This window comes from Phodopus roborovskii, unplaced genomic scaffold (genome assembly GCF_943737965.1).
Source record: "Phodopus roborovskii unplaced genomic scaffold, PHOROB, whole genome shotgun sequence".
Classification (NCBI taxonomy): domain Eukaryota; kingdom Metazoa; phylum Chordata; class Mammalia; order Rodentia; family Cricetidae; genus Phodopus; species Phodopus roborovskii.
The window spans coordinates 204,995-261,528 of NW_026125851.1; the positions used below are offsets into that span (position 1 = coordinate 204,995).

A 56,534-nucleotide genomic window follows, 5' to 3' on the forward strand; every position below is an offset into this window, starting at 1 on the left:
TTCTGTCAAATTGACAGTTAACACTAATCATCACAGAAGCCTTAGGAAGAAGTAAAGGCAGAGTTTTAAATGAAGAACAGGTTGCAGGGCCTGGGGAGATGACTTGCTACACAAGCATGAAGACTAGACCTCCCATCTCTATGACTTATGTAGATTTGGGGTATATATGTGTGTCCCTGGTGATGCTCACCTAGCACTCAGGAGATGCCAGAGCAAAGCTGGCTAGCTAAACTAGCCATTTGGGCAAACTCTGAGTTCAGTTGAAAGACTTTGCCTCAATAGGTAAGGTGGAGAAGATCAGTGAAGTGTGCACACAGGATGAAAACACAGAACAGGAAGATCAGATCATTGCTGTCTGGGGGCCAGCCTCCAGCAGCACAAGGCTCAAAAGGATTACAGGGCTCCAATGGAATCCACTGGTTGGCACTTACTAGACTTGTCTATCTAAGTGGGTTAGGGAAAAAGACACTCATACTCTCTCTTGATGGTTTCCTTCTTTAGTCTCTATTCTTCTGTATTCTTCCCATGTTCTTTCATTGTCGGTTGAAGAACAAAGGCACTCCAAGATGAAATTTTAAGGCCCATGTGGTAGCAGGAAGGTCCAGCCTCTTCTGATAGACTGAACTGGATCCAAAACAGCCAAGCCAAACAAAGGCATATTTATTGATTGTTTCACAAAGTATTTTCTCATACCAAGGTCCCTAACTTTAATTTATATGTCTTACTTGTGGAGAGGACCATATGCCTCCATGACTCTAGTCCTTTATTATGCATTGTGTGCAATACACAGTAATAATACAAGATCCTCAGATGTTCCTGAGGGTGTCTTGTGACCAAAGTCATGGGATGGCTGCAAAGCCCCCTCAGCAAAACAATCATTGTTTTCCACAAGGATTCTTCAAGGTCAAGGTACTTCTAAAAAAACAGCTGCTCATTCTAATATTTACCCCATACAATGGCTCTGCTATATTCCTACAGAGTACAGGTTAAAACATGTTTTTTTGTTTGCTTGTTTTTTATCTCCCTTACATGATCAAAAAGAAAGTCACCTCAATAACCCATAATCATTCACATTTAAGTAACTTGTTACAGATTAACAACATGAGCAAGCAGAAAGTATTTTTTCACAGCCAACTCTTTTGTTGGCAGGCAGCATGCATATTTCATTTACAAAGAAAGAATCAATCATTTACTACTTACCTTGAAAGTTAATCTTATAAGATAAAGGAATCACAATCCTAAACTTTTTATATATTAAAAAAAAAATCAGTCAGCTCAGGAGATTGTGGGCAGGAGTGTGTACAAGGAATTAATCATCACCTTTGATCATCAACCAACCCTAGCCAGAAAATATATCAGCAAGGAACAGTTACACTGCTTTGTATTTTTTACCTCAGCTATATGTCCTTGTGAACTTTAGATTGTTTTCCATCTTAAGGCTAATCAAAACACTTGCTCTAACCTGAAGTTATTTTAAAGCTTTGTTTCAGCTAATGATGCACATCGAAACCTGTGACTTCATCTTTCAGCATTAAGATTAAAGGTATTTGAGCCAGTCTGGTTCCCAGGACTCAGTTGTTTCTCTAAATCATAAACTTGAGCTATGATCTATGCAGCTCCTTATGAAATTCATAGGCCCTAGCTGTGTAACGATTCCTTGTATTTATTTTTATTCATCAAAACTGTGTAAGCTAACATAATCAATTAAATATAACTATTTAGGGAGGAGTCATCTTCATAATAATCCTCTTCATAATAATCCACAGGGAAAATTGCCCCATAGAACAGAATGTTTCCATGAGATAAACACATTACATTACAAGCAGTGGGGATCTCCTCTCCCCACACCCATGGACACCATGCCAGATACCAGAGAAATGTAGTAGCAGCAAACTTGTGAAGGCACTGCAGAAGCAAAAGACATTCTGGGGTCTGTGGTCTTGGGACCTTCCTTAACTGAGGCTGACCAATTAGAGAGTCTCCTCCTCATGGGCTAACACCTTGAATTTCAATTGCCACCTGCTGCTCCTTTGACATGGCCACCAGGAGGGGATAGTTTATTTCCTTTCTAAATTATTTATTATTGTTGTTGCTGGGGAAGGTCAGAAGAAACCTTGTTAGGAGAGCAGGATCTCTCCACCTTTTTGTGGCTCCAGGGAGCAAACAGCATTTCAGGTTTGCATAAGTGATCTTACTCATTGAGCCACCACACTGGCCTGGGCAGGATTTATAATGAATGATTTATTATTATTATTTATTTTTGTTTGTTTATTTGTTTGTTTTGAGACAGGGTTTCTCTGTGGCTTTGGAAACTGTCTTGGAACTAGCTCTTGTAGAACAGGCTGGCCTCAAACTCAGAGATCCGCCTGCTTCTGTCCTCCCTCACCCAGTGCTGGGATTAAAGGTATGCGCCACCAACACCTCTGCAAATGATTTTTGAAAAGATTTTATTTTTATGGTATGAGTATCTTGTTTCCCCCACATGTGCATGCAATGCTCAAGGAAGCCAGAGGAGGGCGAGAGATTCCCAAGAACTGGATGGAGTTACAGATGGCTGTGAGCTGACATGTGGTTGCTAGAAACAAAACCTTTGTCTTCTGAAAGAGCAGCCAGTACCCCCTTAACTACTGAGCTATCTCTCTGTCCCCAATAAATTATTTTTTTAAAGTTTTTTTTTGTATTTTTAATGATTTTTTTAAATTATTTTATCTGGTGATGTAGTTCAGTGATTAAATACTTGAATAACAAAGACAAAGCTCTGGGTTTGATTCACGGATCCTTAAATAAATATATTTTTAGTAATACACACACACATGCACACACACACTTTGAGACAGAGTCTCTAGGTAGTTCTGACTGGCCTGAAACTCAAAGAGATCCTCTTGCTTCTGTCTTCTGAGTGCTGGAATTACTAAAGACATGCACCACCATGCCTAGCTATATATATATATATATATATATATATATATATATATGTGTGTGTGTGTGTGTGTGTGTGTGTGTGTGTGTGTGTGTGTATGTAAAATTTTAAAACCCTGTCTCAATAAAATGAGAGAGAGAGAGACAGAGAGAGAGAGAGAGAGAAGTGAAGTGGGGGGAGAGTTGCTACAGAAATGACTCAGTGCTTAAGAGCACTGGTTGCTCTTCTATTGAAGAGAACCTGGGTTTGATTCTTAGTATTCATGTGGTGGCTCACAACCATGTGTGACTCCAATTTTGGGGGATTCAATAATCTCTTCTGGTTTCCAATGACACCAAGTATATACATGATTCACAGATACAAAGGCAGGCAGAACATCCACACACATAAAATGAAATAAATCACAAAGGGCCTTTCTTGGTGGTGTACATCTTTAATTCTTGCACACAGAGGCAGAGGTCGGCAGATCTCTGTGAATTTGAGGTCTGAAATACATAATGAGTTCCAGGCTGGCCAGGGTTGCATAGTGAGACCATGTCTCAAGAAAACAACAAGCCATTCATGGTGGCACATTCCTTTAGTCCCAGCACTCAGGAGACAGAGGCAGTAGTATCTCTTTGAGTTTAAGGCTAGGATGGTCTACATAGGGAGTTCCAGAACAGCCTAAAGAGATCCTATTTCCATAAAAACAAAAAACCAAACAAACCACAAATTCTCAAAACAACCACCACCACCACAACAAAACCAACTTGAGAGTATGCAAGGGCTGTGAATGTAACTAGATGGCACAAAACATGCTTAGCATGTGGGAAGTTCTAGTTCCAATCCAAAAGGGAAAATATAAGGACAGCTTTCACTTACTTTCTATTTCCAATGAGCCAGATCCCTTATACTGTGGCCCTAATAACTAATGGTAATACTGTCCACACTTACCTGGGATTGCCATGGATGAGATCCAAATTCTGAGCCTGTTTCACATCTCCTTGCTAGGGAAGGAACAGTTACTACTTCCATTTTAAAGGCAGTGAGACTCAAGCCCAATGTATGAAAACCTTTATATGAAGGGTGATGGGAGATGTCATTCTGTAGATGTTTCTCATACTGGTTAATAAATAAAGCACCGTTGGCCAACAGGAAAGGAAGATAGGAGGGACTAGGAGACAAGGAGGAAATAGGAAGTAGTAAGGAGGAGTCAAGATGGAGAGTCTGGAGAGAGCTGGACGCCAGCCGCCTCCCCGGTAAGAGAAGGCCATGTGAAAATACATAGATCAGCAGAAATGGGTTAATAATTAAAGGCAGAGCTAGCCGATAAGAAACAAGTAACCGGGCCAACAGTATTGTATCAAATACAGAGTCTCTGTGTATTATTTGGGGCTGGCGCGGTAGCAGGACAAAACAGTACTCGTTACAGAAGGGGATCTCAGATGCCCCAATATTAAGCTTTGTGCCCCAGCCCTCAAGTAGACTCTAGAAAGATGTAGAATGTGACAGTGGTATTAACAGCTTTTGTTGCTCCTTGTCCTCTTTTCTTTGTTTAGTTAGCCTCAATGTGTAGCCCCTGTTGGCCCTGAAATTGTGTGAATAGGCTGGCCTCAAATTTGTGCTAATCCTCTTGTCTCTGCTTCTGGAGTACTGAGATTACAGGTATGTGCCACCATGCTTGGCCAGCTCACCTTTGAGTTCTTGTTGCATGCTGAGTTACTTAACAGTTAAGGGTGATTGGCATTTTCCTGCATTTAATGCAGGCTGCTGTGAAAGGTGGTTTCTGGAGAGTCTTTTAGATGAGCAAACAGAGCCTTAGAACAGTAGGCTCATCATTATTCCCAATGAGTCCAATACAGTATGGTCTTTCCTGTATTTCTGCACTCATTCCTTGCCTAGTACATACGTCCATCCATAGTGTGGGGGTGGGGGTTCCACAGCACATAATAACACAATAACAATATCTTGCTGCCCTGACTAGAAAGACAAGAGGAAGACAGTTTTGCAGAAGGCTAAAACTCAGAGGCTAGAATCTGTTTGGCCTGTAGTATGAGCAGGCTGGGAGATCTTATGGCTGGAACAGTATGACTGAGGAATAAAGCTGAGATGATCAGGAAATAGGTGAACTGATACCTATAAAAACTTACATAGAGTCGGGCATTGGTGGTACAAAGCTTTAATCCCAGCAGTTGGGAGGTAGAGGCAGATGGATCTCTGTGAGTTCAAGACCAGCCTGGTCAACAAGAGCTAGTTCCAGGACAGCCTCCAAAGCCACAGAGAAACTCTGCCTCAAAAAACAAAACAAAACAAATAATCATACACAGACACATTGCTATCCCGGCCTACTTAACTTAGCACCTACTTCTCCTTATCCTAATTTTAGAATATAGGGCCTCTGGAGATGGTGTAAGCATACCTTGATGGCACCTGCCATCAAGGAGAGAGAGAGGAGGAAGGAGGGAAAAACAGAAAGAGGGTAGAAGGAAGAGGGAAAGGGGAAGCAGGGAAATGGGTGGGAGGGAGATTTCTATTGTACATCTCTTCTAACACTTTGAATTACATAGGAAGTTAGCCTGTCAAGAATTCTGCATACAGGACTGGCTCTGGGGCTCAATGGGTAAAGATAACCCTGATAACTTGCATTTGATTCTCAGAACCCACCTTGTGGAAAGAGAAAATAACTCCCACTTGCAAGCCGTGTCATGCTCAAAGCCTATATTCAGACACACACACACACACACACACACACACAAATAATAAAAAGTTCCAGCCAACAGAATTTTCATTTTCTTTCTGTCCTATCTCCATTTAAAGAAAGCTGATGTCTCTTTGACATGACATGGCTGTTGCCACCCATGAAATTATAGCTGGGGTGGTTGCTTGCATAGGATAGGACCCTTTAGCATTCCATCACATTTGGGGGAGAGGCTTGGGAGGCATCACCCCTCCCTGATGATCTGTTGGCAGTCATTGCTGGAGAAAGGTGTCATTTTCTTGTATGGAGTGGCCACTGTTCAGTTGTCCATGCTCAGGTAAATAAACCCCATGCCTTTGCTCATGTAAGCCATCCTAACTCAGTAGGTCACAAAACAAACAAGACGTGGGAACTTGTTGGAAAGAAGGTTCAGGGGGAATGGGAGGGGCCCTAAGATGGTAACTGTAGGTGAATATGATAAAAATACAGTATAGGGTCAGGGATTGAAGCAGCTAGAGTGCTTGCTTAGCATGTTCAGGTTCCTGGGTTCCATCCCTAACACTGAACAAATTGAGCACAGTCTCTCTAGTTTATCATTCTAGCACTCAGGATGTGGATGTGGAGGTGGGCAGCTTAGCAGACATTCAAGGTTAGATTCTGCTACACACAGTTCGATGCCAGCATTGGCTGGAAACCCTGTCTACAACAACAACAACAACAACAACAACAACAACAACAAATGTGTTGGTGGCACAAGCCTTTAATTCTAGCACTTGGGAGGCAGAGGCAGGCAGCTCTCTTGAGCTGGAGGGCAGCTTGGTCTACAGAGTGAGTTCCAGGACAGACAGGACTACACACAGAAACCCTGTCTCAAAAAGTGACCCCCCCCCTCAGACACAAGCAAACTCAAAATACATGACATACATATATGCAGTTGTTAATTTAAAAAAAATAGAGGTGGTGGTGCATACCTTTAATTCCTACATTTAGTAGGTAGGAGTTGGACGATCTTTCAGCCAGCCCGGGCTATATAGTGACACCTTGTCCCAAAATAGAAGAAAATTTAATAAAACAGAAGGGAGAAAAAAGAAAGTAAGCTGGAGTGACTAGGTCATTATCTGAGCGCACATCAGCAGTGTGAAAGGGAGATACTTCCCTGTCCACACCCACTCAGAAACAGTTCCCGCTGGCGCTGGGAGGCGTGGCCTGATTGATAGGGGGCGTGGCTTTATATCCAGTGGGCGTGACCCGAGGCGAGCAGGAAGCGGGAGCCGGTCGCAGCACACGCAGGCGTTACTGGTCGCGCAGGGTCACGTGAGTGCGCAGGCGCAGCTCGGCACAGTTCGCTCCCTCACACAAAGCCCAGACGCGGAGAAAATGGCGGCAGGGGTCGAAGCGGCGGCCGAAGTGGCAGCGACAGATCCCAAAATGGAGGAAGAGAGCGGCGCGCCCTGCGTGCCGAGCGGCAACGGAGCCCCAGGCCCGAAGGGGTGAGTATTCTAACGTCAGTTCGTCCTCCTCTAACTCCGGCCGGGCTACTTCGCAGCTCCGTTAGGTGTGTTGGCTGCTTTCTCTTCGCCCCATGGCGGCGCGGCGTGTGCGCAGGCCTTTCCCTGCCGAGAGTCGGGGGCGGCGGAGGCAGGGACGATGAGGAAGCCGGGAGAGCCTCACGGGTCGCCCCCTGCCGACGGCGCTTGCCTCCGCTGCCTCAGTCTCCCGGCGGGCCGGGCGCGTCGTCGAGGCCTTAGGCCTATGGCCTGCTCTTTTACACCGGGAGCAGCGATGGCGCGCAGGCTTGCGGGAGCCCGAGTCTCGCTGCACCTCTCACTGGGGTCTCGAGGGTTGAGCCACGAAGGCTGTGTGGTTTCAACCCCTCAACATGACAACCCATAGTGTGTGTGTGTGGGGGGGTGGTGTTGTCTCGGTTCCTCAGACACGCGAAGTTAGGGGTGGGAGGCGTACGCGCGTGGGTTATCACGTGTACGGTCAGCAAACGGCGGCGGGACCAGGAAGGTTGTCGCCGCGGGCCTCGTTGCAGGGTTCCGAGACCCCCGGTGTTCACTTTTCCTGCAGGAAGTGCTTCTTCCATCAGAATGGCTCCGGGACCCGGCTCCTGGTGGGATGGAGTCCTTCCGCCTCTCTATCCCTTCTTCAAGTGCGCAGTTGGCAACAGTGGAGAGAAAGGTTCCTTGCTTGCTCACTGTTCATCCTTAGCGAAAGGAAGTGTGAGGGTGAAGGCATCTATCTCTTCGGGGTTTCAGGGTTTCGGAAATTAGGATAGCCAGACTTCATCATCCCCTTTTCGGAATCCTGTTTGGGGTCTGCTCAGAGACCTTGGCTTGTTTTTGTAAGTTTCCTAGCTCGATCTGGTGAGTCCTAGCTTAATGGGGAGGAGGTAGAAGCCAAAAGACTTCAAAGTTGCCCAGTGTGAACAGGCCATATAGAGTGAGTTTCAATCAAGGTTGCCATTGAATCAGTGGGAAATTGGGGAAACCGTGTCTCCGCTTAAAAAGAGGGCTAGGAACGTAGTAAAATGATAGAGCTGTGACCTGACACTCCAAAGTAACTAGATTGGATCCCGTGGCGGACCTTCCCAGGCCAAAGAAAAAGTTTTCCTCAAGGAGGAAAACATCCTGTGGAACTCTGCTCATATTGATTATCATTACTTGAGAAAGGTGTGGGGAAACATTTTGGTTCTAAGACCAGCATTTTATATCTCTGAATTTTCATCTGCAGTCAGATTTGTAAGACTGGAAGCTTTAGGATTCTAGGGAATCATAATGCTGATAAAACATTTGCTAAGTATTGGCTACTTTGTTACTGGAGGAAATTCCAGATCTTTTATCTTAGGGAGAAGTAAAACATCATTAGTTAACTGGTTTGTGTCTGTGATTTCAGCATTTGGGAGGTTGAGTTCTCCAGTTTTGGCTACATAGCAAGTTCAAGGTTTGCCCAGGCTACATGAGTGCCAGTCTGAAAACAACAAAAATGTGTGAACGTGTGATATTATAACCCATTAGGAGTATTTATCCAGGATGCGCAAGGCCCTGGGTTCCACCCCCACAGCACAGAAAGAGGGGCCTCCGTGTGGTTATTCCCAACACTTTACCATGGAAAGTCTCAGCCTTTGAGAGTGCTCATTTTTACTTCCTGTCCACCCCCTTGGAGCCCTGGACCTTTTTTGGTTTTTTGAGGTAGGTTTCTCTTTATTGCTTTGGAGCCTATCCTCTATCCTGGAACTTCTTGCTCTGTAGACTAGGCCAGCTTTGAACTCACAGAGATCCGCCTGCCTCTGCCTCCCCAATGCTGGGATTAAAGGGAGCACCACCAACACCCGGCAGAACCCTGGATCTTGAGGGTGCTAGATGAATACTCTGAGCTACACCTCCAGTCAGTCTCACCTTCACTTTTTCAGCTCTATTTTAGAGATGCTTCGTATCGTATTATTCTATTTCTCTTCCTCCAATCTTTGCTGTTCCCCCAGTTTTTGAGATATATGACACCTGGCTAGCCTATAGAGTCTACAGTATAGACCTTGGCGGCCTTAAATTTGAAAAGAGCTGTCCCTCCTGCCACCCTGTTTCTGGAATCAAAAGTATGCACTACCACTTCTAGCTCACCTTGTAGGATTTCTCTGTGGGCCTTATTTGAAGGACTTTAAGGATAGTTTTAGGATGAAGTGCTGTTAGAACTTTTCTAGGTGGACGCTTGAATTTGTTATATAGAACACAGTACAATGGTACAGTTTTCAAGTTTTCCACTGTCCATTTTCAAGATATCTTGTGACTGATTCATTGGACAACCAGTATATGCATAGGAAGTTTCAGAGGTGAAATAGCCTTTGTTGGAAATAATTTGAGTGGTCTGAGACTGGCTTAATGGAGGATACTTGAGAAATGTGGCAGCACTTAAATCAGTTTTGTAGTGTGGGTGGAAAACAGTTTTTTGGTTGTTGTTGTTGTGTGTGTTACAAAAATTCTTGAGGCAAAACTTCTTTAAAAGAATGCAGGGTGCCTCCCCAGCACTTTTTGACTAGGAATCGAACCTGGGTCTTCATGCTTATAAGGTAAGCACATTGCCTACTGAACCTTCTCACCAGCTGCATTTTATTTTTTATTAAAAATATTATGTGAGCCAGGCAGTGGTGGCACACTCCTTTAATCCCAGAACTCAGGAGGCAGAGGCAAAGGGATTTCAGAATTGGAGGCCAATCTGGTCTATAAAGTAAGTTCCAGGACAACACACAGAGAAACTCTGTCTTGAAAAACTAGAAAATAAGAGGGGGAAAATATTATGTGAATGAATGTTTTGCCTGCATGTATCTGTTACACTAGGTGCCAGAAGAGGGCATCCAATCTCCTGGAACTAAAGTTATTAGCAATTGTTGGCTGTCTTGTGGGGACTGGGACTGGAACCCAGGTACACTGGAAGAACAGCTAGTATTCTTAACCACTGAGCCATCCATCTCTCCAGTCCATTATTTAGTTTTAGTGGTAGAAACCACCGACACCATCTTGCATGCTAAGCAAGCCCTCTATGAGTGAGCTACATTCCTAATGGAAAACCTTTTATTTCTTTATTAAGTGTTATGTGTGTGCATGCAGATAAGTGCCAGTGCTTGGATGGAGGAAGATCACCTGGAGCTAGAATTCAAGGAAGTTGGGAGCAATGGGTTCTATTAACCACTGAACCATTGTTTGGCTGTTTTGAGACAGGATTTCACCCTGTAGGTCAGGCTGGCCTTGAATCCTGCTGCTTCTGTTTCCTGAGTGCTGTGACTATAGATGTGTACCATCATGCTCTGCTCTGTTTGCTGTACTTTAAAAGGTGATTGTATACTTGGTGAAAAGGATTTTTAGGCACATGAGATTGTTAGCTCAGGATTAGAGTAGGAGGCTCTCTATTACTTGAGTGTATGCTGTCAGAGCTTTGCAGTTATTTTGCCCTTTGGGTTGTTTTTTTCCCTCCCCTTCAATGATTAGGGAAACAAATGCCAGCTTGTAAAGATAAACTTGCTTTTACCTCCCCATCCCCCCTCCTTTCGGGGTTTCCCAAATGGGCTCTCATATTACTCTGTTTTGCAGTATTAAAGTTAAAGCTGAATTGTCCCTGTGGTGGTTTATAGTTGGGTCAGTGCTTTTTTTTCTGTGATGGACACTGGAATGTTCTAAAACTGGGTGCAATGCTAAAAGGCTAGGAGCAAATAGTTCTCCCTCTCAAAATTATTATTGATGTGCTGTGTGCTAATTCTTTTAAATACTTGTAACTTGATAGTAGTCTCCACTTATAAAGAGAATTATTCAGAGTTTGATGTATGACCCTAGAAGCTCTTGGTTACCTGTAGTACTTGTCTTTACATGTTTTGTACTTAACATACACCAACTTGTTTTGGTGTTAGTCTTTTTTTTTTTTTTTTTTAAGAAATAGAAACAATTTGTGTATTTATTTTTGGTGTTGACAGATTTTTCATTGTATGTCATGTTGGCTTCTAACTTAGAGATCCACCTTTACCTGCTTCCCCAGTGCTGGGCAGAGACTTGTTTATTAGCAAAGAGAAACATTGCTGAGAATAGAAGTGGACTGATGAGCTGGAGAAAAAGCATAGTCTCAGAAGCCCCAAATTGCTTTTTGTTGTGCTGTCTTTGTTTTGTTTGGTTGGGTTTGGGAGACAGGATTTCTCTTTGTGGCCTTGACTGTCCAGGAACTCAATTTGTATACCAGGCTGGCCTTGAACTCACAGAAATCCACTTGCATCTGCTTCCCAAGTGTCAGATTAAAGGTATGAGCTTTTGTTTGTTTGTTTGTTGATTTATTTATTTATTTAAAGGCAAGATCTTATGTATCCCTGGTTGGCCTCTCACCATACTCTTCTCCTGCTTCCTGGGTGCTGAGCATACAGGTGCATACTACCACACATATCCTTCTTGTTGATCCTCACAGGAAGCCTGTGTGCTACTGTGGATACAGGCTATGTTGATTTGCTAGTAAAGAGCCACGCTGGAAATGGGTTGAGTTGTGTTATTTGTTAAGTGGAGAATGTGTAGCTGGAGCTTAGAATTTAAAAGACATCTGTGAAGATTGATTTATGTAAGACATTGTTTTGTTTTGAGTCAGGGTTTCTCTGTGTAACCCTGGCTACCCTGGTTTTCATTCTGTAAACCAGTTTAGCCTCTGAGAGGTCTACCTGCTTCTGCTGGGGTTAATGGTGTGCACTAGCTACCATACCCCTGCTGAATTTTAAGGTTCTTGAATACTGTTTTTATTTTCTGTAAAAACAGTCAACAGAGGTTATGCAATAGATACAGATAGTCTTCACTTGTCATTTTAAAATCGAAAATTCTTTTTGCTGCAGGTAGTTTACCAATCTCATTTTCAGTATCTTCTGGATTTGGAGCATTTATGATAAAGGGCCAGCAAGATGGCTCAGACAGTCAAAGGTGCAGGACAAACATGGTAAAAATAGAAAACCAGTTCCCAGTAGTTGTCTCCTGACCACCACATGCATTCCATTTGGCATGTACACTCAACAAACACACAAAAAATTAATAAAAATAAAAAATCCTGTCTATACCTCAGCACTGAGGAGGCAGAGTTCAAGTCCAGTGTGGTGTACATAGCCAGTTCCTGGCCACATAATGAGACCTTGTCACAAAAAAACAAAAATTCTATAAATACATTCGTATTATTTGCTTGGGTGCAGGGGTGTTTCAGTATTAAATGTTATGGGTCGGGAGAGATGATGACTCAGTGGTTGAGAGGACCTGAGTTTAATTCCCAGCATCCACTTGGCAGCTCACACTTCTAGTAATTTCAGTTCCAGGGTATTTGACACCTTCTCCTGACCTCCTTGAACATGGCACAAATTTACAATTCAAGCAAAACATTCAATATACATAGAATAAAATAAATATTTTTAAAAGACAAAGCATTTTGGAAGAAAATTTCATTAGTCTTATGGCAAATGATAAAAATAGCATTGGGAAGTGTAAAATGAACTTTGTGGTATACTACCTGTTACATAATCTGCATTTGTGTATGTTTGAGTAAGATTTCTGACTCTGCAAAGAATACATTTGGTAATCGGTATATGTTCAGAAAAGTTGAAAACAAGAGAGTTCAAACCTCACTTGCTTATGAGGAAACTTCCCAGCAAGAGATTGGCCAGAGCAGGATTGGTTTGCAGTTGTGCTGCCCTTTGAGTAGTAAAACTCAGTGAGCTACTTTTCAGTGCTGAGCTATGTGATGTGGTTTACCCTCAAACCAAACACCAGCTGCTGTGGTGGATCAGGAGAATATGGGCTAGATACTTGACTACCTGCTGTACTCTACTTATGTAGTTATAATTAATTAGCAGGTAAGCTGAGTAGTCTATGAAAATAGACTGAAAGTATTACTATGTTACTGATTTTTTTGGGGGGGGGGGAGACAGGGTTTTTCTGTGTAGCCCTAGTTGTCTTGTGTCTTGGATTAGGCTGGCATTGAACTCAGAGATTGACTGCCTCTGCCTCCTGAGTTCTGAGATTAAAGGTGTGTGCCACCACCGAGCACTTGCCCATGTTTTTAAATGTAAAACTTTATAAATATTTGGGATTTAAAAGAAAGTTATATTTAAATACATTTCTTTCCGTAGATTCTCTGGTGGGTGGTGACAAGTGGATTGATGTATAATTGAAGAACTGTGGTTTTGTTTTTGCCAAGAAACACGTTGAGATGCATTGACAGATAGTGTATTTTGCAAATTTAGATGATATGTATGTGTATGTGTTATATAGTATAAAGAACCATACTTAAGCCTAGGGTAGCACACTTCTCTTGTACATCGATCTTGTGTCATACTTAACTGTGTGTGATTATGAACCTGGTACCACAGATAGTGGCTTTTCCTTTTACTAACATAGAAACTTTTTCTCTTGAATACAGTGAAGGAGAACGACCTACTCAGAATGAGAAGAGGAAGGAGAAAAACATAAAAAGAGGAGGCAATCGCTTTGAGCCATATACCAATCCAACTAAAAGATACAGAGCCTTCATTACCAACATACCTTTTGATGTAAAATGGCAGTCACTTAAAGACCTGGTTAAAGAAAAAGGTAATGGTACTGGTGGTGGAGTAGGGTAAGAAGGTTGGTGTGTCATCTTCTCTGTGACTTAATTTCTTTTTTTTGTCAGTGGAAGCTGCTCTAGGAAGAGCATGTGTTCTGTTCAGGTTTAGAGCTACCCCTAGATCTCCCCACCCTTTTTTGTATTCATGCCCTCGTGTAAATAGGGTGATTTATATGGTCCCTTGACCAAATGTTTTTACTGGCTTAATATGGTTATTGGGACTTCAGTTAGGTTTGAGGGGAGTGTTTTTACGTTAAGGAAATTTACCAAATTCTTCACATTATTTTGTTTGTTTTGTGTGTGTGTGTGTATGTGTGTGTGTATCTGTGTGTTTTAATTTACTTCTATCTTTTAAGTTTTTTAAGACTCTGGCTAAGAGATAGTTTTAAATTTTGTGGGTGTCCTGGAATCAAAATTTGGTGCCTGGAATGTCTGTTGCTCAGATTCTAAACTCTGCAACGGGATCTTTTAACTGTGAGCTCTCCTCTGAAGTCAGAGATGGGCTATGGGAGAGATCAAGTCATCTGTGCATGTGGTGCCATAAGGGTGTATGGTGTCCCAGCCCAGGCTTCCAAATCCTGGCCTAAGACAGGTCAGGCGACTAAGGGCCTCTGCCACCTGGAGGTCCAAAGGGATCACTTTGCCTGTGCACATGGGTTCGTCGCCCTCTCCTGCACTCTCTTTGCTCTTGTCCTCCTTTCCTTCCTGATTCTTAGCCCTGATGGTGGCTCTCAGGACTGAAGAGATTGCTGGGTCCTGGTTTAGATAAGGTAGGGTGCCATGGACTCCTCTTTTCCCCCAAGGGAACCTAGGATCAAATCACCCTTAATGGAGTCTTTTTGAAGGACTGAAAGGTATTGGTTTTCTGGAGCATTCATAATGAAGAGAGATTTGAGCTTGATTTGTCGAATGATTAATCCTAGTGACAAAGATGCCACTTGGATGGCCCTTTTGGTGTGTGTACTGGTACCCCAGTATTGAGTTTTGAAACTGAGTGGCCACTGCCATCATTATCCCATTACTTACTTGACCATGACATGCAAGAAGCACTAGGCACTGTGAACCTTCACAGTCATATGTGCTGCTCTCATGTGGTATTTCTCAGAAAAACAGATGAAAAAATGTTTTGGTGTGAGATTTGTTTCCTGCCTTGATCAGCCAAATCATTCCTGCCAATCCTCCTAGAGCAAGAGTGAAGTTTCTTTTGTCTGACGGGAGTGTAATGTGGCATCCCAGATACAGTGTTCTTGGTTCTTTGGGACTGCTGCTTTAATACAAGCTTTAGAATTTCTGTATAGTACAGTTGGATCTCATTCGAAATAGTTTTTGGAATAACCCCAAATTTGTGTTCTTGTGATTTGGTTGAACCACTGAATTGTTATCTCTATTGATAATAAGGTATAGTAGTTCCAAGAACCAGGAATGTGGCTTTGAAAATGCAATTGTTAGAGTTTGTAAGAGATTGCAGGCCAAACTACTTTTTCATTTTTAGGAGTGTGTGAACCAGTTTTGGGACATGATGGATAAAGTAGGTGACATTTTTACTGCTTTATCATTCAGTAATTCTGTTTTGGAAGCCATGAAGCTGGTAGCAGCAGCAGGCATGACGTTTCTGGATGTAGAAGCAGTTCACCTCAATTTACTATTTTGTCCTGTATTAAGTGTGGAGCCAGCCTGGTGGTTATTTGGATCCTTCCAAACTGGTTCTCATATTCCCCTGGCGTACTGCCATGGATGTGGGTGTCCTCCCTCTCAGTGTACTTTTGGTGGTGTAACTCAGAATTACAGGTGTGCAGTAAATCTTCTTTTTATTGAATGTTAAAATGTTCTTGTTTAGCACTCCCCAGTACAGGTTAAACTAATTACTCTGTTGTCTACATAATTAGCAGTATTGGATTGGGAATTAAGTGATTCATAGGAGAAAGGTTTTTTTCTGTAGTAATGTTTAGATTCAATGTGTGAAGTTTAAAGCTATTTGCTGTATTCTTAATGCTTCTTAAATGTTCTTGTTTTCATTGTGAGATTTAAAATTTTTTATTCTTGTTTAATTTTTTAAAATATATTGCTAGTTCACCCTTCCTTCCTTTCCTTTTCTTTCTTTCTTCTGTCCTGTCTATCTTCCTTTCTTTTTCTTTCTTTCTGAAACGGTCTCACTATGTAACTGGATGCCCTGAAACTCACTGTGTGGACCAGGGTAACTGCATTGGAGTCCATAGAGATCCAACTGCCTCTGCCTTCAGAGTGCTGGGATTAAAGCATTAATTTAATGTGTTGTCATAAAATCCTAAATTTTGGCAGATAAAGGTTCTTAAACCCTAAAAGGATTGGTTTCATAGTAACCCTAGCTAAACAAATCACAGAGATTAGGCTGGCATAATCAAAGCAGTTTTTCTGATCTGCAGTCTACCTTTAGAAAGCCCTGTCCTCCTGGAATAAGAGCTATAATTAGTTGTCTTTACCATCAGTCTCTGCCATTGCAAGTGTCTTTAGTTGCAGTCTTTCAGAACAAGACAGGAACTTAAAAAGCCAGTGCTGGTGATCGCATCTCATGTACCATTTCCTGACTTCTGATCTTCCCCTTCTTTGATATTGAATGTGTATTTTGTTTAATTTTACCTGTTAGCAGCATTTTAGAATAGTCTATTATTGATCTGGTAAAAACCTGGTCACTTGCACTTTCCCCTTGGAAAATGATACAAAGCTTGTCTGGTGGTGCTGTGGTGAAATCAGTATTGCCCATTTTTAAGACAAGATGCATGAAGAGTGGTTTCTTGGTTTTTTTTTTTTTTTTTCCCCTCTTCCTCTGACCCATGTTGCTGTTTTGCCCAACTCTTGTCAGTGGGGATCCAGGGTTAAGATGCTGTTTTTTGGACCTTGCTCTTTGCTTGAGTACCTGCCCACTGCTGGTATCCCAAAGTGAAGGCTTATTTTATTTGACTTTTTTTTTGAGACAGGGTTTCTCATATATCCCAGGCTGCTTCAGACAATTGCTGGGGTGGCAGGTGACTTCCATAATTTGAGCAGCCTTTTTTTTTTTTTTTAATGGAGGGAATGGTTGTGACACCAGAGTTCCTGGATTGAAAAAACAATTGGGAACAATTTTTACATGAATTTAAATTAGGTTGCAGAACTATGTTTGAAAATAATTTTTATTGTTTGTACTCAGAAAATGGGATATTGTCATATAAGTGTTTCACTGTAAGGATTGGGTACCAGAATGAAGATTTCTCTTAGAGATTTTTTTTTTTTTTTTCTTCTATCTTAAAATGATGTTGTTTGCCAGGCGATGGTGGCTTCTACCTTTAATCCCAGCACTTTGGAGATAGAGGCAGGTGGATCTCTTCAGTTTGAGACCAACCTGGTGTAAAAAGTTGCAGGACTGCCAGGGTTACACAGAGAAACGCTGTCTCAAAAAGCCTAATAATAATTGGGCTTCTTGTTTCCTGGTCTGCCTAGGGAACTAGCTATGTGGAGGTGGGGCAGCTGCCACCCAGGCAGGACTAAGCTGCACCGGTGAATAAACACTGCTTAGTTTGAGGAAGAAAGAAAAGTCAGTGATACAGTTTACTCTCAAATCCTAGTTTAGCAGCAATCACTTTAATTTGTATAAGCTAAGATTTCTTTAAGCCTTTAATCCATCTGTTATTATTTAATGATCATCACTTTGAGTAAATTTCAGATTCCTGCTGACAGAAAACTGAGGCCCAGAGGGCAAGGGTAGTCCAATAGAAAGCCTTTCCTGGTTCTCTGCAATAATTTACATTGTGGGTTGGTGAGGCAAAGCTTTCAATTTCAGTAAAGTTCCCGCCTAGCATTCTTCATAGTTTCCTATTGGAAATTGAGCTGTTATTTTACAAAGCCTGCTATGCAGAAACACTCATGTTTAAGAACTGCTGTTGAGCCCCAGTAGTACAGCCTGTAAGTCTTTTCTCTGGTTGTTGCTAAAAGTAGTAGAAAGTTCATGCTTATCACCATGTATTTTGTCTCAGCCAGCTCATTGTGTAGAATAGCTTACCATACTTGAAGTTGTTTCTTTTTTCTTTTTGAGACAAGGCTTTATTATGTTAGACCAGACTGGTTTTGAAATCCACCTGTCTTCAAGAGCTAAAGGCATGCTCCCAGCTGAAGTTGTCTTTAATTTGCCTTTAATCTGTAGATTGACTGAATGAATGTTGAGCATTATGATGCAAAGAAAACATGCTCAACAGTGTGTCCTGCTTTCTTTCATACACATGTCCCTTAAAAAAAATTGATTCAAGTATGATGACACTCCTATAATCCCAACACTTCAGAGGTGAAGATAGAAGGATAGAGAATTTAGAGGCAAGCCTGGGCTGCATGAGACCCTGTCTCAAAAAAACAAAATAAGGACTGGCTCTATAGATAAAACTACTTGTTGTATAAGCATACAGACCTTAGCTTGATTCCCCACAACTAAAGTACAGTAAACTCACTGGTCCTACAAGATGGCAGAATCCTTAGAAAGTCACAAGCCAGCTATACTGGTGTATGCAGAGGCATAGTCAAGGCAAACACATTTAAAAAAAAAAAAAGAAAAAATCCAAGAAAGAAAAGGTGAAATGTCCTAAGTCAGTTCCTAGCTCTAGACAAGTGTATTTCCTTCAGTAAAGCTTTGGCTTCTGTATATTTGTTTCTTTTTAAGTCTTCTTTTATTTAGATACTTTGACATTTAAAGCTGCAGTAGATTTGTCGTAGCAGTCTGCTCTTGTGGTTCTGTGGGTTCTGTCCCAGTTGGGACCAAGGAACTGTACCATTATTTAGTTATTTGGAGTTTTCACTTGTGAGACTGCTACCTTCTTCTAACTTACACCTCCTGACTAGCTGACAAATTCTGCACTAAAATCTTGTGGATAAGTTGTCCTGACTACACAAAACAAATCATTGACATACGAAAACAAAGAGGCTGTTCCCTTTTTAAAGCTTTCATGATTACCTTTCTCTAGAAAAGTGAGAATTATAAACAGGAGTAACCACATGAAGTCTCGTGGTATCAAGATTGGAATATTACAAACTTGTGAGAATTGTAGTTATTGCTGAGCGTGTCACATTTTAGAAATACTTGTTTCTGACCCACTGAGAAATTTCTAAAAGGGAGACCATTTATAATCAAACTATAGTGCACAGGATTGAAGCTGGGTGTGTGTCATCACTAGAATGTCAAGTGGAAAAAGATATAATTTTCTTAACTTGGTATTTTGTTAAAATGGTTATTTATGACTGTGGAAAAAGTTTGTTTTGGACTTTGTTGTTTTCTAGGTTGCAGTAACATCATTTTGATTAAAGTGTCATTTGGACACAAGCTAGAAATTTCAAATGCAAGAGTCTTTGGATTCTGACAAGCTTAAGTTGTCTTGAGGTTGATATTGTGATTCTTTTATTTAAGGTTATTGGGCAGTAGTCACAGCTGGTAGGAGATAAACTTGGGGTTTCTTCACTGGTTTGACACTAGGCATTTTCATCAGTGGAGATAAGAGCTGTTGGTCCTTGAATGGCTGCTGCTTTTGAAATAAGTGGCTTTTTAAAAACATGGCTCAGAAATGGTCATGGAGTTTTGGAACTACTTTAACTTTTATGAGTGTAAAATAAACCCAACCTGATAACTTGTCCCTTGGCTGTGATCAATTTTTGTTGTCTTTGTTATTATTTGCCTGTACAAAATATGTACTCAAAGTCACCTATAATGGTCCCTTCCATTTCCTTTTTCTTTCTTTGCACTGATTGTCCTTGTTTTGTGCAAAGTACAGTTCAGTAACATTTCAGGAAATGGCAAAGAGGGTGAGGTTATAAAATAAACTTTGAACATTTGGCCTTCAGCTACTGTGCAACTCCATTAATAAGTTCATTGTGTTTGTGAAATAATTTTGTTTTCCATTTGAATCTTTCTGTATTGATTCAGAAAATCCTAATTCTAAATCCTTTAAACAAAGGAGTTGTAAGTAGGGAAGGACCTGTCAAGGCTATTACTGGGTTATTTTTACCCTTGCACTGCTAAACCTGCATGAGTTAAAGACTTTAATATAACCACCCTTCTAAAGAAAGGGTGATTGATTCCTAAGAAATCATCCCCATCTCCATTTTTAAACTTTGGAAATGGGATTTAGAGGTTGTTTTCTGCAAATTAATGCTTTGAGCCATCTTCAAGTTCAGCAGCCATTTTGGAAGTTGTCTAGATGGATTCTAACATCTGGTTATGGTGGTCATGAATTGGCAATCCAGACCTTGAGGAGAATCTGCAGAAATTTTGGACATCTTTGCTATTTCTTCCTTTGCATATAGCTTAGAATCATTGCACTCTGTTTAATTATCTTGTTGCCAACTGAGCCTCAAACTTGAATCTGTACCCTCTTTATGGGGGTTTTAGAGAATGATAAGAATAAGGCCTGATGCTCTTCTGATTTAACAATGGTATAGTCATTATTCAAACTGTGGTGCCTTGGATTCAGCTATAGAATTTATGAGGCCCAGTACAAAATGATGGTCCTCTTGTTAACATTAGAAATTTCCATATGGTACTAAAAACCTAAGCAGCACAGGGCTCTGTTTTTTGCACACACAACCCTGGCCCTGAGGTTGTGTCTATATGCCTTTTGGTTTGTGTATAGGCACATTCTTGTATTTGTGGTATATCAGGTCAGTTCTGTGGTATTTTGACATATGTGCTGTTTATCTGACTTCTTCCTTCCCCTGAAAGTAAGTCTTGCAGAATTCGTTCCTGCAGATTTGGATTGCCTCTAGTCATGAGTGAGCATTACAGATAGATAGGGAAATTGATAATGGAAATCTGTGGAAGTAGTGTGTTTGTGGTGGGAGGAAAATCAAGGACATATTGTTAATGAGTTTTCACCTATTTTACTGCACACCTGTAATGCCTAGTTTGGTGGTTTAGAGAATATGGAGTGTTTCTGGGCTTTCTTATAAGGCAGAGGCTCCATACAAGGTTGCTGATGATTGTTCTAAATTCCCATTGTTTTCTTGGCTTTTCTCCCTTGGTTTATGTGTCGTCTGGAAACTGATTTGTAGTTGGTGAGGTAACATACGTGGAGCTCTTAATGGACGCTGAAGGAAAGTCAAGGGTAAGTGTCTGAGAGAATTTCTTCTGTGGATTTACTACATGACAAATGTAACTGTATGGTGGCGTGGACTCGAATGAAATCAGGAAGGCAGTGAGTGCTCATGTTATTGTAGCCACGTTTGATTTTTTTTCTGCCAACATCCCAGTAGGGTGGGAGGGGGCTTGCAAATGGGAGTCCCGCTTTTCCAAATGGCTGGCCAAAGAGCTTTCTGGTATTCTGTTTGGATGCCCAATTTGGATAACTGGGGACCAATAGCAGTATTGTCTCTTTGTTTAACAGGAATTGGCTGTGTGTGAATTATGCATGGAATTTTATCGGTGGTATAATTAAAGTAAAAGTGTGTTCTTGTCTAGAAAATGTTATTCTTGGTTGTTTGCTGATTTGAAAGTTGTGTGAACCAAAGATTCTGAAAAGTAGCCTTTGCCAGTAAATTGTAAACCACATATTACAAACCTGAATGTTCAAAATTGGCTTAGTTTAATGAGAATATAAACTATTTTCTGTTGTGCAATAGAATGGCTTAGAATAATCAAAAGGATGAGCTTAGTTTATGGAAAGGATGGATTTAGTAGGACTATGGTAAGGATTGATTGAGTACAGAGGGAAGCAGATCAAAAGTTTGTGTGATTTCTTGGAGAACCTGATTTAGGTCTGCTTATTATAATTTAGCAGCTTTAGTGTAGTGCTGGTTATGTGTAGGAAAAGGAAATTTAAGGAACCCCAAGCTTTTTATGAGGAAGGCTAGGTCATTCACTTCTGTCAGCTTCCCCTTAGAAGGATTGATTTTTAAAATCCTGACTTTTGTTACATAAATCATATCTTTTAATTTGTTCATAACTGTCATTGGTATTTACTGTTTTGTTTTGTTTTTTTCTTTTTCCCCCTTGCTCTTCTGACTGGTCTGTGGCTTCTTTCAAAGGGATGCGCGTAAGTATCACCTACTTACTCATACTGGCATTTGAATTTCCAAGTTGTAGGACTGCTTTTGTTTATTTGCTTTTGACTCTTTTATAGTGTTGTTGAATTCAAGATGGAAGAGAGCATGAAAAAAGCTGCTGAAGTTTTAAACAAGCATAGTCTGAGTGGAAGACCACTGAAAGTCAAAGAAGTGAGCTTTTTTTTTTCCCTCCTCCTTTTGGTGTTTGTGATGGAACCCAGGGCCTTGTACATAATAAGAAAACAATCTGCCACTGAATTATATTCCCAGCTCAAAAGTAAGGTATAATTGTTTGGTGAAGATAAGAATGGTCCGTGACTAAAATGGATTGAGTAGACCAGCCTATTATTTTGGTTTATTCCGTTCTCTGTTCTTTTGAGATAGGCTTGTAGTCAAGATTGCCCATGAGCTCATGATCTTCCTGCCCTTATTTCCTTGCTGCTGGGATAACAGCCATAACTCAAGCCTGTTGTTTTAATTGAAGATAGTGACAGGTTTCAACAGCTACTTCTGCAGGAACTTTGTAATAGTAGTTGAGCAGATCCTGGGTAACTTAAATTGGCCACTCTTCAATCTTTGTTGTCTTAGGAACACATAATCTGAGCCTCTAGTTTTATAATTGGAATTGTATAAGAGTCTTATATCCACTAGTGAATGCTAGCCTTGACGTACGTGCGCGTGCGTGTGTTTTGTTTTTTGAGACAGAGTCTTGCTGTGAAGCCATGGTTGGTCTTAAACTTGGGATCCCTGTCTCATCCTACTAAATGCTGAGATTGCAGTGATGTGTTATAGTACAACTATTTTTGTGTATGTGGTATATACCTCGGTGTGCACAGGTGTTCATGCTAGTGGTGAATGTTGAGTGTCATCCTCTGTCACTCTCCACCTTATTTTTTGAGATCAGGTGTTCTCACTGAACCCGGGGCTCACTGTTGAAGCTAAACTGGCAGGCTAGTGGACCTCAGAGATCTTCCTGTTTCCCATTCTTTTCAGGACTGAGATGAAAACATGTGGCAGTATCCCAGCTTTTATGTGGGTGGCTGAGGTGGCTAAAGCTTGCTCACTTTACCCACTGAGCCATCTCCCCATGCCTTTTTTAATTTTGTAGAATGAGTTTATTATCTTTTAAATCCAAACCAAGTTTCTTTCGTTGTTTTTGTTCTGTGTTTCCAATGATTGAACTCAGGGCTTTTTGCATAATAGGCAAGCATTCTATCACTGAACTATGTTCCTGACTTCCAGTACTTTTTATTCTCTAGTATGTAGTTTTGTTAATGCTACTGCCAGTGTTATTTACCTCCTTGATGATATGTGTTGGGGGAGGGGAGTGGTGTAGGTGTCTTAAGAACATATCTGTGCTGTATATGTTAGGCTAGCTTAAAACCATACTTGTCTGAGTTCTGACATTAAAAGCAGGTGCTACCCTACCCTTCTTGTCCTTTTTTTTTTTTTTTTTTTTTTTTTTTTAAGAAGGACAACTTTATTTGGGACTTGAAGGAAAGTATGGTAGGATATCAGTCATTTCTTATGTGTTGCTAGCACTAATTGAGGAAGCAGGGTTCAGGAATTATGTTGTGCAAGTTTAGTGGTCAGTGACTATAACACATTACTTGCTGCTTTTCCAGAGAGAGTCTGCATTTGATTCCCAGTACCAAGTACAGATGCTCACAACCATGTGAAACTCTTCTGTCCTCTCTTAGCATGTCCACACATACATACACCCCTATAAGGACACATAAGCACAAATAAGAATAAGATAATCATGCCAGCATCAGATTTCCATAATTTTGTACAGGTGCCAATACACTGTATTGACTGTACTCAAGTACAGTTTTTGAGTACCAGCACCTGATGCCCTTGAGGGATTTTTGGGAAACCTGAGGTTATAGAGCTGTGATTTTAAACTTTGAAAAATCATTGAGTTTTATACAAATTACACTAGTTAATAAGACTCACCCATACCTGAAGATCTTGTTTCAGTATAGAATTTTCAACTTTTTGGGTCAGCCAATCTTTTTATTCCCCTACTTTTCATTTTTGTTAAGTTGAACATTGTTTTCAGCTTTTGATTTTTATGTTCTTTGTTTCTGAACTGTTGCTCTTTCTAGAACTCTTCTGATTGCTATGATTTATTTCTTGTTAAAAATTTGAGAAATGCCTTTCAAACTGTCTCTTGGTCTTTGCAGGTTTTTTGTTTGCTTGTTTTGTTTTTATTCAGTGTTGAAAATGGAAGTACCTGGCACATAATTGTGCTGCTTGATAAGCTCTGCCACTAAGTTGTATCATCTGATTTTAAGAAGACAGTGAGTACACTGCCAGGGGCATCAGATTGGACTGTTAACAGAGACCCACCTGAAGCTTTTTACCTTTTATTTTGAGACAAGGATTCACTTAGCTAGCCTAGGCTGGCTTTGAGTTGGACCTGTAGCTCAGTCAGGCCTTGAATTGCAATCCTGAGGGTTGAGTTTACAGACCTTTTCCACTGGTACCATGTTTTACTGAGAGTCCTTTTAAAATTTTAATTTTTTAAACTTACTTATGCTGAGGGTTACACTTGTAAATGCTATGTAAACGCTATTGCCACTGAGCTGCACCCCAGCAGAAGAGAGCCTCTGCAGTAGTGAAGGCAGCAATTCCACTGTCTCTGCGGTTTACTTCTAACCAACTTCTGGCTGTAACACTTTGTGCTTCTTTCAGGATCCTGATGGTGAACATGCAAGGAGAGCAATGCAAAAGGTGATGGCTACGACTGGTGGGATGGGTATGGGACCAGGTGGCCCAGGAATGATTAATATCCCACCCAGTATCCTAAATAATCCTAACATCCCAAATGAGATTATCCATGCATTACAGGCTGGAAGACTTGGAAGCACGGTATTTGTAGCAAATGTAAGTAAATGGGGAGGGATGGAAACAATGTGAAAACAGTATGCATGTAGGGAAAATTTTTAATTTATATTAAATTAAAAAATAGACAACTTTTTATACTGATCACATGTCACAGGTATACAAGTGATTTATTAAAGTAGTGGGCTTAAGATAGTGTTTTTTTTTTTTTTAAAGTAGACTTTGGGTTGGGCTTTGTTCTCTTATGGTCATTGCATTTGCAGCTTCAGGGTTATCCTACTGGGGTCTTGTTTACTGAGCTTTTCAGATGTTAGAAAATCACTAGCTGGGTTTGCATCCTTATTGGGGTTTATTTAGTTTAGTTTTGGTACAGGGCAAGAGTGAGCAGTTTATTCCTAGCTGTTTATTGTGTCTGGTGTGAATGAGGATATCTTTATCCTCTGCAAGGACAAATACTTTTAGAACAAAGTGTTCAGGAGTGTTGCTAAGACTTAAAAGTGGGGGAGGGATGACTTTTTTGTTCTTTTTGTTTTTTTCCCATTTATTTTATTTTACTGATTGTTTTTAGAGACAGGTTTCTTTAAGTAGCCCTGTCTGTCCTGGAGTTCTCTTGCTGTAGACCTACCTCTACCTCCTGAATGCTGGGATTAAAAGTGTGTGCTATCCACTGCTTGGCTGCCTTTTTTTTTTTTTTTTTTTTTTTTTTTAAAAACTATGGGGAGGGGGGCGGGTATTAGTTCAATAAATGTGAGGAGACTTAAGCTGTACCATTTAAGGAGACTGTAAATAGAGTTAAGGCCAGACTCTGCAATCATACTTGAAAAATTCTACTTAAGTTGATTTTCTTGTGAAGTCAGCCAAAGCAAGTCTTGTTAATGTGGTTAAAAAAACAAATCTTTTTTTCCCCCAAGAGGTTTACCTTGAGGTTTCTACCTTCTTCTTTCACCTAGCTGGATTATAAAGTTGGCTGGAAGAAACTGAAGGAAGTATTTAGTATGGCTGGTGTGGTGGTCCGAGCAGACATTCTGGAAGATAAAGATGGGAAAAGCCGTGGAATAGGCACTGTGACTTTTGAACAATCCATTGAAGCTGTCCAAGCTATATGTATCCTTCTGTGGAAGTTAAGCTTATGGCAAACTAATAGTATATTATAATAAAGGTAGAAATAACTGTATTTTTCTCTGTGACTAGAGTGAATAAATTACTACAGAATGTGAAATTTTCTGGAGTGGAACACAGATGGATAGAAGGTGTGGTTGCATTATAGGCACTGCTATGAATTTTTTTTTTTTCCTGGTGTCTTTAGAGGAGTTTAGGAAATGGACTACTTAGGAGAACTGGGGCTTTTAGTTTGTACTACCCTTATGGACCTTTTGTCTCTTAGGAGTAGACATCGTTTGAAGAGGCCTCATCTCCTTGCCTTAAGCTTGCCCTGGGGTTTGCATCTTTTAAAAAGTATAGTGTGTGACATATGAATACAGGAATTAAACTCAGGAGAAGGAGACCGTTCCTGGGTACCTTACCCAGAAAATATAATACTTATGAAATGATAGGACTCTTGGCCTGCTAAACACACAGAAAACTGCTGCAATTACTTAGGCCAGAAAAATTTTGTAGTGTAAGATCACAAAGCCTCACACCTCAAGAGTTGAAATTTCTCATGAATTCACAGAGAGGACTGGTAGCTATAGAGCTGTTTTCTTTTTGTCATTTTATCTTGCATGCTTTGACAGTTGTTAGAAATAGCCTTAGTTGTATCCTTAATTGTAATACCAGCTATGTTCAATGGCCAGCTGCTGTTTGATAGACCAATGCACGTGAAAATGGTGAGTTACTAGAATTATTTTCTTTGTATGTAATATGTTAAATAAGTTAGCAAAAATGTAGTTACTGAAGCTATACATCTAGCCCTTAAACTAAACCTGCATGTCATTATTTAGTAGGTTGTAGAGTGATGTGTACCTTTGCTGATACATGTCTTGTTCATGACTTTTGTCTGGTTGACTTTTAACTGCTATGTTCAAGAAGTCTGTTGAATATCCTGCCTGAGCAAGTGATGAGTGAGAAAGAATCCTTTGCATAGAACTCCAGTTTTCAAAGTATTACATATAGTGTTTGGTTAGTATAACATCTGTGATGAGCAAGTATTTGATTCAGACAGCTTTTAAAGGTCTATTGGAGTTCAGTTTTAATAAACAATAACAATTAATAGAAATAGTGCTGGAAGTTGTTGAGGGCAGTCTGGTTAGGATTTGCATTCAGGAATAAGATAAAAGGAACTATGCCTTTTTGTTATTTAAAATAGTTTGCTACTTTGAATAGCTAATGGATTCATAGGCCTCAAAAAAAAGAAAATGTGGTGTGAGCCTCACTGTATTTCTTGCTTAGGTCCTAACCCACCAACCCAGTATTACAAATGTATTTTTATCCTTCCTATTGGCACAGAAGATAAAAACATGATCCTACATACTTCTTTATGTTTGATATGCTTATTCTGTGTCATGGTTTTTTTTTTAATATTTAACTGGTTATCTGATTTTTTGGTTTAAACTTTTGCTTTTTCCATAGTGCTAGGGAGTGACACATGGTGCTAACTTCTGGGATACATCTCCAAACCTGATTCTTGTTAGTATTATTTATCTTTTGTTTTTGTAACAATTTCATGTAACCAGAATGGCCAGGAACTTGTGTATACAAAGCTGGCCTAAAATTCCTGATCCTTCTGCTTAAGCCTCTCAAGTGCTAGGAGGATTAGAGATGTGCAGCACAGCACCTAGCCTCTAACTAGTTGTTGGTGGTAATTGTTTCCATCTCTTGCTGTTGCTATATTGAGGTCTTTTCCCTTTTTTTTTTTCCCCCCCTTTCCAGGATGAGAGGGCCTTACCCAAGGGAGATTTTTTCCCTCCTGAACGACCACAGCAACTTCCCCGTAAGTTTTTGAATTATACCAAATAGGAAAACTGTTACAGATGTATTTACATTTGTGGAAGATTAGACTTGGGGTGTCTTGATCAATTTGTTTGTCTGTCACCCACCCAGGGTTGTACTATGTAGGCCTGGCTATACAGAGATCTGTCTGCCTCTGCTTCCCAAGTGCTGGGATTAATGGTGTGTACTGCCATGCATGTCTAGGCCAGTCTTTTCTATAAATTTTTCAGGGTAAGAAATAAGTGGAAAAATTCACAACTTGAGTTTTAGATACTGGCGCTGGCTCAGAGCATAACAGCATTTGATTCAAAACCTGATGACCTTAGTTCAATCTTGGGACTCACATGGTGGAGGAAGAGGACTGATTTCTACAAGTTGTCCTCTGACCTCTGCTTGTGCACCAAGACATGCATACATGCTGTCTTGTCTGTCTGTGGTGGTCTGAATGACCCTCATTGGCTGATACACTTGAATGTTTGGTTCCCAGTTAGTGGTACTGTATGGGAAAGACTAGGAAGTGTGGCCTATAGGAGATGGTATGTCACTAGAGCAGGCTTTAATCTTCCAAAGGCCCACAACATTCCTAGTTAGCTCTCTGCTTGTAGAGATGGGAGCTCCTAACTACTACTATAGCACTATGTCTGCTTTCTTGCTGCCACACTCCCTGCTTTTTAGGTTATCTTGGTGGTGGTGTCTTATCTTTTCTCAGAAATTGGAAAGTAGCTAAGGCACTGTCTTACTCTGTTGTACACACAGTTTTGTTTGTTTGTTTATAAGAAGGGCTGTTGGATTACACTGTGGTAAGGCCGGCGGCCCAGATTTAGAGGGCAAAATTAAGTACTTGGGGTGGTTTGACAAACAAATTGCAAAGGTAATGAATGCCAAGTTGCACTGGATTTTGCTATGTAGTCTAGTAGTTCCCCCTTTCAGGTATGTTCCAAGGATTAACACGAAGAAATGATATAGATGTTTAGAGTAGTGTGACTCGGTAGTCAAAAAATCAAGCCAGGCTTGATGGTTCATACCTGTTGTGGCACTCAGAGTTTAAAGGATATGAATAATGAGTTTAAAGCCAACATGGATACATAGGTAGATTCTCTCTGAAAAGTGGATGGGTTATTGGAAGTGATCCATTTAGCTTATGGATAGATAAGTAAAATCTGGCAGATTTAATTGATGTAGTAGTGCTTAGTTAAAAAGAGAGTGAGAAGAAAGGAAATGCAGACACTGTGAAGAATAGGTAAAACTCGGTTCCATCTGTAGGCAGGTGTCTCTAAAAGGTAGCAATTTAGTGGTTGCTGAAGAGTGACTGCTAACCACGGCTGGTTTTTTTTAGACGAAAAAGTGAATGAAATTGTGATGATTGCTAGCTTGAAAGAGGCCTGTGCCTTTAAAAATAGATCAGAGCATCGGGTATAATGTTCAGTGGTTGAGTGCTTGGCTAGGGGGTTCAAGTTGCCCAGTATCTCCCCCCCCCCAAAAAAAAAAGTGTCAGAGAGATAGATAGAAGATGGCTTGTCTGTTGAAAGGACCATATTTCCTTACCACCCGTGTGCAAGTAAGTGGCCACTTAGCATGTTTACTGTGATTCTTGTTGACACTTGCTCTAGAGGTAAAGGAGCACTGAACCCTAGGGAGCCCATTATCCTGGTTCTTTTTCTTTTGGCATGGTTCAAAGGGTTGACCTCAGAGCTTTGAGTGTGTTGGAGTAGTAAGTAAGCCTTGGCGACTCCTTGGAGCTGTTGCCATGCAATTAAAAAACCTAGTTTGTTAGCCAGATTAAGTACCTAGAGTTTGTCAAGGGTTTTTGTTGTTTGTTTTTTTTACCTTGATTTAAGTGCTAGGCTTTGGTGACTGTTCCCAGATACCAGTCTGTATTCTTAGGTTCTTGTTTGTGTTTGTGGAGCATAGCAGTGAAGACACACTGGGTATCAATTTAATAATTCCTGAGGTAGTGACACAGATCTGTGGAACCAGAACTCAGAAGGTAGAGGCAGGATGATCTCGAGTTGGAGGCCATCCTTGGGCCGCATAGTGAGATATTGTATCTAAAAGAGGGGGGTGAGGGAAACAGGTTAGATTTCTTGGGGAAAAAATGGGGGGGGGGCTCAGTCAGGCATTATACACAGCTTTAATCCCAATATTCAGAAGGCATGTGGATTTTTTTGAGTTTGAGCTAGAGCTGTGTAGTGGGGCTATGATAATTTTACTCATTTAGTGCACTTATTTATTTAGTGTATATGTATACATGTACACAGGCTTATAGTTCAGAGGACAACTTGTAGGCACCAGTTTTCTCCATCACATAGTTTCTGGAGTTAGAACTCAAGTTTTCAGGCTTGGGAATAAGGCCTTTACCCCTGAGCCATCTTGGGAATATGGGAAATGACTTGTTGGCTGCCTTTATTGCTTAAGTACGTATTATATACTCCAGTCTGGCTGCATGTAAAATGGTGTACCTTCATAAGAGCAATATTCAACCAGGTATACAGGTGTATAAGTGTTGAAGTCAAGTTAGACCCTGGCTTGCTTGATCTAGGGATGAAGTATGGCAGCTAGAATATACCAGTTGTTTTGCCTCTGGGGGTCACCATGTTTTGAGAAAGGGAATCCATACTCCTGACTTTCTCTGCTTCTTCCAGATGGACTTGGTGGTATTGGCATGGGATTAGGACCTGGAGGGCAGCCTATTGATGCCAACCACTTGAACAAAGGCATTGGAATGGGAAACCTAGGGCCTGCAGGTATGAATTACAGTATGCCTAGACTGGGGATAACTGGGGAAATTCAATTTATTAAAGCCCACTATTAGGGTAGTTGGATCTGGAGTTTTTCAAATAGAATAAGTGGCACAATTGGCACAAAATCCCCTCTTCATCTTCGCCTCATGTCCATAAAAGCAGTGTTTTTTTTTTTTTTTTTTTTTTGTTTTTTTGAGTTGAAAAAAATTTTCTTAAGCCAATGTGCGTCTTCATCTTAGCGTCATAATAACTTTTGAGCAGAGATAGGCCATTCAGTAGAAGGAGGCAAGGTATAGAATAGAGTTGGTCTCACCCAGTGTCACACTGAATAATGGTGTAGGTTGCAATTGCAGTACCACAGCTCTGCCATTGGTGCTCTAAGTCTGTCAAGAAGACTATTTTTTGCACCTGAGGTTGACATGATTTTTTTCTAGAGTTGTGGGCACTGATAGAATAAAAGGAGTTTTAAAAGCTTTTATGCATGGCAAAACTCATGGGTCACAAGGAAGAATGTCTGTGTTCATCATTAAGTTTGTATGTAGTGCATTTCCATGCTACTAAGGCATATTTGATTCTTTTGAATCTAGATTTTGACTTATTTGAAGTAGTGCTATGGATGCTCCTCTGCCTCAACCAATACCATTCTTAGCACATTCTGATTGGGGATGTGGGAGAGCTTTAGTAGTTTTAGACTCTACTTTATTATTTAAGTTTTGCTTTTCATAGGGTCTTTATTAAATATCTATTTCTGTTCTGCAACATTCTAAAAAGTGAATGTGTCTGATCATTATATTTTATTTTTAATGGTGTCTGCCTGGTCACTTAATAAGATTACATGAGCTGTAATTTTAAGCCACATTTAAACTTAGTCTGTTGAAAGTTTTTGCTTGCAATAGGTATTTTGACAGTTGGAATGGTGGCCACCCCACCTTTGATGAAATATAATAACAACAGAGAGTTTTGTATTCATTTATTGGTTTGGAATTTTGTGCTTTTAAGTTTAAACATTACTGTTGACATAAACTTAGTTTGCATTGTTTTTTTTTTTTTTTTTTTTTTTTTTTTTTTTTTTTTTAGGAATGGGAATGGAAGGCATAGGATTTGGAATAAATAAAATTGGAGGTAAGATTTTAAAATGACATACATGTGTAATCATTTTTTAAGTGTTTTCCTCACATCTTCCTGTCTTCCAAGCTTTGCTTAGTATTCTTTGGGTTTTTAGAAGTTTAAGTCTGGGAATTACTTGTTTTATTTGTCCATCATTCATTCCAATGGATGTTGACTTTGATTCTGACTTTCTCACAGGCTAGCTCTGTGACTTTGGGCAAATGGTTCCATCTCTTTGGAGTCTTTTGGTTTTTTTGTTTGTTTGTTTGTTTTTGTTTTGTTTTTGGGGGGTTTTGTTTGTTTGTTTGTTTTGTTTTATTCACTGAGGGGGGGTTGGATCAAGCCTGTTTTTTAAAAAAGGGAACCAACTCCCCCCACCAAAAGCTTTAAAGCTTGGTAAGTTCTTGACATAATGCCAAAATTGAAACATAAAACATTTTTTTCTTGCCTAATGAATATATATAGAGACTTGTCGGGATGACATTAAAATAACTTCTTACAGGCATGGAAGGACCCTTTGGTGGTGGTATGGAAAACATGGGGCGATTTGGATCTGGGATGAACATGGGCCGAATAAATGGTAAGAATAGCATTTCCTTCTGTTTGTGTATTGTCTGTCTTTTGTGGCTAAGGGCTTCTTGCTGTCCTTTAGACTGTCCTTTAGACTCTTGTGTGTAATGTCCTGCTTATGTTTTTTTCCACTTCACATGCTTTTTAAATTGCTGAAAATGGTAGACTTAGCTAGACCTGGTTCAATTGAATGTAGCCAACATACCAGATCAGTTCAGTATTTGAGTAATAAAATTTTTAATTTCCTTAACTGCCTACAGTACTCAAACACATATAGGCTTCAGTGGTTATGCTTTGTACACTCAAAAGCATTTTCCAGGGGCTGGAGAGGTAGCCCAGCTGTTAGGCGTACACATGGCTCTTGAACCTGAGTTCAATTCCTACCACTCACATGATGATTCCCAACTATCTGTAATTCCAGTTCCACGGAATCTGACACCTTCTGTTGAACTCTGTAGGTTCTGGGTGTTGGTGTGTGTGTGCGTGTGCGCGTGCGTGTGTGTACAGGCACATACACAAATAATGGTGGTAATTTTTAAGATTTATTTATGTATGTGAGTGCCCTATCTGTGTATGTTGGACATAATACCAGAAAGGGCAGCAGATCCCATTATAGATGGTTGTGAGTCACCATGTAGTTGCTGGGAATAGAATTCAGGTTCTCTGGAAGAGTAGCCAGTACTCTTAATCACTGAGCCATCTCTCCAACCCCTGATGGTAACTTTTTCTTTTTGCTATTTTATTTTTTAATTTGATTTTGCATTCCAACCACAGTTATCCCACACCTCCTCCCGAACCCCTCTGCTCCCCACCCCCAGTCCACTTCTTTTCACAGGTGAGGTCTCTCATGAGAGGTCAACATATTCCGGCACAATAAATTGGGGCAGGGCTAGGACTCTCTCCCATGCATTAAGGCTGAGCATGGCATCACACCATAGGGAGTAGGCTAGTTCATGTACCAGGATTAGATCCTGTTCCTACTTCCAGGGGCCCCTCAGATAGTTCAAGCTTCACAACTGTCTCCCACATATAGAGGGCCTAGGTCATAAGTTTCCACAAGCTTGATTCAGTTGTCTCTAGATTTCTCCATCATTATCTTGGCCTCCCTTGCTCATATATTCCCTCCTTCCTCTCTTCGACTGGATTCCCAGAGCTCAGCCTGGTGCTTGGTTGTGGATCTCTTTGTCTGGTTTCATCAGTGTGATTACAGGGGTAGGCAAGTTCAGACATCCTCTCTACTGTTGCTAGGAGTCTTAGTTGGGGTCCTCCTTGTGGATTCTTGGGAGTTGCCCTAGACTAGGTTTCTCTCTTAAGTCCATAGTGGTTCTCTCTATTAAGATATCTCTTTTATAGTTCTTCCACTGCATCCCTCCCCACCTTGGCCATCTCATTCCCTGCTGTTCTAATCCTCCCTTCCCTTCCTCCTACTGCCCCTCCCCTCACCCTCTGATAATTTCTTAAAGAATGTTTTCCAAAACACCATTGACATGGAATGTTGGACTGGTTCTTTCTAGATCTTTTTTGCTGATGACTCCCAAATGTGGACAGAATCATTTTTAAAATCCAGTTATGTAACAAATCTTAATATCCCTTTACAACCTTGTATTGAAGGTAACTCTAGTATTACAGTATTAGCGGTGTGTTGACATCATCTTGCTAGCCTTGATTCTGATTACTTGACTTTATGTAGACGTGAATTCAACCATGGACCTATCTACAAGTTCATTCTGGTCAGAGAAGCAGAAAACATAGCATGAGTGGCTAAATGTATGCTTGACCTGGTCCACAGAGGACTGTTCCACCCACTAACTGCTAGTATACTTTTATAATTTCTCTGGACATGACAAACTCCTTTCAGTCAGTATATTATCCTCATTTTGTCAGAAACTGGGGCACAGAGAGTAACTTACCTAAAGTTACATGGCCAGTGAATAGTGATGCTATGATACGAATTCAGCCTCTCTCTGGCCTCTTCCTTGTGCCTCCATCCTGTTTTTTAGAATTGCCTTAAGCACATTGGCAACCCCTGTGCTAAGAAGCTGCATGTGTTTGCTTTTGAAAATTCTCTGTATGCCAGTGGAAGTTTGACTTCTACTTGCTGAAGAGCTGCTGCTGCAATTCAATGACTCCTTGAAGATTTGTGGTTAAATGTTTCTTTGCTGGTCTGTAGTAATGTGTCCAAGTTACAATGGGGCAGATTAGCATCTTATAGGGTGCTTTTGAGGAACAGACTATCCAGCTTCCAGAACACACAGTTATCTGCCTTTTGTTATCTTTTCTCTGGTATCTAATATAGATAGATGGTCATGAAAAAAGATGTAGGGCAGCCACATCATCAGTGATGCAGGGACAGAGGTATATGTTTTCAGTATGCTTTTAGACATGTCTGCTGCACCCATGGTGTTCATAAAAAGTGAAAGAGAAGTCTGGCTTGATAAAATGTTGGCTCATATAAGTAGGAAGGAAATGTGATTATTGCTCTAACTGGAATGTATTATACCTTTGGAGTAGATATTTGGTGCATCTCCCACTTTGTCCATTTAGTAAAGAACAGATTTCCACAGGCTGTATCTATGTTCTGAGATTTAGACAGACCAAGCTCTGGAGCCTTTGAGTTTAAATAAAATGTTTTTAAAGGGGGGAGAAAAAAACTGAAAAAAAGATGTGAGCAATTTGATTTGATTGATAATCATTATTCAACCCTTGTGGTCCGTGTGCTACTAATTTATACACTATTAATTATAGGCCAGTGAGTCATTCTATAGATAAAATCATAGTAATGTTTGTGAAGTTAAAGTGAATAATATTTCATAATAAATTTTCTTTTGTAATAAACAAAATTGGGACTTTAAGACCCTGTTAATGCATGGGATGATAAAAGCCTTTAGCTGTGTATTAAGGCATTACACTTGACTCCTGCCTTTCATCCTCAGACCCAAATTGGACACATTTGAAAATTAAAATAGACTGCCTATGGGCTTCACCTGGTTGATTCAAGTGGTAGTATAGGGGACTCTACAGAGTAGAAGAAAGAGGCTAAGGGAGAGCAGGCCATGTGATACAAGAAAATAAAAGGTTTCTAGCCTCTAGGGAGGGAGAATGAGGGAGAGATCAAGCAAAACCTAGTAGGTACAAAAATGGCATAAGGAAATCTGCTTGGTTTGCTAATAAATAAAGAGTAAAATTACTAATAATAAAGACATCTACATTTAGAAAAGGAGAAACAATTTTACTTTTTCTGAACTTGGTTTCTCTGACCATCTGGCTTAATTTCAGGTTCTTGAAGTTTAAAATTTGGAGGAGTGAGTTCATACCTGTATCTGACTAGGATGAGTGCATTTTCTATTGCTACTACTAGATTTGTTTCTATGACTAGAATAGTCCTCTATTAAAAGATATATTTTAAAACACTGGTGTCATGTCTGTGGCCACAAGAAAATGACATGATGTTATGCTCAGAACCTTCCATCATTACCATTCTGTAACTGTCTCTCTCACCTATGTGTCCTGAAGTGGTCTGTGAGGTTACTTTCCATGACAAGAAAGTTTTTGCTATTCTGACCCAGACGGAAACCTTACCTGCAGGCCTTGCTACCTCTTGCTACTGTGGCATCTTCTTTTTGATTATACTATTTAGTCCTTGAATTCCGTTACTACTTGTAATCAAACAGAAAGAAGTAGAACAATCTATACCAAATAAAATAGATAAGTTGATTTTCAGAGTAATGGCCTTGATTGGTTTGGAGTTTATTCCGTTTTTTTTTTTTTTTTTTGATGATGATGTTCTTGTTTGATTATTTGTTTTATCTCTGGAACTTGTACAGAGTCCCCTCTCATATCATGGCAGTAAGTAGATCTTTGCACTTTTTTGTGCAAGCAGCTGCTCTTGGTGCTTCAGAAATGGGTCTGTGGCCCTGACCTTGGGACAGAGACACTTGAAGAGATAATAGCTATAAATGGCCAGAAGAAGAGTAGTCTAATGTGCAAGTATTGTTTCCAGGCCCTTGGTAGATATATCAGCAGCACATGAAGTATGCTAAGACCTACAAAGGATTGTTGTGGAGAGCCAGTAGATAAGCTATGCTGAAAGCAGCAGTGTAGGGAGACAAGGCAAAAGAACAATTGAAGCTGACATTTAGAGGCCCAGAGATCTGGCACAGGCAGCTTTGGTATGCCAGCAGACAGGGCAGCTAGGACAGTTAGGTTCAGTGGTTGAAGGAGAAAAGGCATAAAGAACAGGGTCAGTGGTGCACCCACTTTGGTAGGTCTGAGAATGTCTGTAGAAAGAGTTTGGCCATTTCAACTTTTTCAGTATGTGGTTTGGTGATATAAAACTCTGTCTCATAGGGAATAGGTTGATGTATTAGGATCTTGGGTATCATGGAAGAACAAATTGGGTACTTACTAGCAGACAGGAGCTACCTTATCTCTCTGTACTGTCCAACTTTCCCCCTAATTGTTTGGAATACAATAAATAGCTAGGTAGGTTCTCCTTTGTGGTTATGGGGATAATAGTACAAGATGTGCTTTGAGGCTAGTATGCTTGAGGACCAGAAAGGTTAGTACTTTTTCCCACATTACAAAAGACTGAAGGAAAATTAGATTTTTTTTCCTTTTCAAAGATTTTTTTTTTAAATATACAACATACAGATTAAACTTCTTGAAAAATATAGCAAAGGTATATCTATTCTCATAGATATGCTTTATCAAAGGTTAAAATTGTTATTTTGCAAAATAATAAATAGAACACAGCTATAGAATGCAAAGACCAACCCAAAAGACAAGGAGCTTTTGGGCTTTATAAATGTTTAGCCTTTTGGCAATATTTTAATGTAAAAATTTTCCTTTTTAATTTTTGAGACAGAGTTTAGAACTTGCTTTGTAGACTAGGCTGGACTCTAACTTAAAACAGTCTACGTTCCGATTCCAAAGGCATGTGCTACATATCAATTTCTAAGTCTACAAATATCTGCTGTTTAAACAAAAACTGTCAGTAAACTTTAGTTTCCAAGAAGTTCTATCCGTTCTTGTCAATAATAGTCATGATTTTAAAAGTGGCCACTTCTGTATCAGTAATTAAGCCTGACCATTCCTAGATTTTCTTATGACCTGGCAACCTCAAGTGCACATAGAAGGACAGAGACCAAAACTTCAGTGATGAGATACTTCTATTGTAGGCATTCTTAGTAAGCTTCAGTATTTTGCTTTGAACCCCAGACATGTCCTGAAGTGAGTCTCAGGTGTTTGTGTAGCAAGGTTGTTTCCAGATGAATACTGACCCTCAATAAAGATCTTCCATTTCCTGTGCATTTTGTTGCCTACGAGGTAGTTTAGCTGCCAGTTGCAATGGTGGAAACCATGTCAAACAGTTACTTAAATATCCAATGCAATACAGATTATTCACCACAAAGACTTAATAACAATCTCCACATGGGAGACACAGAGTGCTTAGAATACACAGAAACCATGGCATAATCTTGATTTCAGTTTTGAAGGCCATGTTCTTGTTTTGGGCCATGATATTGACAAAGAAACATCCAGATTTGTTGGGGAAGCTCTCCTGCCTTTCTGGTAGACAAACCTCTGTTGGGGAATATTATTTTAAGGTGTGTGACTTTTGTTTATGCTGCATTTATTTAACTCTGTGAAGTTGTAATTCTTGGCCTGATTGTCTAATAAAGACCTGAACAGCCAATATAATAGGTAGGGCTGGCAGGCAGAGAATATAAATGAAAGGAGAAACGAGGAAGAGAGAAGCAGCAAGAGAACAAGGAGAGGAAGACACGAGGAGCCTGTCTACACAGCAAGCCATAGAAAAAGAAGTAAAGTGAGATATGCAGAAATAAAGAAAGAAGCCCATAGGCAAAAGGCGACAAGATAATTTAAGATGAGACAAGCTGGCTAGCAATGAGCCAAGCTAAGGCAAGGCGTTCATAACTAACAATAAGTAAGCCTCTGTGTGTTATTTATTTGGGAGCTCAAAAAAAAAAAAAAAAAAAAAAAAAAAAAAAAAGCCAAAGAGTAAAAGAGCAAAACATTTAACTCACAGCCAGGTGGTGGTAGTGCCGCCTTTAATCATAGCACTTAGGAGGCAGAGAATCTCTGTGAGTTTGAGACCAGCCTGGTCTACAAGAGCTAGTTCCAGGACAGCTTCTAAAAACCTAAAACAAACCACTAAGCCTCTGCTTTGTTACTGCTATTCCAACACAGATGGACCAGTGTATAATACCCTTGTTTATGTAACACAGCATCATAGACTTTTCATTCTGACAGACACAGAGGCTTCATGTACGACACTTAAGTTCACTTTTTGTTGCCAAAAGCAGTACAGGAATGTTCTTCTGTCTCCCAGGCCTTGTGGAGCTGGATTCTTAACTCAGACTCCTTCTCAAAACTTTCTGGGTCTGCTGAAGTAGGCACAGCCACAACCTGCATGCAGTCACCCCCCCCCCCCAAATCTGTCTAGGAGATTAATCATTTTACTTCTCCATCAGCAGTCAGGGTACACTCAAATGTCTTCTCAAAAATACTTGCAAATACTGTCCATGCTGTCATATATTCTGCAAAGATGACCAGGTGGCTTCCCTAACCTCTGCTCTCTTATAAATACCACACAGTAGAAGGTGTGAACTAAAAGGAGATGGCAGAGTCCCTAGTGACAGTGTTCTTCAGGAGTGGCAGAGGTGACTTCTGGACTGTCAGGTGCCTGCCATTAGCAAGGGTACTCTAAAACTGCTATGGCCACATGCCCACAGTGTCCTGATATTGGCATATGATCCTAAAGAATGGCCCAGAAAACACATGTACTTATATATATCATTCCATAAATTTCTGTGTCTTGTTTGCAAACAATCCTGATAGCCAAGAAGTCTAATGGTTAAGGACCTATTTTCTGTTCATAGCTGTATTCTCACATGATAAAGCTATTCTAATTTCTAATTTAGGATATTAATGATAGCAACAGCAAACTTTAAGGAGGCTTGGATAAACCATTGGCCAGCAAGCAACAGTGTTTTCTCAGTGGGGTAGGGATATAATTGTCCAGTGTCTTTGTCAACATTACATCATGCTTGCTTGTTGTGTGCTGATGGACCTCACCTCCTGGCTTTTTGTACAGCTGTAGCTTTAATTTGTTTGGTGGTACAGAGAAGGGTGGAGTCAATGCAGGCTTCTGAGTGGGAGACACTCAATACTGAGTTTCAGTACACCTTTAGAAAACTGCTGCTGAGAAGAGGCTGTGGGCCCTCTCCTCCTGTTTGTTAATGCACATCATTCCTCTCTCCTGAACAAAATTACAGGCCTGACTTTGAAGCTATAAGGAGTCCTAGCATTATGGCTTTCCTATTTTCTGTAAAATGACTTTGTTTACATGTATGTTTCTCAAACCCTTTTTCTTTCAAAAATAAAAGCAAATTATTGTGCTTCTAGAACATAACGAGCAGGTTTCTGTTACAGAGAAATTTGTCTAATTATTTTTTCTTCCTGGTTTCCTTAGAAATCCTAAGTAATGCACTGAAGAGAGGAGAGATCATTGCAAAGCAGGGAGGAGGTAGGAATCACTTAGTTTGATGTTCTGTGTTTTGCTGCTGTTGTTATTAGAACAGACATTTAATGGAGATAACAGTGGTGTGACAAACATGGGCTCTGACACAGGCTACCCAGGGTGGGGCAATCATTGCCTTTTTGTAGCTATGTGACTTGTGACAAGTGACTATGCCTGTTTGTCTACTCACCTATAAAATGGGAGAAGGAAATAATAGGTACCACCTCAGAGGGTTGTTTAAAAAAAAAAAAAAAAAAAAGCCAGTGCATGTAAAATCTCTTAAAAATGAAAAGTGCACCACCTTAATACTGACAAATGCTTTTGAAACATGCAGTGTCCATTGATGAGTGAGTATCAAAATATTTTGGGTATATATTCTTCCATGATAGTTTTATAAGCACTTAGAATTAAATGTATTTTTTTTTTTTTTAAGGGTGTGTGTAGGTATAAAAATGTGCACATGAGACACCCAGAGGCAGAAGACCCCTTGGGAGCTGGAACTAAGAGTTAATTAGCATTTTTATTGCCAATGCTGGCTTAAATAGCTTTGGTAGGTAGTTGTGAGCTATGTGGTGTGGATGCCACTTGCCAGGCATTTCTGTGGGGGTTTTGCTAAGGTCTATCTTGGTTCTGTTGCTGTTGGCATGGGGCTACCAGCATCATTGCTACAGTATATGTTGAGTCAGAACCCTTTTCCTCTTGCAAATGTGAAGAAGTTGCTTTCTGAGCAATTTCTGTTCTGAAACTAACATTCTTGAAGTTGTGCTTTTTTTTCTTTTCTTTTGTCAACCAGTGTGCTGAATTTCAGTCACAGAAGTGGGCAAAGAGAGATGTATTGGCTTGTTCCAGGTCATACAACTTTGGCGAGTTACATATTATAAAACTGGCTGATTGATCTCTTGTTGAATGTTCACCCTGGGTCAGTAGTAGGCTAGCCATGAGCTAGACTGCTATGTTGAGAGATGGGCACTATGAAACTTTAGTTTTGAGCTCTGCATGGTGAAGTGGTGAGCCATGGCCTTGGTGATTGAGCCAGACTGCTCCTGTCCAGGGTTACAAGCACCATGGATGAGGGTCATTGTGCACTGGTCATTGACCCTTGGCTTCTTTGAGAATTGACCGTGCCATGTTATCAGCATCTTTCAAAGCCAATGAAATAAATGTACACAAGCTGTCAATTTCCCTCACAGAAGGAAAGGTTCTAGGGAATGGCCTGTTTGTATGCATGTGTACACTGAGGATCTATATAGGCATTTTTATTTTCTTTATCTTCTGCTTATATGGCTGTGTAATCACTTTGTGTCTGTAAGTGCTAAAGAAATACAGCCAGATTGGCTGTCAGTAGGTCATCTTAAGAGGGACCAGTTGAGAGGATAAAGGTTGAATTATTTCCATGTAACTTTTACCAGTTACCCTGAGTTATTGAGTATGAAGCTTTCCATGCTTCTTTGAGATAAGTTCTCAATGTTTGCTGATGAGGAAACTACAAAGTTTTCAGGAATTGATATGTGACTCATAGGTACCAACATGGAAATGACATTTTTTTGGGTTTTGATGGGTGGGTTTTTTGTTGTGTTTTGGTTTTTGGTTTTGAGACAGGGTTTTCTCTGGTGTGTCCCTGGCTGTCCTGGAACTCAGTTTGTAGACCAGGTTGGCCTTGAAGTCACAAAGATCCACGTGCCTCTGCCTCCCAAGTGCTGCTGTTAAAGGCATGCGCTACCATCTCCCAGTGAAGGTGGATTTTTTATTCCGTAAATTTTATTGTGAATTTTTTTTACCTGTGTTATGGAATGGAAAGAATGATTGTGGAGATTTTGTTGTTAATGTTGAGTTTTCTTAATAGTAAATTTCTTTGAGCATGACTTCCTGATTTGTGGTTGAACTTGGAATCTGACCCAGCCAGGCATGTGCATTGGTATATGAATACCTACACAAGTCCCTGACTTCCACTTGTGCTTTTTATTCCTGTTTCAGGTGGAGCTGGAGGCAGTGTCCCTGGGATCGAGAGGATGGGCCCTGGCATTGACCGCATTGGCGGTGCTGGCATGGAGCGCATGGGCGCAGGCCTAGGCCATGGCATGGATCGAGTGGGCTCTGAGATTGAGCGTATGGGCCTGGTCATGGACCGCATGGGCTCAGTTGAGCGCATGGGCTCTGGCATCGAGCGCATGGGCCCACTAGGTCTTGACCACATGGCCTCCAGTATTGAGCGCATGGGCCAGACCATGGAGCGCATTGGCTCTGGCGTGGAGCGCATGGGTGCCGGCATGGGCTTTGGCCTGGAGCGCATGGCCGCGCCCATTGACCGAGTGGGTCAAACCATTGAGCGCATGGGCTCTGGTGTAGAGCGCATGGGCCCTGCCATTGAGCGTATGGGCCTGAGCATGGATCGCATGGTGCCCACAGGCATGGGGGCCAGCCTGGAGCGCATGGGCCCTGTGATGGATCGTATGGCAACCGGCCTGGAGCGTATGGGCGCCAACAACCTGGAGCGCATGGGCCTAGAGCGCATGGGAGCCAACAGTCTGGAGCGCATGGGCCTGGAGCGAATGGGAGCCAACAGTCTGGAGCGAATGGGCCCTGCCATGGGCCCAGCATTAGGCGCTGGCATTGAGCGAATGGGCCTGGCCATGGGTGGCGCTGGAGGTGCTAGCTTTGACAGAGCCATTGAGATGGAGCGGGGCAACTTTGGAGGAAGCTTCGCAGGTTCCTTTGGCGGAGCTGGAGGCCATGCACCTGGAGTAGCCAGGAAGGCCTGCCAGATATTTGTGAGAAATGTAAGTGGTTCTTTAGGAACTCTTTAGCCTTGTTGTGAGTCTTAGTGGGGAGTCAGTGAACTGAATGATGTAGTCCAGAGGGAAGTCCGCAGAAGGGAGAGCTGGGCAGCATAGGGAGTACAACTTGCTCATCCCCAAAACTGGGCTGAAGGTTGGGGGTTTACAGGAAGGAATAGTCCCAGGGCTAGGCATGGTGGCCCATTCCTTTAACCCCCACACTCAAGGGGTAAAAGGTAGGTGGCTCCTTTAACATGTGAGATCCATGTTAGCAAGAGTTACCAAGAAAGACCCTATCTCAAATACAAAGAAACAAAAATACAGTAGTTTGGTGTTTGCCTGTTATATGAAGGGCAATAGAGTAGACCTGGGCTATGAAGGTCTGTGGTTTCTGATTGATTCCCTTGGCTTGAGGAACACTTCAGTCTTGGCACAGTGATTCAGAGAAAGGTGGTTGAGATAGAATTACATTTCATCACTGAATTGTGGGTTGCCCATTCAGCTCTTAGGACACCCTCATAAACTAAAGACTTGTTTTGTCCCCTGCTGATTGTCATAAGGAAGGCACCCTGTCTCTCTATGATGAGAAGTAGAGATTTTTGGAGTTGGGAGGACTACTGGGGATTAAATCTAGGACTGTACACATACTAGGCAAATCACCCTACATCTAAGCTACACACCCAGCCCAAGAAAACCTTCAAGTCATATTCTCATATTTATTGTGATGTCTGTATGTTGAGACTTGGTTGCATTACAGCTTAGTTTGCCTCTTTTTTTTCCTCAGCTCCCATTTGATTTTACATGGAAGATGCTAAAGGACAAATTCAATGAATGTGGTAAGTGTCTGAGAAAGGCTATCTGTGTGCATTCCTGTGTTGTGGCTATTGGTGATGCTGTTGAGTTAGAGCAGTGAAGCTTTCTTCCTAGCCTTAACCACTGCCCATGGGCTCTAGAGCACCGATGGGCCTTGCCATTGTTCTGCCTCTGCAGGTACTCAGGCAGGTGCTGGGTATCCAGGTATGTGTCATGCTGTGTGCTGCCTTCATCCTTGCTGTTCTTTTCTAGTTAGATTTTGGAGACAGTCTCTCTGTCTCTGTTATAACCTAAGCTAGATTTGAGTTCATGATTCTTTGACTCTGCCTTCCATGTTTTGGAACTACAGGCAAATACCACCACTCCTGTTTTCTCAAGAATTTCTGAGAGGAGGCAGTATTGTCTTTTTACATAAGAACCACCTTCCTACATAAGAGGCAAAAAAAAAAAGTAAATCTAAAACAAGTTGCTTTTCCCCAGCTATGAAGCCCCATAGCTGGTTTGGTTCCCCAGAGCACTCATTTGCTCAGCAGTTGTAGGTCTGGGCACACTGTGGGGTGAAAGTCTGATTGTGGATTCATTGGTACACTAGGCTTTCTGGAAAGCTTCCTTGGTGACTGAGATGCAATACTCCCCTGCTACCATTTCACCAAGGTCTGGGTGGCTGCTTGATCAAAACACCTGTTTCCTTGTTCAGAAATGGCTCACATTGTAGTGTTCTTAGTGCTTTCCCCTGGTTCTTTAGGGCAAGCTGTAGAGTCAAAACCACCTTCTTGCCTGGTTCTTTGATTCTCTGTTGCAAATTTCATGCCAGTCACTATTGTAATTAGATATTCCAAAAACTCAGATTGGAGCATGCCATTCTCCCCACCTCTGAGAAAATGCAAACTCAAAAGCTTCTAGAAACTTGGTTCCATCTCCCTATTTACTGCCCTTGAACCTGTAACATTCTCTGCTTTTCCTTTCCCTTCTCTTTTTCTCTTTTTTCCTTCTCCTTTTCTCGTTTTCTTTTTGAGATAGGATCCAGCTAGCCCCATTTTGCTACAAATTCATTGTGTAACCAAGGATGACCTTGAAATCTTGGCGGGGGGGGGGGGGTGTTTTTGTTTTGTTTTTTTGAGATTGGGTCTCTTAGAGCTCAGACTGGCCCTTAAACTCACTATTATATACCTGAAAATAACCTTGAAGTTTTAGTCCTGCTTCTAACTCCTGAATGCTGGGATTATAGGGGTATGTAACCAAACCTGGTTTGTATAAGTGCTGGGGTTCAAACCCAGGGTTTCGTGTATGCTGGGCAAGCACTGTATCCACTGAGCTGTATCCTCAGTGACCATGAACTCTTGATTTTCATACCTTCACCTCCCAAGGGCTGGGTTTACATTACAGGTGAGCCACCTTTCCATTATCCTTTCTGTGGTTCTTCCTTTAGTTCTGTTTTGTCATTCCCTTCTTTTGAGCCTGGGTCTTGCCATGTAGCTCCAGTGTGGTCTAGAACTCAGATGTGTACCATTGTGCCCTGCTCTGGCAGGAGTGTTTATTCTGATTGCTACTTAATATCTTTCAGAATTTTATTATGAGAAGCCATTGGAGTGTCATCTCTCCCCAAGCCATTAGTAGCACAAGAATTATGGGACCTAACACCACTGATGTGTCTTTGGCTCTTACTCTGTTATAGACCCTTTTCTTTTGTACTTGGCACATACCTGTATACTTAATAACCTGGATACTTAATAGGTTTATGAATTGATATATGTAAGCTGCTCACTGCATATTGGTTGTGACCTTGTGACCAGATGGTGGTATTCAACAATCAAGCCTCTAGAATTGTAATTTAAAGTTGGCTCCACATAGTCTCCTCTCTGTGTAACTTGCTGAAGCATAAAGGCAAACACTTGAAGCTGCTTGGCAGGTTTTTCACAGGGTAAGCTGTTGTCCTGCTTGGAGAACAATGGCAATATAGTGGAGGGGGCTGTAGTTCTGGCACCATATGTGGTATTCTAAGCATTCACTTCATATGCAAGGGCCTCTCTCCTTTTTGACTCTGTCACCGAAATCCAACAGGTGATCTGGACTGAGTGGAGCCCAGACTGAGGCTGAGCTCTGGGTTTGCCTGATGCGTGTGGTCTCTTCTTCCCTCCCTGTGCCAGGCCATGTGCTGTACGCCGACATCAAGATGGAGAACGGAAAGTCCAAGGGGTGCGGTGTGGTTAAATTTGAGTCTCCAGAGGTGGCTGAGAGAGCCTGCCGGATGATGAATGGCATGAAGCTGAGTGGCCGAGAGATTGATGTTCGAATCGATAGAAATGCTTAAGCAGTTGCCTTTTTTAAACATCAATACCAGACCTCTGAATTTGTATTTTTTCTTGTTAACCATTTTAATTTGTTGGCTGGATGTATAAAGATGTTTAAAAAATTCAGTTGCTTTTTGGGGTAATTTGAATTAATTTTTTTAATAAGTGGGGTTCCATTTGATTGTTTGCATTGAGATTGCAATGTGCGCAATTTTTTTTGTAGTTGTGGCATCTTGTTGACATCAAATATGACTTTGATAATAAATACCAGTTCCTGAAAGTGGCTTGCTTTTTTTGTGTGTATGTTGTAGAGATGGCCATCTGAGGTATGTGGAGCTGGGCCAACTTACACTTCCTCCTTCCTCAGAGCTGTGACCTCCAGGGATCTTATCCATTATGGCTTGTCTGTGGGCCCCAGTGTTTGGAGAGCAGACCCTGGTTATAATAGGAACACTGTAGTATATATCCTAGGTTTCATCTTCCCAGGGGTGATAATAGCAATCCTGAAAGTCATCCTGTGGCTATATTCTATGAGTCCCAGACACTGAGCAAAGCTTACTTCATTTGGCTTTTCTTGTTTAAGCCCACTGAGAATATCATTTTTTGGGACACAACTTCATACTAATGTCCTATTAGGCAGGAGTCCTACCAGTAAGGGTCGTTATAGACTCACTTGGCAACACAAATGCTTGCAGGCTACAAGGTGTTTTGGGATACAGCTCCTGGTCACCCAGGGTGTATGGGGGTGCATCCTCAGTAGTTCCTTTTCTATTGAGCAGACAACTGAGTTTTCTTTTCACTTTGGTACCTAGCATGTGTCTGTTCTGTTGTGTGTTCCAATCAGGAAGGGAGAGGAAAAGACAAGAAGCAAGGTTGTTTTTAAAGGGGTCTTTATGTGGGCATGTGCACTTGGGCGTCTGTTTGCCAGGCTAGGATCCAGGGCTCCTGAGAGAACAGTAACTGGGCTGGTGGGCCTGGAACCCACCTCCCTGTCTGCCTTACTGTCCCTGAGGAAATGGTTGAGTGTCCAGAGGATCTGCAAAGAAGGATGAATTCAAGTGATCTTATGCCACAGAGGCATGATAACAAGCACCTCTATGGGAGTCACTGTACATACCCCAGAAGCTGACATCATCATATACTTCCGTTTCCCTAGCAAAGAGCACAGTATAGTCAGTAGGGGGTCAACCCTGGTGTTCCCCATACCACCCAGGCAGGACCAGCACTTACAAGGGTAATAGTGCAGTTCTGGGTACATAGCCATCTACAGGGGAGAATAGATAGAGTGGATTCTCAGCCCTAGCACACCTCACTCTTTTCCCTAGATGTGTGCCAAACACACTTACACTTGCCCTTGGGGTCCCGGCACAGCATCTCATCCTTGTTAGTAAACTCAATCACCTCCAGGATTTCTCCACGCCGAATGCCCAGGTGCTTACCACCTCCACGCCGGGTCTTGGCATTGGGGTCAATCATCATCTTTGTGTGAATCACGATCTCACCTTCAAACTTGGGGAACATCATATTAAAACTTTCTATTTCTGCTGTTAACCGTGATTTCTTCCTCAATATGGAAGTCCTGGACCCTGGGTACCAGTATTTCCCAGGACTCATTCTTTGTTCCACGTTCTTACCTTGAACTTCTTTCTAAACTCTCTCTCAGCTTTCTCTGCTTTCCTGATCTGTTTCAGCAGCTTGGGGTCTGTGGGTGGCGGCTGCTGGGGGTGACTGGCATTCTTCCTGGAAGACCCAGACATTGGGGTATTATTTATGAGTAAGAACTCTTATCAGTCCCAGAGCTCAGCCCAGCCCCATAACACCCAGACTGCCCCATGTACCTGAGTTCTGTGTCCTGCTGAGGCCATCTGGTGGCTTGCTGGGTAGACTGCACTTCATCTGAGGGCATTGGACAGAGTCAGGACAAGGGCTTGATGGGTGAACCTGCTCTGAAGGTCCTTGGACCTTCCCTGAATCTCAACCACTTTTCTCCTGTACCTTTCTCTCAGCATTCATCAGTTCTTGGGAGTAAGGTTCAGTTTGGTGAGGAAAAATAAACGATGGGAATTTGGCCAACTATCAAGGCTATCCAGCTAGTAAAATTGTAGAGATGGGATGTATTTTTTTTGTTGTTTTTGGATTTTGGTCTCACTATATAGACCAGGCTGGCCTGGAACTCAGACCTATCTATCCCTGAGTGCTGGGGTTAAAGCTGTGGTCACTGTGACCAGCCCACAAGTTGTAGTCTTTGGGAGCCATATTGCTTCTGCCTCCCAGAATATGTTGGGAGTTGTAATAAGATTTTGGATTCAGCTAAAAGTAAGCATTCCCTTACAGCATCCATAGCTTACCTGTAAGGAGGAGCAACTAGGGTGGGGCTCTTTGGTTGGTTGGTTTTTTGAAGACAGGGTTTCTGTGTGTAGCCCTGACTGTCCTGGAACTCACTCTATAGACCAAGCTGGTATTGAACTCAGATCCACCTGTCTCTGCCTCACTAGTGCTGGAATTAGAGTGGTGCACCACCACCACCTGGCCATGGTGGGGTTCTTAGCCAGAACCTTCTGCTACCAAGCTGAGTGCTGTGGTTTCCCAGAGTGTTGGCTTGTACCATTTCCCAGCAGTAGGCCAGACTTCCAGTTGTTGGCTGAGGGCGACAGCCTTTTAAATTGGAGGTTGTGTGGGCCTGGCTAAGAGGCCCCATTTTGTTAATGTCCTAAACATCACTTTGGACCAACTTTTTGATGAGCAGCTGACAGGGGTGCCTATCATACTGAGTGCTGAGCTTGGTCTCTGCACCTGCTTTTCTCATGATTTGTCTCAGCCTTGAGTGATCTCACAACTAGAAGCAAACTTGACTGTGACAATACTAGGCCCTGTGGTTCTGAGGTCATCTTGCAGCTTGTTCTGAGCAGGCCAATGATAATCTTCCTTTCCTGTTGGTCTACACATAATCCTGGAAAGACTGGACCCTACCTTCCAGGTGAGTTGCGAGTTATAAAAAAGATGTATATGTGTGGGGTGGGGAGCTGCCATGTTCCAAAGGACCCCAAGAGTAGGAGTGAGGAGCTGGTTGGTCCCAGACCACTTTAGTACTAGGAAGATGACTAAAATGCACAAAGCAGCCTTTTGAGAGGCTGTGCCCATAAGAAGGCTCACATATTACACTGAAAGGAGAAACTCAGATGGGTCTGATATTTGATCATGATCTTGAAGAATGGTGGGTAAAGATAGAGAGGTGGTTATAGTCTATTAGGTTCTAAAGGTTCTAATTCTGGCAACTGGCCAGTGCTCTAACCAGCCTCTGCATAGCTGACAACCCCATCTCCCCAAACCATAAAGCATCCCCTCAACAGAAGCACTAGGGGCTCTCTGGATGGATCAGGAGAAGCAAACAGAAGGGCTAGAGAATTTGAAGGTTTTGTACCAGAACCTCCAGCCTGGACAGTGAGCAAACACCCCAAAAGTCCCTCCTGGGAACCCCAGTAAGTAAGACAGGGAATAGCGATGGGAAGGAAAGCTCAGTTGGAATCACCACGGCTCTAGACTGGCTGGGCCTAGTCTCAGGCTCTTAAACTTCTTCATTGGTAATGGGGCAACTGTCTTGGCTGTGGCTACAGAGTCACCAAAGCTCTTTCATAGAAGCCCAGGTTATGAAGACACCAATAATCCTGGAGCCCCTCAAGAAACTGACTTAGAAGAAAGGAAAAGAACCTTCTGCTGCACTGCCTCCAGCCCACACCTCTCTCCTGATTCCAGGCATACATCTTGCTGGGATATCATCTTGGGATGGGCTGCAAGGAACCTGATAGGTGGGGATTGCTTTGGTTTTGTTTGCAGGGTCTCATCTAGTCCAGGCTGGTCTTGATTGCTGAGTAGCCATCATCCTGCCTCCTAAATACTAAGTGTTACAGCATTATAATTAACCTTGCCCAGCTTTAGAACTTGATGCATTGCCCATGATCCTGCTATGACTCCTATGCACTTGAGTGCTAGGCTACATGAACGGAACATGCCACGATCTAACTTGCTCCCTGCCTGATACACCACCTAGTCTGGGTTGCCAACTTTGATTTCTGCAGTTCTTCCATTGCTATCCAGGCCTTTTGTCACTAACTCGACAATGCTGCCTATAATAGCAAGCCTGGCTGGTTGGGTGTCTCTGGTCTTCCCCTTCATCATCTGGCCCATCTGGTCTGAGTCACTTTGTGGTCTTTTCTTAAACCTGGATCATGAGAGCATTTCTTTGCAACTAATGTTTAATGGGTGCCCAAACCAACCACCTATACCATCTACAAACCTCTGCCTCTGGGGCTGAGACTAGAGTCACCTGTGGCCTCCACAGCATCATACAGCTCATAGATCTCGTCTGGGTTCCTGCAAGGAGAGCTGAGATAAGGGTCTCCTTTAGCCTTGCACCCATGCCTGGCCCCTTTTTCCCCACACTCACTGTGAGATCTGTTGAGGTTGTTGGGCTGGGAAGTGGGTCCTAGAAAATCCAGTCTTCAGTACAGCTGTGGAGGAGAAACCATGGAAGGGAAGTGGCTCTGCCTAGATGTTTTACCTCCTCTTCTGCTGGAGCCACCTACCCTAACTCACCTGTAGCTGTGGCTGAGGCTCTCTGGAAGCTTTGGATATTGATGGGAACAGGTGGTAATGGGGGCTTAGCTGGGGGGGATCCCAGGCTGCTGGCTGAGGGCAGAGGTCGCCTCCGGGGCGGGTGCTGGATTTGGAAGTCTGATCTCCAGCCGGGTGTCCCAGGGACTCCATACCCAGGGCTGAGGGGGAACTGGGGGCTGGAGCTGGCAATGGCAGAGGGCAGAGAGCACTCGGATACTGAACCAGGAAGCTTGGGCTTTCTGGGCAGACCCTTGGGAAAGTCAAACTTGCTGTGTTGAGGCCCTAGAAACTTCCTGGGGAGCGAGCTGACCTCAGGCTCAGAGGATGTTCTAGGGAGATGACCCAGTTCTGGCTGCGAGGGTTTTTTAGAATGGACTTTGAGGTCTGGCTGCTGAGGCTTTTTGGGAACTCTGCGGACTTCGGGCTCTGAAGATGTCCTGGGAAGGTCACTTAGCTGGAGCTGTGGATGCTTCTTGGAAAATGTATTGAAGTCCGGCTGTGGGGAATGAGATGGGGGATTACATGACTCAGGTTTCCAAGGCGGTATCTGGGAAACCTCATAGGACTGCTGTGGAGACTTTGTGCCACCAATGGCCCGAGGATATGAAGCCTTCTTGAAGTTCTCACTGAATTCAGACTGCAGAGACTTCTTGGGAAAGTTGCTGACGTCAAGCTCTGGGGAGCGAGGGTAAAACTCACTGGACCCGAGCTTGGAGACGGACGTCTGAGGAATTTCACTAGGCTCTGACTGTGTCAGGGACTTACTAGAGAAACCAGCAGCCAGAGGCTGCAGTGGCTTTTTGGGAAAAGTACTGGACTCAGAAGGCAAGAGCTTCTTCCCAGGGGACTCACTGGACTCTTGCCAGAACTTCTTGGGGATTGTGATAGGTTTGAGTTCTATTGGGGGCTTGGCAGGATTGCTGAGCTCAGGCTTCCGGAGCTTCTGGTCAGGTACAGAAGGCTCCTGAGATGCCTCAAGCTGTGGAGACGTCTTGGTGAGCTCACCAAACTCATGTTTGGGAAGCTTTTTGGGGAGATTAGTGAACTCAGGCTGTGGGGCCTTGGGAAGGCTGGCAAGTTGGAACTCTGGGGGCTTCTTGGCATCTGGGAACTGGGCCTGTGAGGGCTTCTTGAGACCCTCCCGATGTAGAGGCTTCCTTGGGAGATCTTTGAGCTCGGACTGTATGGGCTTCTTGGGTAGCTCAGTGAACTCAGGCTGCAGTGACTTTCTGAGAACCTCTGACTGTGAAGGCTTCTTGGGGATGTCTGCAAATTGCAGCTGCAGGGGTTTCAAGGACACTGTACTGAGCTCAGTCTGTGATGCCTTCTTGGCCTGCTCACTTAACTCAGTCTGTGGAAACTTCTTTAGGAGTTTATTGAACTCAGGCTTTGAGGTTTTTCTGGATGGTTCTCCAGGCTCTTGCTGAGAGACCTGGAACTTAGCTTGGAGGTTTCGGAAGTCCTGGTTGCTTCCCTAGGAAGACATAGCTCATTCAGGAAGTCTTATACAAGAAGGCAGATGGAGAAACAGCTAGATACCTACAGTTGGTCATAAACACAAACCCATCACCCTTCCCTTCCCTTCGGCTCCCATTCTACCATTGCTTCCTCCCCAGCCTCAGCTGTACCTCAGCCAGCTTCTCTTTTGTGGTAAGAACTATTCCTGTCCTCAGGTTCCTGGGAGCCACACCCTTCTGACTCCTCCAACTAAGCTGTATCTAACCTCATCTCTTAACAGGACCCTAACCCTCTCTACTAGTCCATTGGCCCCACATGGTACTTCCAGCCAGTGATACCTTCCCAGCATCTTCAATCTTTGGGCCTTCTGTTCCTTGTTGGTTCCCTCTTTGTCCCCTGGCTGACCACCAGGTTCTCCCCAGTCCTTTTTGTTCCTATTTCAAAATACATCCGGAATCCAACCACTCACTCACTGTCAAGTTGGAGGAACTGTCCCCCACAGCCCAGAATACGTTGTAATGTGCTCTTCCCACATCTGCTGCCCTAGAGGAGGCCTGCTAAGTCTCCCATTCCCAGTCTCTCGTGAGTTTTCATGAGCAAACTAATATCCCTCCCTATCTCATAGCCTCTGTCCTGTCTGTAACACACTACAATGCATGGGTCTCTCCTCTTCCTCCTCCATGTCTTTATGACAATACTCCTTAAGTATTTTGAATCTGTTTCCCCTTCCCAGTTGCCCACCTTCACTACCCTGTGTAACTGTTATCTTTGTATCTCCCATCACCTATGGAATTTCTGCTGTATGTGAGGCAGGGTCTCATATACCAGGCTGGCCTCAAATTTGCTATGTAGCTAAGGATAATGAACTCCTGATCCCCCTGCCTCTATCTCCCATGTGCTGGGATTACAGGTGTGTGTCACCATGCCTAGTTTAACTAAACTATTATAATTGTATTTGGGAGGGGGCTGGAGAAATGACTCAGCAGTTTAAGAGCACAGACTGCTCTTCCCAATCACATCACCCACATGGCAGCTCACAACTGTCTGTAACTTCAAGATCTGACACCCTCACATAGACATACATGCAGGCAAGACACTGATGAGCACAAAATAATAAAAAAAGAAATTTTAAAAAATTTACTTGGGAGGCCAGAGAGATTGCTCAGTAGGCAAAGTACTTGGCATGCAAGCCTGAGTAGCTGAAGTCTATCCTCAGTACAGACCAGTGCCTGTAATCCTACCTCTGGAGAGACCTAGAGAGAAGGCCCTCAAGGGCTTATTGGCCAGCTACTGGCTAGCTAAGTCAACAAACCCCAGGTAGAGTTAGAAACCCTGTCTCAAAAAAAGAGGTAGAAAGCAATCAAGGAAGACCCAACCTTCATACAAATGTATACACATATGGGTTTCTACTTTAGGCCCTCTAACTCATCAGTGACCTCCCAGTGCCTGGCACATAGTAGGTACTCAGTGAAAGTTTTACAGAAATAGAAGTACATGCAGGACTACAAAGACAGGCATACATTGTCTAAGATGTGGGTATACACCTGCCCTGAGAACCATCATGCAGGCTCTCCACATGAGCTCATATACCATATGACATGTAAAGAACACCCCCAGTGCTCTCAAAGCTGGCCATTTGCCATAGGTTACAAATATAGGTAGATACACAAGGCAAGGTCTTTTCTGGGGGAGTCTCCCAACCTATCTCCACCTATAGTCAAGAAGATTAGAGGACTGGGGTGGGGGTAGGGGACAAAACCTTTGTGAGCCTGTCTGAGATGGAGGAATTCAGAAGCACCCCTGGAAGGAAGCAATTCTTGCCTAGAGTCAGATACCTTCTTTGAAGTCCTAGTCAATGAGATGAGGCAACAGCTCCAAATGAACACAGGGATAGATAAGGAAAGGTTAGCAGAGCACAGCTTGGATGACTGGCTGGGGTTGGGGGGCTGGGGCACCAGGTACATGACCCACTTAAACACCACACAGGAAGCCTCTGCTTTCATCACAGATGCTGATCTGGGTTGAGGGGATATTCTAGGTAGCCCAATCTGCGCATCTTGCAGTCACAGATCCAAGAGCTCAAGCTATGCATTGGCTGTTCTCTGCCTTTGCCTGCACTGTTTCATTCCCAAGACTGTTCCCAGCTTTATTCTGCCTACCAGGCTACCCATGGGGGCATATTTACCAGTTCCCCAGTTCTTGCTTGTGCCCCTTGTTTCCTGGCCAGAATGGACTTCCACTGGGGGGTTGGGGATTCACTCACCATAACTCCAGGGGGTGATGGGCCACAGGGAGTGGGTTCTGAGCTTACTTAGGCTGCTGCTTGAAGGAAGTATCTGTGGTTTCTGTTCCACAGGCTGACACACCAAGTAGGGGCTGTCAGGGTGGGGAGGGCAGAGGAGGAAGGAGGCGGAGATGGCCTGTCTGTCACCCCCCCCCCCTTGAGTTCCTGCCTGCCTACTATTGTCCCCAAGCTCAGGTCAATAGGCCTAAACACAGTTACTAGCTGTCACTAGCCTCTTGATTCCCTATTGTTCCCTTTACTCTTTAACAGTGCGAGCTCTTGATGGGCTTTATCTCCAAAGAAGCAGGCCAAGCCCAAACTCAGAACAACCACAGGAACTGAAAACCTGAGTGGGGATGTTAAGGTTTGCTCTAGGGCTTAGGAAATCTCTGTAAAGAGTTAGAGTTAGGATATGGCTGGTGCAATGGTGAGGACATATCTGGCCTCCTGTGTGTTGCTTCATCTACCTTCCTTGTTTCAACATACATACTCTCAACAGGACTTACTTCCCTGTTGAGGTAACAAATGCCCCCCACTAGCCCAGCTTTAGATGACCACCCAAAGCATAAGGCTCAATTGGGATAGCAGATTTGGGGGGGGTATTAAAGACTTGCCACAGAGGTGAGGGAATATCATTGTCCCTGGGAAGGCATGGGTTTTTTAAAGGACACTTCAAGTTCCCAGTGGTTAAAGCAAGTAGAGAGGAGAGAAATCTGAAAACTGGGTTGCAGGAAACTCCTAAAAGAGGCCAAGGTAGATACAGGTAAAAGAGACCCCTGAAGGCAGGATTCAGTCCACAGGAACAAAACACTCAACAGATGACAGAGATGATTCTCAGTTTGGAAACAGAATAGAATCTCTTGAGCTGTTAACAGAAGAATCTCTCAGAGATTCTGACTTCACCGGTCTGGGGTGTGGTCTGAGCAGGAGGATTATTTGGACTGTGGCAGGGTGGTTCCAGTGCATGGGTGAGTATGTGTTGACATCTTTGGAGTCACCCTGACACACAAAGCACAAGTTCTAAGCCCCTGGAGTAGTGATGCATTCTTGTAATCCCAGCAGAGATAGAGGGTTCACTACAAATCCAAAGCTAGCCTAATAAACCCAATGAGTTCCTGGCAAGCCAAAGCTACATAGACCCTGATTCAGAAAATTAAAGAAACTGAACCCCAAAAGTGTATGTCCCATCCAGGTGCAGTGACACACATCTGTAATTCTAGTACTTTGAAGACTGAGGGCAAGAGGATCTTAAGTGCATGGCCAGGCTTAGGTTACAAAGTGGGGATCTTGTCAGCAGGGCATTGTGACTTTTATCCCAGCACTTGGGAGGGCAGAGGCAGACAGATATCTGTAAGCCCAAGGCCAGCCTGGTCTATATAACAAATTCCAGGGCAGCCAGAGCGACATAATAAGACTCAAAAAATAAAAACAAGTTGAGACCCTGTTGAAGCAAAATAGCATAAATAAATCTGAGGTTTTAACTCTGTTGGTAGAGCACTTGTATAGCATGCACAAAGCCTTGGGTTTGGTTTTCAGAACCACAAAAAACAGCACTTGGGGGCACATGCCTTTAATCCTAGCACTTGAGAGGCAGAGGCAGATGTATCAAGGCCAGCCTGGTCTACAAAGTGAATTCCAGGACAGACAGAGCCACATAGACCCTGTCTCAAAAAACAAAACACACACACACACAAAAACAAAACAAAACAAAACAAAAAAAACACAACACTTGGGAGGTAAGATAGGAGGATCAGAAAGCCCATCCTGGTTTATATACTGAGCACCAGTTCAGCAAGAGACAGATATATAGTAAAACCCAGTCTTAAAAATGACAAGTCTGCCATTGGGTGGTGTTCTCTTGGGAATGAACCAGGTGAGGTTTTATGAGCTTATTTAAACAGAATGCTCAGGCAGGGAGACAGCCTCCTCTCAAAATTCTGAGGCCTCTGAATTTCCATATTGGGTCATAATTCCCAGAGATTGATCAGCTTTTACAGGAGTCCAAGGTGGACAGGGAAAACCAAGTCTGGGTTTGTGAGTTTCCAGAATCATAGTGAGTGGAGTCAGAAGCAAGAATAAGAAGCCACACCTATAATCCCAGCTTCTAGGAAGGGTGAGGCAGGTGGATCACAAGTTCAATTCAGGTCTGGTAATTGAGTGAAGACCCAGACTCACAACAGAAAACAATGGGCCAGCGAGATTGCTGGGGGTCATGGTGGTAAAGACACTATAGAAACTGGTTGACCCAAGTTTGATTCCTGAAACACACATTAGGTGGTGGTGGTGGGGAACCAGCTTCACAACTGTCACTCTCATACATTGGCTGAAGAGCATACCGTAGGCAATCAAGGCCAGCATAAGCTAAAGGCCTAAAGGACAGGTGGGGGATCCTCAGGCTGACCACTGTAGAGCCTGGGGGGACTGGGCAGGTGCATGTGCAGGGTGGTCTGTAAGCTCCCACCATGGCCGCTGGAGGCCTCCCCACTCTGTGATTTGCATGACAATGACCAGGTGTCTCTAACTGAGCTATGGAGCCAGAAACCAAAGAAATGATCGCGATGTGCCTGGAGCAGTCAGGAGTTGTTTGAAGGAGGGAGTGCAGTCCAGGTTGCTGATATCTGGTATCTGGGGCCACAGCATGCTCTACAGCTCTCCACCCAATCAGGGTAAAGATAAGCAATTTGGTATCTCTCAGGAGACAAAACTGTTGGTGGACAATTGCCTAGCGGTGACCTGGCACCTTGCACTGCAGACAAGTCTCCAGGAGTTGTTCAGTCTGTTCAAGTCAACCTCCGGCTCTGAGCAGCTGCTCAGGCGCGTGTCCATGGGCCGC

At 42.4% G+C, this 56,534-nt stretch overlaps 2 protein-coding genes across 2 annotated transcripts; one reads left to right on the forward strand and one right to left on the reverse strand.

Annotated features, from left to right (window-relative positions):
* The first annotated feature begins 6,907 nt into the window (after positions 1-6,907).
* Positions 6,908-45,625, forward strand: Hnrnpm (heterogeneous nuclear ribonucleoprotein M). Its single transcript, XM_051178785.1, has 17 exons — positions 6,908-7,087; positions 13,518-13,687; positions 20,742-20,794; positions 21,714-21,721; positions 21,809-21,902; positions 24,429-24,467; positions 24,585-24,620; positions 25,529-25,682; positions 26,355-26,404; positions 27,447-27,507; positions 30,149-30,250; positions 31,325-31,369; positions 31,857-31,934; positions 39,420-39,473; positions 41,442-42,244; positions 43,026-43,077; positions 45,202-45,625. The coding sequence occupies exons 1-17, from the start codon at positions 6,975-6,977 to the stop codon at positions 45,363-45,365; spliced, it is 2,076 nt and encodes a 691-aa protein (XP_051034742.1). The 5' UTR covers positions 6,908-6,974; the 3' UTR covers positions 45,366-45,625.
* A 610-nt stretch (positions 45,626-46,235) lies between these two features.
* On the reverse strand, positions 46,236-53,802 carry Pram1 (PML-RARA regulated adaptor molecule 1). Its single transcript, XM_051178786.1, has 10 exons — positions 53,681-53,802; positions 49,939-51,433; positions 49,790-49,853; positions 49,640-49,716; positions 47,184-47,241; positions 46,980-47,085; positions 46,692-46,854; positions 46,576-46,609; positions 46,463-46,497; positions 46,236-46,381 (listed from the first exon to the last, which is right to left on the reverse strand). Exons 1-10 carry the CDS (start codon positions 53,681-53,683, stop codon positions 46,344-46,346), a joined length of 2,073 nt encoding a protein of 690 aa, XP_051034743.1. The 5' UTR covers positions 53,684-53,802; the 3' UTR covers positions 46,236-46,343.
* Positions 53,803-56,534: the final 2,732 nt, after the last annotated feature.

Coding starts and splice junctions, on each gene's coding strand:
- Hnrnpm (XM_051178785.1), top strand. CDS start 6,975: ATGGCGGCAGGGGTCGAAGCGGCGGCCGAAGTGGCAGCGACAGATCCC. Junction 25,683..26,354: donor TGAAGCTGTCCAAGCTATAT/GTATCCTTCTGT, acceptor TTGTAATACCAG/CTATGTTCAATGGCCAGCTG. Junction 31,370..31,856: donor TGGAATAAATAAAATTGGAG/GTAAGATTTTAA, acceptor AACTTCTTACAG/GCATGGAAGGACCCTTTGGT.
- Pram1 (XM_051178786.1), bottom strand. Junction 47,242..49,639: donor TCTCAGCCCCAGAGGCAGAG/GTTTGTAGATGG, acceptor CAATGCCCTCAG/ATGAAGTGCAGTCTACCCAG. Junction 47,086..47,183: donor CAGCAGGACACAGAACTCAG/GTACATGGGGCA, acceptor TGGGTCTTCCAG/GAAGAATGCCAGTCACCCCC.